We start from the raw sequence: 72089 nt of genomic DNA on the forward strand, positions 1-72089 counted from the left end.
TCACGACCTCTTCAAATTTATCGACCACTCGACAGTCACCTTCTTCTCAAACTCACCACCAACTTGTAACTTCACAAAAATAAACATAAATTTTTTAGCATATGGCCGCAGACATATATATATATATATAATATACATACTAAATAATTAAATAGATTAAATAAATCCAAAACAAAAAAAAAGTAGGATCTATTATAGTGGCTGCTTTTATATAAATACACAAATAATAATATGTGTATGTCTATTTTATTTGAATATAATGGCTGCATATGTTCTCTATTATTTACACCAAAAAAAACTTTCAAAACCATTAACATAATCTATTAATCTTCAATTATATGTCAAACAATAATATATGTAAATTTAATATTATTTTAAGAGTGTATATGCCTCTCTGAATTTGAGTCGGAGCCGCTGCTAAAAATGGTGGTGGTGCTATCTGAGTCCAACCTGCCTGAGAGTGAGAGACAGAGAGAGGTGAGAGACAACAAGAGAGCTACATGTGAGAGTGAGAGTGAGAGAGGTGAAGGACAGAGGGGTGACTCATGGGTTGAGTGTGAGAGACAGAGAAAGGCGAGAGAGTCGAGACGAGAGAGAAAAGAGGGGCCGAGGCTGAGGGGCTGGCTCAGGCCGGAAGGGCGGCTGGGGTTAGGGACGGTGGCTGGGTGGGGTGGCTGACCACTGCTGCTGGGGTTGGGGTCGGGGAAGAGAAGGTCATGAGAGAGAGAGAGAGAGAGAGCTTGGGCTTAGGGTTTAGTTGAGTCACTTAGGGAAATAGAAAAAAAAATTGGGCCTTTTTTTTTGGATTACCTTTTGGGTTTCGGGTTAAACTCGAACTCACACACCGCTAAAATAGTAAATATGAACTCGAATGTGTTCGAATCAGTTCGGGTGCACCCAAAATTTTTAGATTTTGGCCAAAATCGAGTTTTGCGAGCTCGAGTCAGTCGGATTTTGCGGGTTAAATGTTCAGACCTAGATTGTACTAGCGAAAAATAGCCACTTCCATGTTTTTTGCATCAAACATTATTTCACACCAGTTGTGTACTGACATAAAAACCTCATTCATGTCAATTTCCCACTGATGCAGAATCCAGCGAATTTTGTGTCACTAGATTTTCCGTCACTTTTTACATCGACGTGGCAACCCTTTAGTGTCAGTTAGAAATAGACGAGAATCAAGAATTTTGTAGTAGTGTATTCATTGTGCTTATAAATAAATCTTGTTTGAATTGATTTTGTGAGGACTATGAGTTTGATGGATAGAAGAAATCTAGGTTGATAGGTAGGTGGGAGAAATATGTGTTTAATTAAATTCGGATTTTGTTTTCAATACAATTTAGATTGTGATTTTTTTTAATTTTTTTTATTTAAATAACAAATTATTTTAGTTTTTTTTAAATAAAAGCATGTAATTTGTTGTTTATTTAATTAGACTACAATAGTTATTAATTTAAATTTTAATATAAAAATTTCAAAATAAAGTGCCTAAATGGGTAATATGCAAATCAGAGGAGCCACGATAATATTTACCATCATTTTAGTATCATATTGTTTGTTTATATGATGAATTAGTTCAATATTGTGACATAATTACCACCAATTTTGCATCAATTTTAAAAGTGACACGAAATCCCATGATGTAAACCTCTAGCATTTGCATCAGTTCACAACTAATGAAATCATGTGATGCAAACCTCTCTAGGATTTACTTTGTTCTGTCACACAATATGTCACTTGTGTAATTTTGCTCACGTCAATAGTTGCGATGCATCGCCTCACAATGGGCAACATAACGCAGGTGCCTCTATATTGCTAACTCTTTTTGGCATCTGAAATTGCAAAAAAAAAAAAAAAAAAAGCCCAAATCAATTCCATATGATTTTGTTACTTCCACAATCTTTATGTTAGTCAAAATCATACCTTAAAAGCTACAAAATATTACATTACGAAAAATCAAATTCAAAGTATGTAACTTCAAATTGCATACTTAAATGTGGTAAATTTTTAGGAGTTACAAAATTGTAACCAGATTTTGTACACCCAATTGTATGTTACAAGATTTGACAAAATTAATTTCTCACATACTATTTTATTTGTCGCATTTATTTAATTAATATTATATTATTTAAAATTATATAACAACATATTCGGAGCATAGGTGCTAAAGTTAGTGTCCAAGACAGCTAAGAACTATTGTGTGCAATTTTTATATATTAAAATACATAAAATATATCATAAAATCACATAATGCAATGGGAGTAATACAAAATACGAGAGTAAGCTATATTTAAAAAAAAAAATCATTGTATTATAAATATTATATCTCTTTTATATACAAAGTGTGTAGATAACGAAAAATTCTTGGTTTTAACGGTTTTTTATTTTTTTCAGTTAACTTTAACGAAAAATAATTATATTTAACAGAATATTATTATATTTAACGGTAGATTATAAACATGACTTAAACTTAAATAAATAAATATTTAAACGAATTAAAATAAGATATTTTTGAGATATTTTACAATGATAATTATTTAAAAGTAATAAAATCATATATTTTATAACTTAAATAAAATTTAATCAAACATAAATTTAATACTATATTAAACATATAATATAGAATCTTTTGTTGTCATTGCTAAATTCAAAAACTAGAACAAACATAAACTTAAACAAAAATAAATAAGCTAATTAATTAAAATAGGATATTTTTAAGATATTTTATGACAATTTAAATAATTAAATCATATTTATTCAAAAATAATAAATGCATACATATCATTTTTTTTTATCTTATAAACTCATGTTATAGTTTGTTTTTTATCAAGTGATTGTAGCTCTTTTTCTTGATCAAATTCACCAAAGGACATTGTGAGATACATTAGAAACTAAAAATAGTTGATGCATGCATAATATTGTCTACACTATGACTTTTTCTATTGTTATTTTATTTCAATTATTAATTTCTTTTTAAATATTATTGTTTTTTATATATATGTCATGTAGCTATATAAATATATATCTATATCAACGTTGTGTTAAGATATTATAGATATAGAGATTATTGATATAAATATTTATATATACTATAGAACTATAATTCATTCTGAAATTCCATTTTTTATGATTACCAACTTAATTATTCAAATTAAATAATTAATTGTTGAACTGTTACAGAAATGCTTAAACAGATACAAAGACTGTTTGAACAGAAACCAGATATGTTTAAACAGTTTGTGACCAGAAGATAAAAACGAACATAAAGTAAAGAACACACGAATTTTTACGTGGTATTAGCAATCTTTGCAGATTGTTACTAGTCCACGAGGCCACGCCCAGAGAATGAAATTTATTAGAAGAATATCTAAACGATTACAAAACCAAATTGACTTATACAAATAAAGACTCCCTCTTGAATTTGTCGCAACTGTTGTAATCTAAACTCCTAATCAAATTTCTGAAGTGCTAAGATCTTGAACTCCCTTCAAATCATAACACTTGCACTTTTCCTCCCGAAAAGCGACTCACGAACAAGACTTCTCCCGAAGCTTGATGACCAATGTCCAAGTGTGTTCAACCTGCACAATTAACACAAAGAAAACAATACAAAAGTACACTGTAATAAACCACTAAGAACTTGCTGGACTCAAGTTCTTCACATAATAAAAAGTCTCTCTAAAACTTGAAAAATATTTGGAAAATAATACACCAAGAGAGATGATCAAAAACCAGCGACCTAAGGATGATTATATACTTTTTAGAATCCCTTTAGGTCGTGGAAAACAAATCATAAATCAAACAGCCAATAAATGGAAAATCTTCCAAAACAGGAAAGTCAGAATCTGTTCAAACAGACTGGCAATTCGTTCAAACAGATTTATTGAACCTGGACAATTTTTCAACCCAGTTTTCTTAAATAAATAAGGAAACAATATATACATTATCACTGCAAGCTGTACACGATTTCTGGGCAACCAAATCAGATCAACAAATAAAAATAAACACTAATAATTTCCATATAAACTAATTTCAAGAAATGATATTCTTTTACAGGAAATTATATATTTATTTTATTATCATAAATATAATAATCTGATTATAAAAAGACACATTTCAACAAAACAGAAAACTACCCATTTTCGAAATTTACCACTCAATATTACAAAACAGGAAACTACCTATTTCGAAAATCCTCATTTAATTAATTTTATCAATATTGTCAAATATTCCAATAAAGGATTTTACACATTCTATTATATAAATATATATATTTAAAACAGTAAACCAATTTTAATTAAAATTATAGACAATGTTTACAACTTTAAAATAAAGCAAACGTGCATTGCACGTTGCTTCTATCTAGTATATATATATATATACATACATACTAGATACAAGTAATGTGCAATGTACATTTGCACATTTGCTTAGTTTTATTTATAGAATTTATTAATTATTTATATTATATTTGTATCATTGTCATATACATTTTTAATAAATAAAAAATATTATATATAAAAGAATGACATAAACATATTAAAAGAAAAATTAAACTAAGACATTGTTTATGATTTTTTTTAAATATATAATATGTTAACCTTTTTAAATGTAAATGATAATTTTTTTAATAAAAATTAATATTTTTTATTATATATTATTGTGATAATGATATTTTATAAAATAAAAATTTATATTAATATAAGTATTAAATATCTAGTCTTGTATTAAATATTATTATTGTTTGCCGAATTTTTCGGAAACTATAAATATATTGAGAAATAAGAGCTTGGAAGAAAGGATAAGAAATGAATAAGATCACAATTTTTACGATGCTGGGGCGTTAATGAGCCTTAGTCCACAAGTCACTAGTATTAGGCTTTAGAGAGTTTAACAATGGAGATAATCTGCAAGTTCAGCATCGTTTTGCTTACAAGAGAAAATCAGGGATCCTTGCTACAGTGCATGATGACCCTATTTATAGGCAGTCATGTGACTTGGACCAGACTAATTCGGGCCCAATAAAGTGTTGACGCTGTTTTTCGCCAACAATGTATTAAGAAATAATAAGGGCAGATTAGTGCTTAATTGTAAACCGTGATGAAAAATATCAAGAATTCACTCAAGAACACAAAACTTTTACGTGGTTCAGTGGTTAAAATCCACATAGTCCACAAGTCATTATCATTGCTATTTCTCTCACTATTTTGGTAGAGTTTCGGTATTACAAAAATTATCTCCTTCCTGTCCAATATTCCCAGTATTTATAGGGGAATTCCATGGACAAGTTTGGGTAACCGCATGAGTCAATCACGCGTTTATATAATGTCTACATTCAATACAAATAATTCCCATTTATATGGGGATATGATTTAATAACAGAATAAATATGTTCCTACTATCTCGGATAATAAATATGACAGCCTGGTCATGAATAATCATATCAGAAAATCCTGAATCTTTAAGGATCCTTTAGTGTGCAGTATGCGTTATATCTGAGCCATGCAAGCTTCGTAGCTTCCATAGCCTTGTATTTTGACAACTATCTATCCGACCCTGAGCTAGCGCTTTGATGACTTATCTTATTCATAGTTCGTGGTAAAGTCAAGATGCATAACGCCGGGTCTGATCATTACGAATCTCGAGTTGTCCGTCTAAATAATAATCAAATATTCTACTTGATTACTTTTCCACGTATTTGTTTGCCAGTTGTACCCGAGCTGAGTGAATGAACTCGTGCTAAGATTAGTGTACAACATAAGGATATAATTATAAGTGCTCACTAACGGAGCCATAATACAAGAATGTAACATGATTAAAGGTTTATGGTGGCCCATACCCGTAGTGACTAACACATGGCATCTACTCCAGGTCCGAGGACCAGAATCCTAGACCTGAGAGATGGGTGAGTGAAGAGAGCCTCTCGGGACGTGGCCTCACCTGGAGACATCTGCGCCTCGAGGATAGGCCTCGGGGCATGACCTCACTTGAAGACATCCATGACTTGGATATTGGCTCGGGACGTGCTCGGGATATGGCCTCACCTGGAAACATCCTTGCCTCGAGGGCAAACCTCGGGGCATGGCCTGACTTGGAGACATCTACGACTTGGCTGAATTGGGTTTCCTGGAAGAGTTCACACTCCGAGAACTTCATGACCTGTCGCTAATTACTCCTAATTTCCACATGTCGGGTGGTGAAAACACAAGCAACAACTTTCAAACGAAATAACCAATAACTTTGCTTTAAAAGTGTTCATATTCTTTAGTTATCTTCTTTCTAAGTTAGGTTTTCTTTCAATATTATATTGGAATCTAATATATGTGTTTTTTATTGTGCAGGTTGTGAAGACCGAGCGTCGAGCATCGCAAAGTACGCCTGCTGCATCGTCTATTGATTCTTGTGCAATCATGTTGAGGATCAGTTCTCACCTAATATGGACATTTCCACTGATATCCTTGGGCCCTGCTCGCGCTACAACAAATGTTTTGGGGCGCTCCCTAGGCTCAAGGCAATTGGCAGGAAGATGGCAGCACCTTCATCCTCATCGTAAATGTCTGAGCAAGTGCCACCTCCAATCACTACAAGAAAATACGCCTACAGCGACGACAAAAGTTGTCTCTGTAGGTCACGAAGTCGTCTCTGTAGGCTTTTAAGGATGACATGTCGTCGCAATAGGTTTGTATGTGTAGATACCTACTGCGATGACATTTTGATGTTGTCGTAGTAGAGTTTCTTTACTGCGATGACTTGGTCGTCGCAGTAGGACACTCACAAAATCCATTTTTTAAAAATTGGGCCATATTGCGACGACGTGTCATCTCTGTAGGTCTTTTTCAAAATTAAAAAAAAATGAATTTTGGGACCTACATCGACGACATGTTGTCTCTGTAGGTGTTTTTTAGAATAATTTTTTTTAATTTTGGACCCTACAGCAACGACATGTCGTCTCTGTAGGTCTTTTTCGAAATAAAAAATAAATAAAAATATTAAATTTAAAAAAAAATCTAAAAAATATCACAATTCTAACCAACTCATATCATTAAAACATATACTTAATAACTTAATATTTTCAACACTCATAAATAATTAGAAAAAAAAACATAAATTACTTTCTAACATAAAACAAAGTTCACCATATATACCAATACATATATAATTCAAAATAAACTTTTAATACTAACATTCAAACATATAGTATATACTAACACATATATAAATCCACACATATTTGAAAACAAAACAAAAACAAACCAATTTAATTAATATATGCTCAATATCAATCATATAACACATTTATATGCATATATATATATATATAATCTAACATATAAATAACAATCCAATCAACAATAAAATATATATAAAACCATAAACAAGTAAAATAGTTATGTGGAAAAGAGAAAATACATCAACAACATTAACAATTTCATGATCATTTCTAGCATATGAAGGCATCAAATCTATTGGTATCATGCTTGGAGCAACATAAATAAAATATTATTTAGCAACACATATATACATACATAAATTAAAACAAATAATAAACATATGACAAATATTTCCCATTAACAAATCACATTTATAATTAATTTATAAATTTATCTAAACCCTAAAACTAACAATACAATGTCACATAAATAAAAACTCATTAAAAATTTATAATTAATCTATTTCCCAAAAATACAATTCAAAATATCTTTACTTTAACCTAAATATAAACTTAATTATCTAAAATGCATATACATATAGTTTTACACTAAAAAATAAACTAATCATATTCATATAACATATTAATCAAATCACATTTACATATACATTTAAACAAAACTAATAACATTAAATATACGAAAAATAAAATTAAAACTAACTTCCAAAAGTTGTCCAAGTCCACAATAATCAAGCCTCAAAGCCAAAATCAATCTATAAAACCAATATTTAAGAAGAAGAAAAAAAGAAACAATTTTTTTTTTAAAAATTCATTAATAATCTCCAATAAACCTAACATTTTCATAGAATAACATTAAAAATCACTAAACTCAAAGTAAAAATTATGCATATCTTAGAAAACTCATAAAACACAAACATAATCCCTAAAATCCTTATAAATACCATCAATAATGGGGAAAACTCATCAACATAGAAAGAAAAAAAAAACTAATAAAATCAATTAGAACTTAGATAAAGGCATAAGAGAACATATATGATAAATCTAACACTAAAAACCAAAAAAACTTTACCTAAACTGAGTTGAGGCATGCTGGAGGTGGAGAGAAAATGAGACCCAATGAAACATTTAATAAGAAAGGGGAAGAGAAAGGATCAGAGTTTTCTGGTATATACCCAAAAGTTGTCGCTGTAGGGCATAAAATATCGTTTTAGTAGATGAAATGCACAGTTTTCATCAATGAAAATAGCCTATAGCGACGACGTTATTTGTGAAAAAAAATAAAACATTAATAATAAATAATTTGGGTGCTGTACATTCCCTCCAAAAAATTTAGAGACTATAGGTTATTTGAGAAAAAAAATAAAACATTAATAATAAATAATAAATAATTTGGGTGCTGTATATCCCCTTCAAAAAATTTAGAGACCTATAGCGACGACATGTCGTCTCTATAGGTCAAGATATTTTGAACCTATAACAATGACATCTATTACAACGACATGTCCTCCTTATAGGTCTTTAATAAAAATAAAAAAAATAAAAAATCCAATTTTCGTGGTTTTATGTGTTCTATTGCGACGACATCATAGTGAATGGAGGCAATAATCAAGGAAAATCATAGACTTAAGAATCGTCAGCAGACCTTGCTCAATGCTTTAGTGAAGCAAATAAGCATTATGACTCCTGATTTTGCTGTGGACTTGGAACTAAAAGATGACAATGACAACAGTGCAGCTGACGGGGGCAAGGATGAGGATGCCAATCAACATTTATAGAGCATTAATTTTATAAATTTCAATTTTATATTATTAGAGACAATGAACAAGTTAATAGTTTTAATTTAGTGGACTACTTTTTTTTTCTTTCATGTTTATTACGTTAGTGGAGAAAATTAACTAATTAATAATTTTAATTTTAATTTTAATTAATTTAGTACAAATGAATTTTAAATTTATTTTTAAACAATTAATCAATTAATTTAATTTAATATAAATAATATATTAAAATAAAAATGATTAAATATTAAATAATTTAATATTTATAATTTGTTTTAATTTAATAAACTAAAAAATAAATAATAATAATATTATTTTTCTCGACGCAAAATTGCGCCGACAAAAAACTAGGTCTGTAAAAAACACCAACTTTTGACGACGCAATCTCCGGATTTCACCCCTACACACGAAATTCCACTCTCCTCTGTCTCACTCAAGTGAATTGGTTTCGAGAGCATTCCACCAGTTTAACCACATGCTCCACCGCTTGTGCAGGCCCCCGTCAATTCCTTTGAGTTTCGGTCTTGCGACCGTACTCCCCAGGCGGAGTGTTTCACGCGTTAGCTGGGCCCCTGATCGAGCCTTTGATTTGCAAGAAGGACGCTCGAGAGACCACCGAAGGGCGTTTAGCGCGAGCTTCCCAACGGAAAGGCCAGAAAGAGTGACCTCTCAATCCACAGCTTTCTCTCGAACATCTCTGGTTTTCTTTGATCTTTGAAGTCAATTTATCGGGCTTTTGTGAAAAGTTGTTGGCGCAAAATCACGCCAGCAAAATTAATGACTTAACTTTTGCTGGCAAGATATTGCGTTGGTGTAATGCCCCAAAATCTCTAATGCGGTTTAATGGTTGGATTAGTAAGTTGGGATGGACATAACTGATTTATTATGCCATTATATGATTATGTGCATGTTTATGTGAACTATATTATAATATCATGTTAAATGCATGCATGTGGGTCCACATTTCATCATAGGGGTATTTTGGTAATTTGGCCCATTGATGGCGTAATTGTATATTTGTATGCATGTTGGTGAGCTATTGTTGAGGCCACATAGTAATGTGGATTTGTTCGAGCCATTCGGCATGAGACGATCTTTGAGTGCAAATTAGCAGTTTGGTCTTAACATGATTAAGTTCGAGGCTCGGGGTGAGTCTCGGGGTATTTTGGTGATTAGAGCATTGCCGAGAATTAAAGGGTAACGAGATGTGAATTATTGGTATTTGGGAATTTTGAGAATAACGGGAATTGGAGGGTGTTAATTATGATTAACGAAATAGGCGGAAGAATACGGTTTTACCCTTGGGAGTCTTTAGAAAACTTTAAATGACCTAGGGGAAATTTAGTCTTTTCACCCCTAGGATATGTTTAAGCCACCGAAGGCTGTGGAAGGTTAGCCAAAACATAGTATCAAAGTTTCTCTCCCGTACAACTTTCCTTCTCATTTTCTCTTCATTTTCTCCTTGGATTTTTTAGCTTCATTTGAGGATTCAAGCTAGGGAAGTGGATCTTGAGGGCTTAGGGTTGTGTTCCACCAGTGAAGAGGATCCTAAACTGAGCTTGAGGTAAGTTTCTAGCCATTACAACTCTAGCTTTGCTCTGTTTTTGTTTGGATTTCTAGGTTGGTTAATGGGAATTGATGGGAGTTTTTGGCTAGGGTTACTGTTGTGTAAAATCGATTCGCAAGTGCACGTAATCGTAACAAGTAATAAAGAGTAAGTGAGATCGTTCCCACGAGGACTGTATATTAAGTACCAAAACTTAATTCCTATTTCTATTTGGCTAACGATAATTGAGTCTCAAGAATTAACTAAAATTATAAAACAAAAATCTGAAATTAACTTCAAAAACTGAAAATAAACAATGTTAAGAAAATTTAATAAATTAAAAACTAGGGCAATCAATTTCATCAACCATCCTCTTTAATTCTCATTAACACAAATCTTACTATTAAATTTCTCTCTTGTGATAGCAGGTCAACAAAAATAACTTACATTCATACTAGGATATATAAGTCTCAATCTTATGCACATTTTCTACATCTCTGTGATAAATAAACATAAGATAGACATTAAGATTAACAACCCTAAAACTACACAGACCACACAGGTACTCTCGTCCTACTATGAAATCTATGTTTATTCAATTACAGCATATTCAATTCGCACTTCTCAGATTTCGAATCAAAATCATATATTTCATGTTAATGGTGATCAATCATTCATAAGCATTAGATTCAAATTGAATAAATCACAAGATAAAATTGAAATCATAAAACTTGCATTAATTTAAAATAAAGATTCAGGAGAATCCATTAACACCCTAGAAAAAGAGTTTAGTTCATGACAAGATTCATAATAACCATAGAAGAAATAAAAAAACATCCAAAATACAGAAATTCAAAGTAGAAAAGAAGAAAACTGTGATGAATTCTTTGATTCCACTTGCAATCCTCCACAATGTGCCTCCAGCCGTCTCCTAGGGTTAATCCTTTTTAAAATGTCATTAAGAAAGCTTTAATAATCCCTAATTAATTCTGTGCGAAAGGACAAAATTGCCCTTGAAAAATACCCTAAATTTGGCTTCCGTACGGACTGGCACCGCGGCTCCATGTGATAGAGCCGCAACTCTAGTGCATTTTACGATCTAGATTCCGTCTCTGGATATTGTAGCGCCGCAACGTTGCTTGATAGAGCCGCAGCTCTAATTCAGATTTTAATAGAGCCTCAGCTCTGTCTGATAGAGCTGCCGCTCAAATTCTGGCAGATTTTTTTTCTCTTCTCTGAAACTCTTAGGGCTGCGACTCTACACCATAGAGTTGCGGCTCTAATTCCAACTTTTCACCAAATCATCAATTTGACCCCCGGTTTCGCCTAGTTTCCATTCCTTAGCCCTTTTAACACCGTTTCTTCAAGAATTAAGCGATTTTCCTCCAATTTCAAGCTATTTCCTTGATAACCACACTTAATCCTGAAAACACAATAAACACCGGCATAATATCGCACAAAACCAAATAAAAGATTAAAATTGCATCTTAAAACACGCCATAAAAACATACCAAAACTAGTCCTAACAATTACTTGGGTTATGATGCCTAGGACATATGTAGATGGTTTTTGGGTTCAATTGGGACTTGAAATGAGGTTTGGAAGCTTTTGGTTCAGGTTGGAAATGGTGGTGTCGAAGGGGGAAAGGTTTAGGGCAAATCTACTTGGTTGTAGCGCTACAGCGCTACTTAGGGGGCATCCTTTTCTGCCTATAGCGCTGGGGCGCTAGGGGGTAGCGCTACAGCACTACCCTGCTTTTCCCGAATCATGTTTTGGGAATTTTTAAGGGCTTTTGGCTCGGAGTTTCAATTCCTAAGGCTCGGGATCGAATCTACCCACCGTTTGGGTACAATTCGGGGTCCCGGGAGTGAGGTTTAGGTCAAGACCCTTTTTATTGTTGATTTTCATTAATGGAGGTTATAATTGGTTATGATTAGGTAACTCCTAAGGAATCAAAGGGTCGATCGTTCTCAATGGTCGTTCTTTTACTATTTCTCGCTCGAACCAGAGGTAAGAAAACTGCACCCCATATGTGACATGCATGGTTATTCATGAGGCATGTTGCGTGTTTAAATGTGGACATTGATTGCATATCAAATGCTTAGCAAATCTTAATCACTTGTGCATGGCACTGACTAATTAGTTAGAATTGGCAATGATGTTGGTATTAATTGTGAAGTTGTGACTCACTAGTCAAGTTCGGCAGTGGTTTCGAGCATTGGTCACATGGTATTGACTAATAAGTCAAGAAAGGTCTTAGCGTATTTAATGCAAGCCGAAAAATATTAGATCTAATCGACATCTGCATTGAATGACTCATCGTGAGCATTAATGCCGGACCGACCTCAAGCTCGATGAAGACTAAAAGCGCTTGTCTAGCCTATGGCTAGTCACTTAGAGCCAAAGTCAGAGGGCCCAGGTGACTGCTTCGTCACATGGCTATGGGTGCTGAGCCCTAGTGACTTACTCATTAGTCACTCATCTGTTTAAGCTAATGACTTACTCATCTGTTTAAGCTAGTGACTTACTCATCAGTCACTCATCTGTTTTAGCTAGTGACTTACTCATCAGTTTAGGGCTAAAAACCCCATCATGGTTAACGATACTTCAAAGTGATATTCACTCATCTGTTCAGGGCTATAAGCTCTGTATGATTATCTTAATCGTCATTTGATGTTATTTACATGCAGTAATGAGTTTTCTTGCTGGGCTTTGGCTCATGGGTGCTATGTATGTAGGTAAAGGGAAAGAAAAGCTCACCTAGCCTTGAGTGGAGAGCTTAGGTGGTGATGTGTACATATGCGGCCGCTTAACCACCACGGCCAAGGAGTTTCTCGGAGGAACTAGGGGGTTTACCCTATTTTTTCCGCTTAGGTCGATGGGTTGTAATTTTTACACTGTAATGACCATTTTGGATTGTAAATAACTTGTAAACATTTTTATGGGCCCATGAACAGTTTTACGTTTTATATAAAAAAATATTATTTCATTTTGATTGGTTTTTCCACCTTAACATATTAATAACACCTAGATGCACGTTTATAACCAAAGAACTCGATTAATGAGTTAAGCACGGTTCAAAGTTCACAGTAACAGTCTTGGAGTAACCAGGGCGTTACAGCCGGCAAAGGTGATGACTTTTGCTGGCGTAATATTACGCCTGCAAAAATGTTTTCCCCTAGGCTATTTAGGATTTTTTCCCCCCGAACTATGACCAATGCATTATTGTGCCTCCTAATTTTTTCGAGCTATTAAAAGTTATCCTTGAATTATTCACAGTATTGTAAAGTAGGACTTATGTTAAGTTTTATCCTATGTGGCTAACAAATTGATGACGTGACTATTTGGTCACTGACTTGTCATTGCTACGTCAGCGTCATATGTATAATTTAAAATAAAAAATAATTTGAAATTAAAAAACATATATTTCTTATAAAAATTTGTAAAAATAATCTTTTTTCTTTTTAATTATGAAAAGATTAATTTTTTAAATAAATTCTTAAGAGATTAATTAAATAAAATTTTCATAATTATTAAAAAAGTTAATCTTTTAAGAATTAAAAAAATAATTTTTTGAATTTTTGAATTTTTTGAATTTTAATTTTTTTTTAAAAATAAATATTTTTTTTAATTTTAAATTATTTTTTATTTTAAATGATACACATGACACTGACGTGACAATGAAAAGTCAGTGACTAAGTAGCTACGTCATCAATATGCTAGCCACATAGGATAAAACTTAATGGAAATCTCACTTTATAACACTGTGAATAGTTCGAGGGTAATTTTTAATGACTTGAAAAAATTAAGGGGCACAATGATGTATTGGTCATAGTTCGGGGGGCAAAAATTCTAAATAGCCTTTCCTCTATTCCGTGGAAAATACTTTTTTCTCAGTGTACCCCTCCTTTGCCGGCACATTATTGTCCTGGGAAAACTTGCTTTCGCCAGTGCATTTCATTTTGCGCCAACAAAAGTACTAGTACCGACGAAGCTTCGCCGTCATCCTTTCCCGCCGAAAAAACACGTCAACAAAAGCCAGCGCAAAATGTGACTTTTGCCGGCACGCCTTCTTTTTTTTTTTTGTAGTGTTTGTTTATGTTTATCTATGTACTAATGGAGTAAATTTGCATAGATCTTTGAGTAATTGACATAGTTTGTGGCCAATTTTTATTTTTATGTATAATCTTTCCCATTTGTTAGTTATGAAAAAGGAATATAATTATGATGCTTACATTGATGATTTCAGGCCCTAAGCAACGTGGTCATGATAATTACTTGGCATCATTAATTGATTATTTGAAAGAGTTATATGAAAATGGTGATGATGCATATGATAGCCTTAAGATGAAAGTTGTGTTGTTGTTCATGGTTAATGGTTTCCTAACACAGTAATTGGATGAGCACAAAAGGATACCAAGGTTGTCTATTTTGTTGCACCAATACATTGTTGGGAAAGTGAGATAACAACATCCTAGAATTACAACACTAAATAGTAAATACAATAGAAATATAAATTGAGAAATCACAAAAGATGAGGGGAAACACAAAAATGAAATCGAAACACCTCTACGTCGAGAAAACCAAAATTTTTGAACCAAAGCTTGCCACAATGAGAATCACTGTCCAAAATCTCTATTATAAGCCTTCTTTGAGTTGCCTGAAGCCTCTACTATGATGGAATGAGAAGTGAGAAACAACAAGCCTTGAAAATCATACAAATCAAGCAATTCTTTATGATTTTCTTGGAGAAAATGAGGGTTCTTGGAGAGTTAGAGAGAGAATTGTAAGGTTTGATCACTACTACAAAAATTGGCTTTTAGGACACTTAGTGAGAGTCCTTAAAAAAATTATTTTAGGACACGCAGTGCGAGCCCTAATTACGGATGTGGGTCCTAAAAGACTATGGGGAAATTTGAGTCAGTTGAGACTTTTAAGGGCACACTTTGAGTGTCCTAAAAAAGTATTTAGGGGGCCCTAAAAAATAATAAATAAATTAAAAAAAACAAAAAAAAATCACTCAGCTCCCTTTTTCTCTCTCTTCCTGCGTCATCTCTGCCAACGCCGAACGACTGCCCTCCCGTCGTCGACCACCGCCACGTGCCATCTCGGTCGACGCGTTGTCCCCGAAACCCCCAACCCCCAAAGACCAACTTCTCACACACAGCCTAAGGCCCTCAACGGAGTTTTCGAAGTTTTGCGATTTTGGGTTTCTCCCAAACTTTCCGAACACTTTTCGGCCACTTCGAACCACCACGAGCTGAACCACCACCACCACCACCACCACCACCATACTCCTTGCTTCTTGGGCTTCAAAACCCACTAAAGAATCAGACTCAATGGTTACTGGAGTTGGAAGTCAATGTTCGTCAGAATCCATGGTGATTTCCGAACCTTCAAGTGTAGATCAGTGCTTTTCTGATCCATTTCAAACTAAACCACCACCACCACAACATTTCCCTTGGCTTGGGCTTTAAAACCCAGTAGTTAGTTTTCTGAACCACCACCTTTGAATGGTGGTGGCGCTGCAGTCGCTTGAGCTCCGCCGTGGGTCTCGGTCGGCGACCACTCAGAGTCAACCGAGACTCGTTTCAAGCTGCCAAGATCACCGTTCAACTCGTATCACCATTCTGAGCGCTATGGTATAAAATTTTGTCTACGGTTTTTAGCTATTTTGAGTCTTGGAAATTAAATGTGATTTGGATCTAAGTATATGTTACAAACTATTTTGATGAGTTGATTTGTTATGTGAATTATCTTGCTACTTGGGATATATAGTATATAAGTGTTTATTGCAGGATTTTAATTTTTGGTATATCCGATTTACAGTCGTTATGCTGTCAAAAAATTAAGGCTATATATAAGATATCCATTGAATATGGCTATGAATGCATTTTATGAATATGACTTGAAATAAATTGTTATCTAATTTATAGTTTTTTTTTCTTTCAATTTCCTATGTATAGTGGATGTTATCAATTAGTGTGGTCAACTCACTTATCTTAAACTTTGTCATATATGCATGCATGTATGAACTAATGTCTTGTTGTAGTGACTTTGAATTCTTTTCTTCTTCTTCTTTTATGTGCAACTGCAGATTATGAGAGAGCAAGAGAGTTCTACAAGTAAACTAGTCACCTTGAAGAAGCGAACATTAAATGATGGGTTGATGCTAGCTGAAAGAGGCTAACATATAGATGGACTTAATAGGAAGAAATAGCTCAAACATCTTGTAAGGCTTACCATTTTTGCTATATTTGTAATGCATAATGAAAACATCAAGATTGTTTCTTTTATTAGATTAGGTAGAAGTTTAACAAATCTAATATATAAGTTTCTAGATTATTCATATTTGTCCCAAAATTTATTTTTTTAGAATTGTAACTATCTCATTGAATGTATAGCTTTTGTTAATTTAATCTATAAGATTTTATATTAAATGTTCATTTAAATAATAATTTTTAATTTAAAATAAATATAAATTAATTTTAAAAAAATTAAAAATATAACTTTTAAGGCCACGCATTGAGAGCCCTAAAAACTTTATTTAAAGACACTCAACGAGCCCTAAAAATATTATTTTAGGGCTCATGAACCTCACTTTTTAAGGCTCTCAAATAGAAGACTCGTGGGGGCGCGCCCTAAAAATGTTTTTAAGGCTCACAATGCGAGCCCTAAAAAGCTTTTTTTTTTTTTTTGTAGTGGACTAAGACCTCATGACTCTAAATGACTCATTTTATAGTGTAGGCATCGTCATAAGTCTAAACAATATAATTAGAGTTTTTAAATACATCATTTTGAGCCAAAAATATAAAATTCTCATACAGTACCATGTGAGAATATGGCGACATGTCACTTGCTGTGTTATGGGCAACCCATAAGCTTGTGCATGAAGCGTCACCCTTGGGAGGCGACAAAATGCCTCTAGCTCTGAGTAACTTTTCCAAAAATGACCTAAAACACATTTGAATATGCTTTAGATACCTTATTGTACCATTTTATACCCAAAAAAATAATTTTTAAATACTTACCACTCAAACTCAAATTTCACACTTGACCCATTATGAGAAATCGTTAAGAGTTTTACATCACTTTGTATAATACAACTTTTGGCTTTGTATTTAACCAATCCTAATATGCATGCGCCCTTCGTTTGCCAAATGAACATAAGATATGTTATATGGGTCACAAATGATACTTATTTCTAGATATCCTTCTAGAAATAAAAAAGAAAGTGACAATACTCAAGAACGAGAAAAGCTCGGTCCCCATATCTCATCACTTTTTATAAATCCTTTCTTCTCGCCCAAATAGACATCGTTTGTTAAACTCGCGAGAAGCAAAGAGAATCCACCTTTAAAAGTGACAAAAAACTTTTTTTTTATAGTAATGTTTTTTGGTTTGATTGGGATAGAATGAGAGAGTATATAAAGAAAGAAAGAGGTTAAGTGAAATAAAGGTTCCAGTTTGATTGAAAAGAGAACTAGATGAAATAAAAATGTTGAGTGTTTCTTAATTAATGAGTTATTTTAATGGATTGGAGAGAAATAATATTTTATTGTTTTATCCTATAGTGTCAAATTACCGCTTATTAAGTCAAGTAGGCTAGACGTAATAAGTTACGTCTAGCAATGCTCGACGTAATAATCTTTAGGCACAGGAGTTATTATGTTGAGCAATATTTGATGAAATATAACTCCTGAGAAAGTTATCATGACGTCTGTCAAAGATGTGCATTACAAAATGGTGAAGTAAATGTCAAGTTTTTGAAGTAGTGTATTCAAAACAATCTTTAATTTATTACTAAAGTGTTTGAGAAAGCGCATACATTGAAGCTAGCATAGCATTAACATCATCTATTAATTAAAATAGTTATTGTGGTCAAGCTAATACTGGTCTCATTTATAAACTTAGACTTTTGCACTTCAACGATTGGCTTCTCATTTTTTTTCTTTTTGTTTATATATTGAAGAAGCCTGTTGTGAATGTATCCAAGAGTTTGATACAACTGTTAAATTAATATGTTTATTTACACGTTGCCGCCATCCAATTGTTGTTTGTGGCCTTCGCAGTAGTCAAACCCCAGAATTTAATTAGAGCTCCAAATCTAACAATATCAGCTATATATATACATATAAATATACCAAAGGTTGACAATTGTTGGTGGCCCGGCATATTATATATGTGTGTGAACATATATATAAGCATGACATCCTAGGTTAATTAGAAGAACCTAAGTATAGTGATTAGTTTTTCAAGTAGTTTTCTTGAACACTTTTCAGGTCTTTCCTACGCATTTCTCTTCTCACAAACTACATTCCATTGGCTAGTCATGGTGACCACATTAATATAATATGTATATATACATATTTATGTATGTGTATGTAAATATATAAGTACGTAAAATAAGCTGCTAGAGCTAGACTAGAAAGAAACTATAGCCAACTCCCCTTGACTTTGAATTATATATAGATAAAAAATAGTTCTCTTGAATTCTTCAAGCAAGAAAACGAAAATTCTGGCATTTTCAAACACATGTAATATTATATATATATATATATATTACAAAACTTTTCTTTTTTCTATGGACTCTACTTTTGGTTTTTTCAAACACATCTGAACATATAATCTAATCTCTCTAATTGGGTTGAAGGATGATCATGACCGATGACCCACATAATAAGAGAGAGAATATAACATTCCCACAATAACTAGCTAGGGTTTGGGGTTTGTGAAGCAGTTTATTATTAGGGTTTTACTACATGCAAATATAGCTTTTCTACATATAAATAAGTTAAAACTCAAATCTTTTTCCGTGAGTGTTAATTGTAGTCACAATAAAAATGTAGAGAATTCTATTTCGATACTCTAAATTTATTAAGAATTTTTTGAAAACGTGGAAGAGATTCTATGTATCTACAATGAATATGATAAAAAAAATAGGATTATTTCTTATCTACATTCGTAAAAATGAATAATTTATCATGATAATGAATACAATGTATAATATTATATAGTGTTGCCCTATATATATGTATATATTAGTGATCAAATGGTATTGTTGCACATTTGTCACACGTTTCTGTTGCACATATTATATAGATGTATAGTGCTAAAATACCTGATCATAGATATATACGAGTATAATTAAACCCAGAACTCAAAGATCTAACATCATCATGATCATCATCATTCATATTATTATTATTATTATTATTATTATAAATTAACATATTATATATGTTATATGTATATGTATAAATAGTGTCTAAATTCGATCATTATATATTATATTAGTTTAGTTAAGCCGACAAATATACCAAAAGTGCAAATGTCCACTTGCCGCGTCACCTTTTCAAGCGTGACTATTAACTTAGTTTATCTTACTATTATTTTCTCCAAATTAAAATGACACCCTCAATAACCACTTGCTAGGTCTTTTCCAATCTATTTGTATAAATGAATAATATCCACTTGCTAGGTCGACCACTTATTATCTTCCTACTATATATATTTGACCTTATATATTATTAATTTAGAGCTACTATAATACTAGATATATAAGTAGCTAGCTTCACACCTACTAACCCATCTCCCCGACAATACATATAATTAATGTTAACAATCTTATTTACTCAAAAAAATTAATATATATTAACAATCTTATTATAATGAAGAAAAACAAATAAATATTGTAACTCTAACTAATTAATAAGGGTCATATAGATATGCAACGTGTGTAAAATATAATTATTGAGATGTATCATCATTATAGTTGAATTTTTAATTGAATTGAAAGTGAAAATAATGATATTAATTATTGGTAATAAATAATAATTTATATTATTATTATTTATGAAATAATAAAGTAAAGATCACTAACATATTTATCTAATTGGTTACATTTTCATAATTTTACTAGTCTTCTTTTGTTTATTTTTGCCTTTTCTTTTATCTTCAATAAAAGCAAAAGGTTTATGTCGAATATTTAAACATGTATATATGTATAATTCTACTTTATGTAATATATATTTGTATTATTTATTTGTCAACCAAACATATTACAACCTACATGATATATATTCACATTAAAATGTTTAATATTTACGGAAAATTAATTAAAAGAAAAAAAGTTCCTCAGAAAAAGAAAAGAAAAGAAAGAAATATTATTAATGAGTTATACAAAGAAATATTAATACTTTGATCTTATTGTGATCTTATTAATGAGTTATACAAAGAAATATTAATGAGTTATACTTTGATCTTATTAATGAGTTATACTTTGAGTTACTTTTAAAAAAGGTTTATACATTTTTAGATTATGTGTTTTGACTTATTATCTATTTGAATTCTGTGTTTTGATAAAATAATTTTTGGACTTTGTATTTTTAAAATAGTTCAAATAAACTTGATTTTAATAAAAAAAATTAAACTAAAAATCACAAATAATCCATCAAACTACCAACTCAGAACAAAAATACAATCATTCTACCTAAAAAAATGTGTTGTTATATTTAATTTTTTGTTCATTAAAATCATATTTAGCTATCTATTTTAACTATTTTACAAAACATTAATTCAAAAAATAGTATCTGAGTTAAAAAAAAAAAACACAGGTTATAAAAATTATAAACCCTTTAATAAAACTCAGGCGCGTCATCACCATGGCTACGATCAGTGTCTTGTATAAATAATATATATGTATATATATAGATATATATATAAATATATATTAGAGAGAGAGAGAGAGATCAGATGTGAAGTGAAATGGTTAGGCTCTTACAGGGCGCTGACATGTCCAGCACCATCAAAACACGGCTTTTTGCAAACGTTAATCGATACATATGTATGTTTAGTTTTCTGTAACATTATAATAAGCACGTGTATGGCAGCCATTTGTGAGTTTCAAAAGTCAGAGATCACAGGCGCCAAACGTACTTCCATCTCTCTTCAACGGCAGTTAGGCACGAAAACTCTTTTACATAATACACATATATATATATTTCTCTAGCTGCCTGGTACTATTGGACATGTTCACCTCAACTATCAACGTCTTCTTCTTCTTTCATTCTCTTACACTTATTCCATCTTCTTGTTTATACATGTCATAGACATATATAGATAGTCATGGTGATCATCAGTTTTGTTTTGTTCTGTTTCTTACTCTTTTGTTCTTCTTCATCACCGGTTGTCGTTTCAAGCCATGGCAATGGTGGAATCGATGGAGATAGAGCTGCATTGGTGTCGTTCATGTCACAAATCGTTTCAGACCCTCAACATGGTCTTGAGGATTGGAACTCTTTGAATGTTCATGTCTGCAACTGGTCCGGCGTTCGCTGCAACAGCGAAAAGAGCAGAGTTGTTGAGCTTGATCTCAGTGGAAAATCACTTAAGGGAACCATTTCCTCTTCTCTTTCTAACCTTTCTTCCTTGAACATTCTTGACTTGTCGAGAAACTCCTTTGAAGGTCATATTCCTAGAGAGTTGGGCTCCCTTTTGGAGCTTAGTCAGTTGAGTTTATCATCAAATTATCTTGAAGGGAATATTCCTTTTGAGTTGGGATTTCTTCACAAGTTAGTTTATCTTGATTTAGGTACCAACCGCCTTAATGGGCACCTTCCATTTTCACTCTTCTGTAATGAGTCTTCTTCTTCTCTGCAATATATAGACCTTTCCAACAATTCTCTAAGTGGTGAGATTCCTCTTAAGAATGAATGTCAGCTCAACGAGTTGAGGTTTCTTTTGCTTTGGTCTAACCAATTAGAGGGTCAGATTCCTCCAGCTCTTTCAAAATCGTCGAAACTCGAATGGCTCGATTTGGAATCAAATAAACTCAGTGGGGAGTTGCCATCTGAGATTGTCCAGAAAATGCCTCAGTTACAGTTCCTCTACTTGTCTTATAATGACTTTGTCAGCCATGATGGTAACACCAACTTGGAGCCTTTTTTCAATTCTTTAGTTAATTCTTCTAACTTCCAAGAACTTGAATTGGCGGGAAATAATCTTGGTGGGGTTATACCAACTAATATTGGTGATCTTTCTAGTACCAATCTTGTACAGATGCATTTAGATGGGAATCTCATATATGGTACTATTCCTCCTCAAATTTCAAAACTTGTCAACCTCACCCTCTTGAACTTGTCCAGTAACCTTCTGAATGGGACAATCCCATCTGAATTATGCAAGATGGGAAAGCTGGAGAGGGTTTATTTGTCAAATAATTCACTCTCTGGAGAGATTCCAGCAGCTCTTGGTAACACTCCTCATTTGGGTCTTCTTGATTTGTCTAGAAACAAACTTTCTGGTTCAATTCCTGATAGTTTTGCTAACCTTTCTCAGTTGAGAAGGCTATTGCTATATAATAATCAGCTCTCAGGGACCATACCACCAAGTCTAGGAAAATGCATCAACTTGGAGATTCTTGACCTTTCTCACAATCAGCTTTCAGGAGTCATTCCTGATGAAGTTTCAGGATTGAGAAGCTTGAAGTTGTACTTGAATCTTTCTAGTAATCACTTACATGGGCCTTTACCAATGGAGCTGAGTAAAATGGATATGGTGCTTGCCATTGACTTATCTTCAAACAATCTCTCTGGTACCATTCCGCCACAGCTTGGGAGTTGCATTGCTTTAGAGTCTCTTAACCTTTCAGGCAATGCCTTAGGAGGCTCTATTCCGGTTTCTATTGGACAGTTGCCTTATCTTAGACAATTTGATGTGTCTTCAAACCACTTAGTTGGTGAGATACCACAATCTCTGCAGGCATCTTCAACCCTTAAGCAACTCAACTTTTCTTTCAACAACTTCTCTGGGAATGTATCAAACAAGGGGGCTTTTTCTTCTCTAAGCATGGAATCTTTCTTGGGAAATAAACGTCTTTGTGGCTCAATAAAAGGCATGCCAAACTGCAAGAGAAAACACAATAAGCGTCATCATCAACTGCTCTTTCTGTCAATCCTCCTGCCCCTATCAGCTGTTCCCATTTTGTGTATGCTTTGTTACTCACTAATAGTCAAGTCAAGAATTCGAAGTCAAATTTCGATTTTCAAAAGAGGGGACATAGAGGAAGGTGAAGGAGACAAAAAGGAGCTTAAGTACCCAAGAATCTCATATCAACAGCTCGTTAATGCCACAGGTGGATTCAGTCCCTTAAGCCTAATTGGTTCAGGTCTTTTTGGACATGTCTACAAGGGTGTTCTTCAAGATAACACAAGAATTGCAGTGAAGGTATTGGATCCTAAGGCAGCTGGGATCATTTCAGGAAGCTTTAAAAGAGAGTGTCAAATACTAAGGAAGACTAGGCACAGAAATCTAATAAGGATCATCACCATCTGCAGTAGGCCAGACTTTAAGGCTCTTGTTCTTCCTTTGATGTCAAATGGGAGCCTGGAAAGGCATCTATACCCAAGCCATGGATTGAGGAATGGTTTGAATCTGATTCAGCTGGTGAGCATATGCAGTGATGTAGCTGAGGCAGTGTCCTATCTGCATCATCATTCTCCTGTTCGAGTTGTCCACTGCGATCTCAAGCCGAGCAATATTCTCCTTGATGATGACATGACAGCTCTGGTGACTGATTTTGGTATTTCAAGGTTGGCGAAAGGGGGTGATGAGAGCAGTAACATTGCTACTAACGATTCGATATCATTTAGCTCAGGAGATGGCTTGTTGTGCGGGTCTGTTGGATACATAGCTCCTGGTATGTACTTCTGTTTTTTTTTTCTTTCCCTATTTACTAGAATCAAAATATTATGTTTGTCTCTATTTTTCATGGTATTTCATTTGTACTTTTTGGTATTGATATTTCAAGCACTCATTTTCACTATTTTCAACATTTCCTGTTGGATTATGCAAATTATTAGTGTGTGATTATGACTAAATTCCAAGATATTGATTCACCTTATCTAAACTTCTAAAGAGAAACCTGTACTAACTAATAGACACAATGATAATTAAAGTGAGAAGCTACTCGTTTTTCAGCATTATTTTATCTGTTTGGAGTGGTACAAATAATCATGATTTGTCATCTGAAGTTAAGATAGTTTACTTATAGCATGGTCAAAAGAGTACTCTTCTTTATAATGCTTCCATACTAATGGTTTTATTCCATTGACTTTGACCAACTGCAGAATATGGATTGGGAAAACGCGCTTCAACTCAAGGTGATGTCTACAGTTTTGGGGTCCTCCTGCTGGAAATTGTCACAGGAAGGCGCCCCACTGACAGTTTTTCGGTTGAAGGTTCAAGCTTGCATGAATGGGTGAAATCTCACTACCCTGATAGGCTTCAGCCAATGGTTCAACAGGCACTGGGGAAGTATGCTCCAGCTGCATTAGTCCCAACTCATTACACCAGAATTTGGGCCAATGCAGTGTTGGAGTTGATTGAGTTAGGACTTATGTGCACACAGTACACTCCTTCAACAAGGCCAAACATGCAAGATGTGGCTCATGAAATGAGTAGGTTGAAAGAATATCTCTCCAACCCTTCTGCAGTATTGATTGAAGAAGTTGATCCAAAAATCTAATCAACTCAATTCTTTTTTGAAAAAAGTTTTGTTAAATAACTTGGGATTTTTTTCCCCTTGTAACTATTTTTCTTTTTTTGTATTTACCCTTAATCTGCAATGATAATGGCTAGATCTAAAAGGCATATTTTTATAATTGCCTTTTGCATAACATCTTGTAAAAAGGGTTCTGAAAAAGATATTGGATGTGGAGGATGCATCATTTTTAATAAAGAAGACCTTTTTATTTCATTTTAACAATAATAATGTGATTAACATGTTAATTCCTGTCATCTATTGCTTGCTTTAAGTGGGAACCAATCAAAGTCACTTTTTTTTTATTATTATAATAATAAGACTTCCAATAGTCATCTAATTAGTGATCAAGACCAATATTAATGAAATACTATGAAGAAGATTACAACCAATCTTACCATATCTTGGCAGCCTCATTTTGGATATAATATTTAGTATTGTGTTTGTGGAAGTAACACAGATTGATTTTCCAAGATCCAAATGGGCACTCAAAATACTTCTTTTGGCCTACCTTGCAATATAAGAATATGCCTTAATAATAAGAAGATAGTGGAAGGTTTTAGTATTACCCTCATTGGAATGAATACAATGATAGCCATCCACTTAAAAAATTTAACTCTCACAATAGGCATCAGAAAGTTTTGTTGCACCATTATCTTTTCTATTAGGTCAAATTGTCCCTGGAAATGGCAATGGATTTAAAAAAAATAATACTATTTGCTTGAAAATAGCTGATGAGGTTACCGAATATGCATACCTTCCCACTCCCATGATTACCAAAATGATTTTTTATCTAATGAGTGACATATCCGTATTGATTCATGATATAATTGTCACTTGATTCAGCTGGTTTTAGTATGAAAATATCTTTTAGCGTGAATACAATATTTTTACCATATTTATCACAATTAATTTTTATTGGTAAAATAATGTATTTAAATTATCTTGTGAGATTGTTTTTAGGGATTATGTTGATAGAGGAATAAGGATGTTTTTTAAAATGAATATGGTCAAAAGAAATGACCAAATTCGTTCTACCAGATAAGTCTGATATCATTGCTCACTCAACAGTTTCATTTTCTGTTGACACAGAATTAATCTGGCTCACAAATTTTCTAAATCAAAGAAAAATTGTAAATCATTTCTTTATTACTCCAGATTGCAAGAGAGGTTCTTCAGAACATACAATTAGCTATAAATAGATAGCAAGAGCTCTTGGAAAGTCAAATATCTTATCTTGTGATAAAGATAATTTATTTGATTTATTCTTACTACATATTTTCAGGGATTGAGTTATTTTAGATGAGAAAGATTCGAAAATGAACCTGGTTAAGAAAAATGACAAAATTCGTTACAGCCAGTCAAGACTGATGATCATATAGACTCAACAGTTCCTATTTCGTCGGAACAGAATCAACCTAGCTGACAGATTTTTTTCAATCAAAGAAATTTGCAAATATCTTTGTATTAGTTGCAAGACTTCCGAAGAGCTGGCCTTGGACGTTTTTCTCAGCTATAAATACATTGCCAAGGCCTTTGAAAAAATCACCTCCTCCATTTTGTATTTTGTAAACACTTGTTATTTTTTAGGAGTGTTTCTTTGTAAAGATTAAGTTGTTCACCTTAATCTTTGTGTGTGTGCCAGGTGCACTTGTCCATATATCTATCTTGTTCCTTGTAACATGTGGTATCTCTTGTGAACGTATTTCTAAGAATCTTCGGAGAAGATTTCATCAAAGTCTAGCTTCGAGAGGAAGAGAGCACTCGCTATTCTTTGAAGGGATTTAAAGAGAATTAGCGTTTCATCAAAACCAAATTCGTAGAGAAGAGTACAACAAGATTGCAACAATAGTTTAAGAGAGATTTCTATATTGTTTTAGTCAATGCTTTTGTACACACTATTTTTTTACTAATTGGTTTATTTTCTGGGCATGGCTCCATGAATATAGGTTATTCATAATGATTTCTGAACCACGTAAAAATTCGTTGTGTTCTTTATTATTTTTGCAGTGTCTTTTTATTGTGTTCAATTTTTATCGTGACAAATTCTTATTCTGTCCCGATAAATTTGAAATATATTTCAACATTTAATTATCATTCCACACCTTAATTAATTCCCATGATTTAATTAATTTAGTAATTACTAAAAACAAAATTTCATTTTACAATCTAGATTCCTGAGATCAAGAAACTATAACAATTGTTATATAGGTCCTGAGAGAATTTCGAATTTTAGATATTGTGGGAACAAACTACATTAGTGTCAAATTGAAACTAAAAATATTTTAAACTAAGGGATTGACTTAATATAGGAAAAAAAAGTCTTCCATAACTGAGTAAAAAGGTTATTGTCTTTCAAAAAGTAAGCTAGGCTAGGCTAGTTTAGGCTATAGGCTAGGCTTTTCACACAGAAATAATATCCACCAATCTGTTAACCTTTACAATGCTTTTTTTATAGTTCTGAATGTATATCCATGTTGAGCACGTCATATATACCAACTACATAATGACAATAATAACAATAAGAATAAGAACAAAGATATATTAGTTTTCTGATGTCAATGGTTTCTTTTTCATAGCTAGTTCATTCAAACTCAGCACGTCCTACCACCTAAACCTACCATATAACACTCAACTATAGATATCTATGAACTCTTTTAACTTCAGGGTGTGTTTGGTAGGAACAAGAAGTGGTATGAGGATTATTGGATGATTTTGGGGTCGAGTGGTTGTTTGGTAAGAATGATTTTTGAAATGGGAATAGATGGGTGGATGTGTTGTATTTGTGATCTGAATTCTGGTTGGCTCAGCCGAAGAAGCTTGTCGTACAACATTTTGTGGTGAAACAAAATATTGAGATAAATTAAGGCTATGTGGTGGTAGTGGAGGGATTAATTTGTTGGGTTTTATACTTTTATAAAATCATGTGTCGGACATGTAATACGATTTTATATTATCAATAAAAGAAATATAAATTATTTAGTTTGATAACCGCGTTGCTTGCTTATTTTATTATATAATTATTGGAATAATACGAACAATTATAAAATCCCGAACATATAAATAATTACAAGTATAGTGACTAGGTCACAATAGATTATAATTATAATTATTTGTTCAAAAGAACAAGTCCTAATTAGATCAAGTCAGTGCATTGGATTTTCACTTATATGGTAATCTACGATATGATCTACTTAAACATTCGGGGTGTGATGTATTATCCAAGACAGTGAACAAGTAGATAAAATCATATGTATTTTGTTATATTAGATTGGATCGATATTGATTATTGATAAGATAAGTAAGTAACGTTATTATCTAATCTAATTATATCACAACGTTGACCATAGGTCAATTCAATCTTAATTCTGAGTGATTAATATTCTGCTAATTATATTATTCAAGTCTTTTGATTTGCTCGTTACCAGTTTATCCTATGGACTAGCCTCATACTTACATATTAGTGATTTGATAGTATAATTGAGTGGGAGTATTTATCATAGACATGAAATCTATAGCTTATGTTTAAGAAGTGAAACGATGATTTCCTTATAGCTTGGTTCAAGTGTTAAATAATAGAGTATTTATTTCTGTAATTAAATTTATGGAAATATCATTTACAAGGAACTTAGTGGGAGTTAAGGATAAAATATCAATGAGGGGTAAAATAGTAATTTGCACCCATCTCATTAGTCGATCATCTATAGATAATTGAATGACGGTTATGGTTATAACAATGGATAATATATTTACATTTGGTGTAAAACATTCTATGAATTCAAAAGTGTAATTCTGAGTCTATAATGGAGTCACGATGAATTAATAAGTTAATGAGATTATTTGTTATAAATAAACTCACTGTAACTTATTGGAGCTTGAGTTCATAAATCCATGGTCCTCGTGTCTTCTCTTATCAAAATGAACTTAATAGTCTTAAATAATTACTTTAATTATTAATTATAAAAATATCATATTCACTAGTTCAATGGAAATAAATAATGTTAAATAATTTATTGATATTTTGTGAGAAAAGTAATAGAAGAAAATTTGAGGTTTTTATTACAAAGTCTCAAAATGAGAGTATTATAGCCAATTGTGATAATTTTGTTAATATTGATAAATTTGTATTAGTATTAATAAAATGAATTAAATAAATGTCAAAATTATAATTGGTTAATTTTGACAAGTATTTAATTAATTATAATTATTAAATAATTAAAATAAAATGGGTAACTAAAACACATTTTATGTCCTACCTAATTAACTATATATACTAGTGTTATAGAATGTATTAAAAAAAATGTATTTGACAAGGTAAAAAATTCACTACTAATATTCTATACCTAGTCGCTTTTCTCATGTGTTAAGACTTGCCCATACAAACACTAGGTTGTTTTAGAGAAAGACTATGGTTTAGAGAAAGACTGTGGTCTTGTTTCAAAGCTGTTTAGAATTCTTGCAATACGGACGAGATATTAGAAATCCAAATGGTGTAGTCATTGTTCTGCTACACATCTCGTAAGTATTTTAATGGGTATGTTATTGTATTTATGAATCTCTGAATGAAAATCACATCTATGCATGTATTTTTTATTTATATTGTATGTTATTTTGTGCAATAGGGAGCATACATATAGCCTTATATAAATAACATCCTACATAATTTTGGCGGATTAAGCGAGAGGCATCATCCTCTTACCAAACAATAGATTTTTTATGTCCTCCAACCCTTCTCCTTCTTACCTTCTACATCATCTAAAAATGTAATAAAATCTTTCCAAATTGGAGATATTTTAAGAGGGAATTGTCCACTTAAATTGTTGAGTGACCATTTAATAAAAAAAAAAATTATCCCTCCTACCAAACAAGGGAGATGATTTTTATATTCTCTCTTCCTCTCCTCTCATACCGTACGCAATAAGAGATGAGAAGAGAATGTTAAAATCATCTCCTTCCTTTCTACCAAACACAGCTAAAGGGAATCAATAAATAGTTTTTAAGTTTTAACCTTGAGCATTCTTGGTTTAAAATACTAACTGTTTGAATTATATTTCTTATAACCAGGTTCTAATAACTATTTAAAACCTTCTTTAGATCATTTGTACAGATGGGTGCTTAATGAGAAAGCAGTTCTTGATTTTCTTAGCAGCTTTTATCCTAGATGAGTGGACTTGTAACCACAATCAACAGCACCAAAGTTGACATAACTGATCACATTTTTTGTAATTCTAAGCCGTTTATGGGATGAAATTGAGGATCAAAAACTTCCTGGTGACTATATTACAATACAAGTATAGTCTTGAGATTATCTGATAGAAGTAGTAAAAAGTCTACCTTTAGCCTTAAAATACATGTTAAGTCCTAATATACAAACACCTGTCTAACCAGAGGATTTTTACTATTGTTTTTCATAACTTAAACTATGTTAACACATTGGAAAATGGCAAACATGAACTGTATCTAGACATTAAGTCATGAAAAAGTATCAATATTTTACACAAATTGGAAAAGGATCCTTATTAAGAATCCAAATGTGACCTTCCTAATCAAAGAGCTTAGATGGTTTTGTAAGCATTCAATCTGTTAACTTTCCACTAAACAAATAATCAGAGTCGTACACTTGCCCTTCATATAAATATATATATATATATATAAATATATTTGGTATGAACTTTGATGAATCGATTCCCACCGATGGTCTCTTAAATATATTCATTACTAATATTATATCTTCTGTTCAATCTACATCACATGTCAATTCTACCACTGGTATTTTCTAGAGAAGCTTGTCTGTGTGTTGTTTTCTTTAAACAATGTCAGATTTTTCATTTGATCATGTTTGAGTAAAATAATAGTATTTCTACTAATACAAGACAAAATAGTGATATTTAAAAAAAAAATGGTTTTTTTTTTATAAAACTAGGGGTGATGTTTTATATGTTAACATCAAACTACAGAGAGCTAGACAATTGTAGAATAATGGTGTAGGCATGACATCTATGAAGATGGGGTCCATTTGGGCCCAAAAGTAAAAAGAAGAAAGAAGAGAAGAATTATGCATCCAAATGATGGAGACTGTTGAACAACCAAGCTATTATGCAGTTCCAACTTAGTTCAGATTAAAGATGACAAAACAAAACGATGATCAAATTTCGAGTAATTGAACTTGATCTCTAAGCCATATTTGGTTCAAAATACCAACACCATAAGAAAATACCAAGAATGGACTTGGATTTTTACCAGGAGTTTTATGGTAGGTACAAAGAATAGTAGAACACAGTGTTAATTCCACTTGAAGTGAGAAAGATTATGTGATGATTTTTGGTTTGTTCATGAAAAGTGAACTTGAATGTGACAGGGTTTACCAAGATTGTGACTTCCACAATAATACTAAAAGTTCAAGTGACAAAAGCTCTGATGTAACAAACATGTAAAATGGAAGGCAAAAATAACATCCGAGTGAAACACATGGTTGAGAAAAGCTATCATTCTATCATTTGAAATAAAATAATGAGAATATGGTTCCTCTATTTTTTTAATACCAATTTGTGCCCTCTATTTCAGATAATTACAAACTAAAACATTTTTTTGTAAATTGTTAAGAAACAATACCCTCAGTTCTACAGTTTAGACTATTTCTTCTCACTGTTTCTCTTTCTACCCCACCGCAGTCATGGTGCGTTTACTTATGAGATTAAGGAATATGAATGGGGAATGAATTTACTTCCTTAAATTTTGTTAAGAATGAGAATGAAGTATATAGGACTCACACCAATTTGGGATTGAAGAATGGGATTAGTAATCCCATGAGATTGGGTTTACCGATTCTCACTCCTTCTCAAATTATAAAATATCATTTGTTGTTCTTGTTTAATTAAAAAAATTTCAATTGAATAAAATTTTAAAAAATAAAATATATATACATCCTTAATTTTTATTAAGAATGAGAATGAAGTACGTAAGATTCACACCAATTTGAGATTGAAGAATGGGATTAGCAATCCCATGAGATTGGGGTCTGCCATTCTCACTCCTTCTCAAATTATAAAATATCATTTGTTGTCCTTGTTTAATTAAAAAAAATTCAATTGAATAAAATTTTAAAAAATAAAATATATATACATATTATTTTTAAAATATTTATAATATATATTTTAAGATAATATATCATTTTTTTAATCAAGAGCATATATAATCTATTAAATTAATAATTTAAATATTTTTTATTTTTTATTTGATTCAATAAAAAATAATATAAATACATTAATTAAATATTTATCAATTTTCATTCGTGTTTTATTTAAAATTAATAATTTATTTTATTTATTTATTATATATTATATTTAAAAATTAATAAAAAAATAAATTAATATCATAAGTTAAAAATATATTTAATTATAATATTTATATAAAGAATTAGCTTATAAAAGTTCTACTTTAATCAATGACATTTTTATAACTTATGAATAATTTATTTCAATTCCAAAGTAAACTTATCAATGGTGATATTGGTGATTTTGATTCCTACAAATTGAGTAAAAAGTTTATTTGGACTCCGGTTTAGTAATCCGATTGAAAATCAATCTAATTACAAGTGATTCTGATTATACATCATTCTAATTACACGCAAGTAAACACACTATTATTGCCACATAAGACTAACAACGAAAATCCAAGTCATTTTTTAGTTTATTGTTGACCAAATTTAAACTAATAGTACTATTTTTTTTATTATCAATTTACAAAACAAGGGTCAAGTTTGCAATTGTTTGAAACTGAAGGTTCTAGTTGATAAGTGTGCCTGGACAGATTTATTTAGTCCACTGATTGGTGGTGGTCACAATCAATTGACTTGCATGGTAAACCCATCCTTTATGTAGCTATCTATCAAGAATAGACATTACATCTCAATAATTTCCTCATATAAATGATATTAGAAGCTATTTCACATATCTTGATTACTCTAAAGAATTTCTGAACTATTGAAGAATAAAACTTGCTTCTTCAGTTGTCTTTTGCTTCTTGATGATTGGTCAACAAATTTAAATGTTACTCTTCAAAATGAGATTTTCAAAATATGCATCTGAATGACATCTCTGCGTGTGTGTGGTTCTTGATGGGCACCAAACATAAAATTCTTGGGTAACTGAAGTAGTTCGAAATCGACACAGAGTTCATGTGTTTTTATAACCACTGTAGTGGTCAAAGTTATGACTTTTAGTTGATGAAGTAGTTTAGAACAGTTAGCCAAAAGTGCAATAAAAAAAACTGCAAACAGTGTTACAAGTAGCTGAATGCAATACATGATTTGATTTGAACACTTTTTTAATGCTAGAAACTTATTACACCACATGTAAATTGAATTGGGGAAAAGAGAAAAAGAGATAACACCAAAGGGCATCAATCAAACAAACTGTATTATTTACTTGTCTTGTCACAGGTAAATATGAAAATTATATTCTTGAAGACTGTGTATGCAAAATCTGATTTACAATTCAAACAAGGAAAAATAAAAGATCTCAAACAGCAAGGTATACATATATATTACTTACAACCAATATATATCTCAAGACAAAGAACAGACACGAAAGCAAGCCTAATAAAGTCCTGTAAAATTTCACTCTCTTATGATGTGCTGCTACTTATATGAACCACTATGCAAGTTTTTTCTTCTTTTAATTTCTTTTAAACTAGGCTCCCATCTAACCCTACAATATTTGCTATGCAATTTTTATATTGTACATTCTATTCTAATAACCCAAAGAAAGAAAAACCTTTTTTTTTTTTTATTCACCAGGGAGATCTCAATCAACATACCACATAACTTGCTTGAAACTGGTGAAGCCTAAATATTTTCATTATCTCCCAAAATGGTACCAATCAACTGAATTGCTTGATCAAAACCAACAGTGTAGCAGTGCCTGCCAAAGAAGATTGCTAGTATCAATTGAATCACAAACAAGGTGAACATTAAAAAAAAAAAAACAAGTAAAAATTCAACAGGGATATCAAATGTAAGATATCTCATGGCTGTTTCATCTTGAATATAAAAATTTAGGACAAATAGCAATTTTCCCTCCTGGAATTATAGTTCTTATAGAGTTTTGACCCTGAATTATTTTTTGTGGCATAAATGACCCTGGATTATGAAAATCATTACAAACATAATCCTTTTGTTACATTTGGTTCATTTTTTTTAAGCAGTTTGCTAATTAGTCACATATCGCATGCATAATTACAGTACGAGGGTTTATTTAATTAATTGAAGTTAGTTGAAATCGAGTTTCTTGATGCCAAACATACAAAAATTGGTTTTTAAAATGCACATACATATTTTAAAAAATTGTCATTATATCATTATGTATGTATGTATTTGCCTATTAAAAATGTCGAATCTTGCCATATTAACGCAACATAAGTGCCACATGAACAAACTAGTTAAAAAATGATCAAAATGTAATATAAGTAACACGGGGGTACTTTTTTTGAAAAAAAATTTAGGGGGCAAAACTATCAAGAGGTCATAGTTCAGGGGGGAAATTTACTATTTACCCAAAAATTTAAATCAATAGATTGAAAAGGACAGCTAAAAAGGAAAAAAAACCAAGAAAGACATACCTCTTTTAAACAATGTATGCGTTGATCATCATCCTGCTCCCTGGTTTTGTTTTCTAAGGGTTGATCATCATCCTGCTCCCTGGTTTTGTTTTGTAAGGGTTGATCATCCTCCTGCTCCCTGGTTTTGTTTTCCAAGGGTTGTTCATCATGTACCGGAGTTTTATCTTTTGTCCAAGTACAAATTTCAGCTTGTAAGGTGTTAATTTTTTCATGTATTTCCCTCAATAACTTCCTCTCTTCTTCACCTGCATAAGTAGTTTCTTGACTTGCACTACTCTCTCCCTCAAGCCGGCCTACCCTTCTGCACAGCTGTTGAAACTTGGCCTGAGATTCAGAAACACCAGTGGTTGGATGAACCAAAGCCACATTGCAATTAATACTCATTTCATCTTTTGGTATAGACAAGTTGCTCCCATCTTTTGTGCAGTGCAGCATCGTCTTTACACAGTCTCTTTCATCTTGAAGACAAAAAGCACTGGTTTCCTCTGACATAAAATCCAGCCTCCCAATCTTATTCTCAGCTTCTTCAAGCAACTTGCTCTGTCTTCTGTTTTGTTGCTCACAAAAACTCTGATTCTCTTTGAGTTTTGGAACTTCATAGATATCTTGAACACTCAAAGAGCAAGAAGTGGTAATAATTGCTTCCGTCTCTCGTAGATTATCATCAAGTTTTACTTGATTCAAACAGTTAACAGTTTCTAATCTCGAAAAATCAACTGATGTGCTGAAGGTTACTGGTGGAGACAATGAACAAGATCTTGAACCACTCTTTAAGTTTGGTGCTTTCTCCATGCCAGAATCTCTACCATTTGAAATCTCTTTTACTTGTTCATCTAACATCTTAATCTGCTGCCAGTAAGAAATAAAGGAGCCACCTGAAGAATACATGGATTTTTCTTGTTCTAAGGTATTTTTCTTGTTTTGGAAATCCTTTAGGGGAATTGGAGGCAAAGAGCTAAACCTTTTAACATTACCACCACTAACACAAGAATCTCCTTTCCATGGATCACATCCTTGTATCAATAAATTCTCTGGAAACTTGCTTTCAACAGCAACCAAATCACTGTATCCCAAGCTTAAAAGCCTGCACTTATAAGCCTGAACTTGGAACTCAAGTGAGGCTATCTCCATTTCCTTGGAATAAATTACATCTTCGAAAATCGCAAGAGACTCCTCAGCATGACAAATCTTTTCCTCTGACAATCTCTTGTACTGATTCGCTTCCATCTTCACAGCAGCTTTCTCTCCTTGCAAACGCAGTATCATGGATAGAGCTTCACTGGCTGCACTAGCTGAAGCTTCCCTTTCCTGGTCCAACTCGGCGTAAAGCTTTTGCAGAAGCTGTTGCTGAAGTTGAAGTGTGTCTCTCAGAACTATTATATCAGGTTCAGACATCCCAGAGAATGTACTCTCTTCAGCCATACACATATATCTTTGGTAGTAGAACCAATCAGCTTCTGATTCTGGGTACCATAGAAAAGTAATTTATCTCGACAAGAATCAAAAAAATTCCCAGAATCATCGTGACCCACTTCAGGAATCAAGTCTTAGATCTCAAGAGAGATATATGAAGTCAGTTTGGACTAACATAACAATATAAACACATAACATACATATATAGACCCATTATTGAACTCAGAAAAAAAAAACCAGAAGTTTCTCATATATTCCAGTTTAAAAAGTTTGATTTTTAACAGTGATTCAAGTATAAGAAAAATGTAGACAAGGGAAACCAGAAGAGAAGGATCATTGTACCTGATAAGCTTGAGCAACCCAGTTGAGATAATTCCACTGTGAAAACAATTTAAGTACCAAAATGAGAAGTAAACTCCAAAAAAAATAAAAATTCAGAACTTAAAAACTTTGAAACGAAGAAAACTAAGAAAAAAGAATAATTTTTTCTTATTTTTATGTCTATTGAATGAACAAAGAAACCCAGAAACGTACAATATAGAGGTCTTAAGTAATCATTAAAACGAAACCGAATTTTTCTAATAAGGAAATTAAATGAGAATAAATCCGGGGTTATTATAGCTTACTATTAATTTAAGAAAGAAAGAAAAAGAAAACCCAATAATTAAATAAAATAAAGAAAGTTAATGATTACAAATTCCCTGTACCTTACAAGATTTCAGATTGTTACCATAAAAGAGCATCCAACTAGACATGAAAAACCACAGTGTACCCACAAACAGACAAGGTTTTCTTTTCTGTAATAAACGTTCTTCTTGCTTTTCTTACAAAGCAAAGTTGGTACTCAAAACATTTTCATTTCATTTCATTTTTAACCCAAAAAAAAAAATTGAGTAGAAACTGAAAAAGTTGGTGTGGAAAACAAAAAACACGGTCAGGTTTAATATAGTAAAAGGATAAAAACGAACCAAAACGAGGTCGTTTTGTCTTTGTCAATAACTGTAATGATTTTTGTCCAAAAGCCATTTAATATGTTGGTTTATTATATATTATTATATTGGTTTATTATATATTATTATATATAAGCACATCATGATAATTCTAATCTTTTATATTTTCGTTCAAATGTTCAGTGATTATAAAGTGTGGGACCAGTTCATCTTTTAATTTATTTATTTATTTGACAAAATCTTTTAATTATTTTGGTATATCTAAAGGGAGCTGATAAAATTTTAAAAGGTCGTTAATGGCGATTCCAACGGCTAGAATAATGGCCCACAAGTGTGGCCTTTGGGTCCAGCTTTACCGACCATGTGTGCCATTTGAATATACAATTAATCTTTTTTTTTCTTTATTCTTCTAAAAGGAGTGATACAAATAAGCTTTTATAAATATATATATTATATAAGATAAATTTTTCTTTATTATTATCAATTATTCATAGTCAACTATATGCCTCTTTCATTTTTATTTATTTTATTTCGTTTTTTTGGCTAGTTTTCTAACAATCATATGTATGCAAAGGTAAAAAATAATAAAAAAAAAGGTCAATCATGCAGTATTAAATTGAAATAATTTGGGATGAAGAATCCGATGTCAATGTTGCGTGGTAAGATATCAATGAAACTTTTTTTTTACAATAAATGCTTCATAGAAAATTAGGATTTTTTTTTCATAGATACCTTATTCTTTTATTTATTGATAATCATTCTTACGGTCTTCATTTTTGTGTTTTAAAAAATATAACTTTTAAATTTTTTTTATTTTAAAAATACTATATTTGGATCTTATACTAAATATCAGACATATATAGAAGAAAAGAAATTAAAGATAGTATGCAAAAAATATATATTTCAATATATTTGTCATAAGATTCTGCCCTAAGTCAGGGAGTCGTTTCCCTAATTACCTAGCTCATTAGCAAAGCAAAGTAAGTGCATGTGGTGGAGTCATTTTCTTAATAATCTAAGCTCACTCATTAACAAGGCAAAGACCCACTGATTAAGCATGCGTTACATTATTATTTAGGGGACCAGCAAGCAAAAGCAGAAGATAAGCATCATGGGTAGAGGTGGTGGATGGCCCTGAACTTTCTTCTAAGGTCACTACAACTCTAATAATGAACAATTATTCACTGTTTTTTAGGGCGTGGGGGACTAAATTAGATCCTCTTAGCCCTCATATTATCATAGTTGTTTCACTTTAGGTTGGCTTGTGTGTGTGTGAAGTTGCAGTTTCAGAAAGGGAAAGAAAATGACTCTGAAACCATCAAAGGGCCACTTGAATAGTTATATGAAAGAAAATGGTTTCGTGTCATTACCACCACTCTTGGCTGACATAACAAAATCTTGTGAGTTAAGTTAAAACAAGTTTAGATAACACTTAACCCAATCTGATTGGTGATTCATAAAGGTTTCAAGTAGGGAAGGTAGAAAGAATTTTCAGTCCCAAAAATGCCTTTTTTTCTGAATAAGCCTGGTTAGCTGCAGTCAATGGTAACATGGGGTTGGGTTTAAGTGAAATAATTGTATCAATTATCTAAAAATGTCCCTACTACTCAACAGCTTGAAGTTATCCACAAAACATGTTATTAAACAGGTTGAACACTTGAACTACTGCCAATAATTATAAAGGCTTACAAGTTACAACAGATGATTATGCAATTATCCACTAAATGAATTACTAGTACGATTTGGTGCTACATTGCTATCTCAAATAAATGCCCACACACACTTTTTTTTTCTTTTTTTTTTCAGTCGATAGGAACCTCAACATCCATCTTTATGCCAGAGTTTCCCAGAACCTGCAAACAATGAGGCTATCAGTTTACAGTATTTCCATATGTATTTTTTAAGTTGGAATGACTTGATAAATATATTTTTCCAAACAATTTATTGAGAAGTAAATGTGAGGAGCACTTATTCAAACGTGTTGAAATGTCTTGAAGAAATTGCCAAAGAGATCGTGTAGGAAAAGTCAGAAGATGACTGTTCAAGTAATGGGTGACAAAGACAATACTAGGTACTTGATAAGATGAGAAAAAAGCAGCACTGGAATTAATGGTTGCATAGATATACGACCAAAATTTTCGTCTTCAACTACCTTAAAGAGCTTTAAAAATTATGCAGGACGGGAGACAAGCATATATAAAAGTATTCTCTCCCTCTCATAAAAAAGATAATGCAAAAGTAGTTTATAAAAATGACCATGTACCATGTTACTAGAAAAATAGAAAAATTCAATTAAACAAAAATGGAAATTCGCTATACCTTCATGAAGTCGGATATGCCTAATGTTGAATCTTTCGCGAACCCTGATTCCTCGAGGACACGAGTCAACACTTGCTGTAAAAACACATAATAAATGTTAGGCATCACCTCTCAACATGGCACCTTGTGGTTCTGGTTATAAAAGATGCATTTATTACAGCTAATTTGAATTTTTGCATCAAGAATTTAAACTTGGGTTTCATAGTTCCATGGACAAAATTACATGAATCAAACTTTCCAATCACATTTTAAGTCTTGTATGAAAATTTAAACACATTAATTGTTTAGTGAAATGAAAAGTTCCATGGACAAAATTACATGAATCAAAGTTTCCAATCACATATTGAGTCTTATAAGTAATTCAAAACATATTAATTGTTCAGTGAAATAAAAATACAATCATTATTCCAACGTGACATTTCTTTCACAGCACACACTGCCTTGAACTCATAATTTCAATATCTCCAGCCAAAAGTACTAAGAAATTTTTCAAATTTGCAAAGTCAATAGAAACTGGATTTTAAACAAAATTACTTTAATAAATCTAATCACTAGGTGATTTTGCTCATTTTTCCTCTTCTAGCTTTAAAAACCAACTTCAAGCTGTTTTTAAAGGAACCTAAACTCGATAGACAGTCAGATGGTTTGAATGTATTTGGAAATTCCAATAATGGTAGTGATGGATAATGTTGAGTTCTGAAATCCATAAATTTAACAAATAACTAAACGCACTATATATTAACTGATCACACAAGAAAAGAGGGGCAGCTCAAACAGTCGTGCTTGTGGTTTGCTCTCACAAGGTCTGGTGTTTGAGTCCCTCCTAGATACATACATACAATTGTTATAGTTTCTTGTTCCTCAAATACTGTAGACTTAGGCAGGGAACCAGTTTTAAAAAAACTTAATGGAAATCCTATATGATAATCACATGTTTCGAATGTGGTTGGAAATCTTAATAATGCTATTAATGAATACTGTTGAGTTTTGAGATCTATAAATATAAAAAATAACTAAAGGCACTCATTGTTAGCCCATCATAATAGTGAATTCTTAAAGATGTGTGTAATTTAAGAGATGCAACTTTAGCCCAATCACTGAAGCTTGATTTTAGACATCCACATTGCCCAGAGTATCCATCATATAGCCACAAATTGGTGTAATCAATTCATATAAAATCAACCCCCCTGAATTTTTGCATCAAAAGGGAAGCATTTATCACTCTAAGTAGTATCTGATAGTAACTAGTATCTACGATCAGTGAAAATTTGAAGAAAGCAAAGAAAATCCTAGTATCTCAATTCTAAAGAGCATTTGTTCTGTTTCAGTTAAACAATTCACATAAGTCTCAACTCATTCATACCATTGCTAAATAAAAGAGAAACACGAAAAAAATAATAGATTTTACCTCCCTTTGTTGCTCAGATATGAACTGTCCAGTCAAATCCCTCAAAATGTTCAATATGTCGCTGAATGTGACTTTTCCATTGCAGTCTGAATCATATACTCTAAAGATAACTACAAAACAAAGAGAACCCACAAAATTAAAGAGACAACCGAACTCTAAGCTTGAACATCTCTCTATCATAATATATAGATATATAGTCACATAGGATCACTACACTCAATCTTTTGTTGCTGGCTCGCTCTAGGACTGAATGCTGACAAAAATGCCACAAATTCCTTGAAGTTCAATCCATTTAACATCCCCATCAATCTCTGAAATTTAAGACTTAATTAATACAAATGAATTATACTTCCATACATATATATAAATATAAATATATATTTCTATATACTGAAAATACACATACAGATGCATCCAATTCCATATAATTCCAGAGATAATGACCTGGGAAAGTGGATTGACAGCGACTTCAGGTATAGATAAAAACTCGTCTGAGGAGATGAAACCTCCGCCGTTGCGATCAAGCTGGCAGAATCTCTGGTACAGGGAAACGATCTCCTGCTGCGAAACTAGAACCAAAAGAACCATACGTAAAATCAAAATCAAAATCGAATCAAAAACCACAAACACCACTGATCAGAAATTGTTATGAACCGAAACGATTTCTACTCACAGGTGTTGCGGCAGTGCTCTTGGACTTCTTCGATGTCATATTGGGTGAGCATAGAAGAACCGTTGCCCATGGCGTAGAAGAGATTGAGAGAGAACGCACAGACCTAGGGTTTAGCTCTGGAAAACCCTAGCGTGGAGCATTACTGTCTTTCCAACTCCCCCACCTTCTCGGCAGATTGCAGATGAACAAAATAGTCTCACAGTCGGGTCGAGCCTGGTTGGTTGGTCTAGTTCGGTGGGTGCGTGCGAACAACGCGCTTGGAAACGGCGATTCTATTACTGTCGTTTCCTGAGCACGTAGACGATTAAATACGACACGTCGTTTTGCAAACATTTCTCTATCAGTGTTTGTTTAAATAAAAATTGCACCTCACTATTTGTCGAAAAAAAAATTGCACCACAATTGAAAAGAAATGATAACCATTTACTTTATAGGGAGGATTTTGTGGTATGATAGGCTATTTATTTTATTTTAGTGGTACGACACGTTATGGTTTTCATATACTTGAATTAGAGCTGTAAATACAGGTTGGACTTTTTAACACGGTACGAAACCGGCACGAGCACGGCATGGTATGAAAAAACACGAGTTTGGGCCAGGCATGAAACAAATTGAAAATTGGCACAGCACGACATAGGCCTGAGCACGTCACGACACGAAAGCACGAACAAACTAGTCTGAAAGCACGACACAATAAAAAACCCGATATTTTGACATTAATAATGATAATAAATTTTTATTTTTAAATTATATATAAATTAAAATAATAATAAAATTCTATTATTTTTCTCAAATTTTATAATTTTATAACTATATTAATTTGTTTTAAGAATTATGAGTTAAAATTTTTAGCATTTATTAGTAGGTATTCAAATTCTAATAATTATTTTTGATGTAATTTTGTGTGAAGTATTATTGAAAAGTATATAAAAAGATCTCAAATTATAATTTAAACAAATAAATGTATTTTGATTGTTGGTGAGTGCATTGATTGTTAAAGAGAAGGTGGGAGTTTTCAATAATAAAATGGACTTCGACACATAACTCCTAGACGATTGGGGTTGTCTAGCCTGTCTATATTCCCGACGTGCCCCTACTAGGATCTTGCGTTCACCCCTATGCTCGAGTCGAGCACGATGGCTCATGTCCCGGCTTCCACTTCTAACACTTTGAGAAGGCCTCTGGGGTGCTCTCTCCCCAGCTTGATTTATGTTGGGAGCTTGTTGGGGTACACCCCGAGCTGGAGAGGGATGCCTGATTGGTGATGGCAGCAGCCTCTCATTGTTTGGCCTTGCAGATTCAGGGTTACTATTATTCCTATCAGGTCCTAGGTTATCACTCCGAGCTGTCAAGGGAGCTTGGTTATTCCTAGGGTATGCGGGAATGTCCCTGGCTGGGTTGTTCTTGACAGGGTTTTGTGATGACGCCCTGGGCAGGTTTTCTCCCGTATTTTCCCTAGGCCTTGGTTGAGCCTGTTGGGCCATTTGTTCGCCCATCCTGGCAGCCGTACTTCCCCGAGGTCGCCCTCTGGTCCTCCGCAGGGGTGCTTGGGTCTCAGCGGATTATCTTTCCATCTCCTCATTTAGCCACATTGCCTCGACTAACTGTTCACGCAACCTCTGATTTTCGAGCTCAACTGCTGGTACATACCTCTCTGATTATAATAATCCTTCTCATTAGGTCTAGAACTTTGACCAGGCCGTTCTCTGGTCCACGACTGGTTGTTTGCTAGGCCTTCAAGAATGCTCCTTAGTACGTGGAGTATTTTCTTCAAGGATTTGGGGAAGTGGCCGCCCACTGGTTCCAGGAATATTCAGGGCAACCATTGTTGCTAAGCGGGAAGTTTTTTTTTTTTTTTTTTGCTAAACGGTAAGAAGAATTACTTAATGCTCTCAATGAAAGCAACAAATTGTTGACAAAGTTTTTCCTCAACGTAATTATGTAGAGCAATTAAACAATTAAACAGGAAGAAAAGAAAAGAAAGAGATTTTTATGTGGTTCAGCAGTTAAAATCTATATACGTCCACGAGTTACTTTTATTAAGAACTGCGTTAAAGCTTCAAGAAAGAGCAATTTTCACAAAGCGTTTCTCAGTACCAAATTGTGAATGAGTACAAATGACTAGATCCAGGCTATTTATAGACCAGGTTACAAGGATATGTTCCCATAAGTTTAGGAAAGTTACAACACATATTCAAACTTAAATTCAAATTAATATTTTAATAATAGTAGTAATAATAATACAACTTAAATGCATTGTTTAAATAAAGATTTCATAAAAATAGGGAATCAATACACGGTTTAACCTAATCCCAAAGAAATAAGGATTTCCTAACAGCTTTTCCGTGTATATGTTTAATGCGTCCTCGAGCTTGAACACTGCTTTAACACGCTTCCGAGATCACGTAATTTTGAGCTCACCGTTCCAATTGTCGGCACCTCTTTACTCGACTAGTTTTTCTAACTCATCCTTTTGGAAGAGACTTCTACCTTTGAGTCTGCAACTCATGCTTGAGTACTGATGACGTAGCACTAGAACTTCGTGTTTATTTGTGCAACTATAATGTCAATACTTGTTCACTTCGAGTTTACAACTTACGAGCCTACGTTTCGAGACTATTTATTTATTCTCAAAATTTAGATGTAACAAAATATAAGTATTATAATAATATATAATCTTAATTTTTATAAAATTTTGGTAGAATAAATATTTATTAATTATATCAATATAAATTTAAATATTATTATAATAATATTTAATACAAAACTAAAAAATTTAATAATTATATTAATATAAATTCAACTGTGATAAATTATTATTGTTATTATATATAATACATAATTTTAATTTATTACTTATATTTAAAAAAGAAAACATGTTTTTCTTATTACTTAATCTAACTTATATAAATATAGGGTAAGACTTCGGTGCAACCATTTTTTATTTTCTATACCTCGATAATTTTTTTCCAATTTTTTTATATGACGATGTACATTGTAATCATTTAAAATATCCTACAAATTTTCAAGAAATTCTGAATAATTTACAATGCCGAAAACGAGGTTCAAACAGTTGAATTTTACACTCATATACAAAAAAAATAAGAACGCGTGCAACAAGCTGTGTGAACCTTGTTTTCGGCACTGTAAATTATTTAGAATTTCTAAAAAATTTGCAGGATGTCTTAAATGACTACAATGTACATCGTCATATAAAAAAAATTGGTAAAAAAATTATCTAGGTGTAGAAAATAACCCAAAAAAAAAAAAAATGGCAGCGCCGTAGGCGACCCTATATATATTCATGTTAAATAACAACAAATATAATAAATACATTACAGTGTCGTGTGTGTACAAATAGTTTGACTATGTAATTACTTAAGAAATTAGAATAACATTTATCTTTTATCAAGAATAAGCAAGTCTCTTCTCCAATTATTGATGTGTGATTTGAATAATATCATAAATATTTTGTACATTAAATATAGTAGTTTGTGATCTAAAAAGTTATCATATTATTTTTTTTTAAAATCATAAACAATATTTTAGTTCATTTTTCTTTTAATTGTCATTCTTTTATATATAATATTTTTTATTTATTTAAAATTTATATGATAATCATAAAAACTTAATAAAACTAAGCATATGTGCATTGTACGTTGTTTGCACCTAGTATATATAGAAACATTAACAAAACAAATAATGTATATACAAAACAATGACATAATATTTTGAAACAATTATTATAGCTAATTTTTTTTATAAAAAAGAAAAGAAATAAGTGATAAGTATTAAATTTGTTTATTTTTAATTCATTATTCTTCTATGATTATGCACTTGATTATTTATTTATATATGTTTAATTAATTTATTTTGTGTTTTTAGGATTTTCAAGACATTTTGATGAAAACAAATGAATTTGGGATGTTTTACAAGCAATGGTTAAGCTCAGGATTACAAGTCTGAAACTTTACACTTGATTTTGATATCTTTTCAATACTCTTTTAGAAATATACCTATAAATACAAGTTTTAGATCTTTTTCTTAGCTTTCCATAGCTTTTTGAATCGTCCAATTCCGAGTTATACCGATGAAGTTATGCTTAAAATAATTTAGTCATTGCAGTAGAAAAAATTGAAAAACGGGAAAAATTGCTACGGCCATGGCCTGGTGGACAGAATGTAGTGGCCGCAGCCAACAATGTCCCAGGCCGCAGCCGGAGCTCAATTTTCTGGAAAATACATTTTCTAGTGCCCGAGGCTGCCAAGAAACACTGGTCGCGACCGGCGATCGATTTTTCCTTAAATTTCAATTTTTAAATGTAATTTTTGGTGGGTGATGAAAGGAAATAGGGTTAACTTTGAATAGAACTTTGGATTGCGAATTTTAGAGGCTAGAGCAACAGAGGAGGAGAAAAGACATCATCATCTACATTCTTCAATATAGTTTTTCTTTCTTCTCAAAACTCTTTTATTTTCATTGAATATTTATGTTTATGAATATGAATATGATTATGGAGTAGTTTTCTTTATAGTTGAGGGTTATTTCAAAACCCTAGACATGACATCTTGAATGCATTGATGAATTTTATTTCTTATAATCCCTTATATTAAATTGCTTCTATTTTTCTATTTGAATGTTATGAATCTTGTAAAATCTTGTTTAGATGGCCACTAATTAGAGTTTTGCATTGTTCTACTATCATCTTAGGATTTCTATTCATATAATAGTTTAGGATTCTAAGTAGAGTGATAAATTGTAATTATGAGTATTGTGACGAGTATTTTGATTGTGATGAAAAATAGAACCTAGGTTAAATGAATTGCATGCTTAATGAATTTGTTGCCTATATTAACTTGTTTCCATTGAATGTAATGATTTTCCTGGGTTAAATAGATCGCATGCTTAATGGGTTTATTACTTGGTAAAAATGACTAATTAAGATCGATTAGCTTTAATTAATTATATTAGGGAAACTGGGATAATTGACTGCTTAAGTGTTATCTACGTGGTTAATAGTTTAATTGGGAATATGGAATATTATTCGTCATTGTTGATAGATTGATTGTCGAAGGTGGAGAATAATTCTTAACTGTTTCTTTAAAATCGTATTATCTATTGTTCTTTGTTTATTACTTTATTTTGTGTTATTAAATCTTGAAACAAAATCCCATATTTAATTCTTGTTTTTATTTTGAATGATAAATTGAATAATAGTTCTCGTGGGTTCGACCCTTACTACCACTTTACTAATAATTTAGTGAGTAATAAGGAATAAATATATTTAAATTTGATACGACATACGACACCCATCAAATTTTTGGCGCCGTTGCTGGGGACTATTTTATTTAATTTGTTATTCTTTTTTTTTCTTTTTACTAACTTAGTCTATTAGTTGCGGTTGATGTTTTTAGGGCTTGCATTGAACTTGGTTTGAGACATGGCAATGTACTATCAACACTATTATGATCCTCAAATGAATAGATATGACTCCTATTCTAGCAATTACAATTCACAATAGGAGGAATATTCTATCTATGGTGGAAATCAATATGTTGAGCCAAATTACTACTCTTAATCAGAATACAATGAGTTCACGCCACAATATTCAGATCCATCAATTGGAGAACTCATCAATGCACTGAATGCCAGCAATCTCCAACTTCAACAGATGTCAGAGCAGGCTTATGGGTATTTTCCTCAACAACCTCCTACAATAATGTCACAAGATCAGGAACCATCAATTTCAGATATGTTAAAAACATTGGTGGCTTCAATTATACAGACCCAAGTTATTCTACAGAGTACAGAAGCATCTCTCAAGAATTTGGAGAGTACTATGGGACCAATTGCTACATCATTGAATAATCTTGAGGTTGAGAATATTGGAGAATTACCCGCAAAATTAGAGAGTAATCTAATAGAGAATGATAGTGCCCTAACTCTCCAAAGTGGTACACAATTTGACATGTCACCTCATCCAGACATAACATTTGATCTAATTCCAAACATAAGAGTATCAGTTTTCCTTCTGATAGGATCCGAGCTGATACTTTTGAGAGGGAAAAATGTTACACCCAAATTTCGAGAATAAAAATTTTGATCTCGAAAGTCATGCTTGTGAAATGTAAGCTCGGAATAAGCATATTCATCATATAGTTGACTGTAATGAGAAAGTCAAGGACGGTCTCGCTGAGTATTAAAACGGTGACATCGAAATTGGTGAGCTCAGAGTTACACAATCTTGAAGCGGTTCCGAGGCTATAACTCGAGCTCAAAGTTACAATGAAAGGAGAGTTAGCACTTGTATAGATCTACTGGTTCAATTTCTGCCATCAGACAAGACAACTCGAGCTCAGGCATTATGAGCTCGGGGAGGGATGATCTCGATAAAGTCTCTTGCTAAGACCGAGGTGAACCAAGTTGACGAGCTCGTGGTGGATGACCAATCTCGGAGGCATTCATTCGAGGTCAATAAACACATGTGAACGTAGTTACTGTTTGAATATCCCTATATATAAGGGATTGGTTGTAATCCGTTAATAAATCCCGAATATTGTGGGATTTATGCGTGTATTGTGTAATTATATGCATTTAAGTATATTTAATTTGCGATTTGGATAATAACTCACCCGTTCCGTAAACTACTCTATAAATAGCGTGGAATAATTCATTTGTGGGGACTGAGAAATTTGTATGGGGAAGACTGTGTAAAATTTCTTCCATAAAAGCTTTGAGAGAATTCCAAAAATTGAATAACACTGACTCGTGGACTAGGCAGATTTTAACTGCTGAACCACGTAAAAATCGTCTCTTATTGTTTGTGTCCTTTGGTATTTTGTTTAATTGCTCCTCATTTCTAAGTTGACGAAAAACGGCGTCAACAAGTACAATTCATGATAATGAGATGCCCCGTGGGAATGCCAAGTGTGAGTATAGCACAAGGCAGAGCAAATTACATTTCATGTCTGATCAACATGGACGTGAGTTGATTATCGTATGTGAGTACAATGTGCGATATAAGACGGTGATGTATGTGTGTAAGTGTAGCACGCATTGTACTTTTACTGTGGTATTGTGTTTATATCGCATGTGGTTAATTGTGAAGTTTTTATTTATGCTTATGTTATCTGGTTGAGGGGTTATGTCCTACATAGCTCTTCTTACTGGGCGTTAGCTCACAGGTACTTTGTGTGCAGGTAAAGACAAGGCAAAGCAATGAGTGGTGCGGGCTCGAGTCATGGATCTTACATGTTAGCGGTGGGCGGTGTTTAGAGTTTTAAAATGTTTTCGGATTGGAATGTTTTAGTTTTTGTCTTGAAATGGTTTATTAATGTCGTTATTGTTTATAGTTAAGTGTCAAACATTTTATTTTAAATAATGAGATTTCATGGCTAGTTTTATTTCAATAAATAAGTTTTTCTGTCATAAATGTTTATCGCTTTAAAATGGACTTTTATAAGCAATGTCTCGCAAAATCACGGCGTTACATAAACAATTATTAGTTCTAAGTAGTAGATTGAAGTTTCAATCATGTCACAACGATATAGATGTATTTTTCTCTTCATGTTGTTATGTTTCCAAGGTCCATAATAGATTTCTCTTTCTCCCATATATCATATACATCCATGATACATTTTAGGGTTGCTGTCTAGTTGATTATGATGCATTAGTGTACTTTTATAGTGTGTTTACTTATGAGATTAAGTAATGGGAATGGAGAATGTGTTTTTATTACCCTTGTTTACTTCCCTAGATTTTGTTGGGAAAGTGAATGAAATATGTGGGACCCACACCAATTTGGGAATGACAATCCTATGAAATTGGGGGATTGTCATTCTCATTCTTCCTCAAATAATAAAAATATCATTTTTTCCCTTATTTAATTAAAAAAATTAAAATAGAATAAATTTTTGACAAATAATATATATACATATTATTTTTTAACATATTTATAGTATATATTTTAAGATAATATATCATTTTTTAATTAAAAAAACATACATATTCTATTAAATTAATAATTTAAATATTTTTTAGTTTTTATTTGATTCAATAAAAAAGAATATAAATACATTAATTAAATATTTTTCAATTTTAATTCGTGTTTTATTTAAAATTACTAATTTATTTTATTTTTAATATATTCTTATTACATTTTATATTTATAAATTAATAAAAAAAAACAAATTAATCTCATAAGTTAAAAAAATATTCAATTATGATAATTATATATAAAAAAAATTAGCTTATAAAATTTCTACTTTAATCAAGGGCATTTTTGTAACTTATGAATAATTTATTCTGATTCCAAAGCAAAGTAAACACATTAATGAGAATACTGGTGATTCTGATTCCTACATATTAAATAAACAACATATTCTGATTCTGATTCAATAATCTGATTACTAGTGATTTCGATTGTACATCACTTCGATTACGTGCAAGTAAACACACCGTTAGTGTATTTATGGTATATTTTTTATTGTGTATATTTTAAGTTGTTATCTAGTTGATTTATAATTAATTGAGTTATTATTTATATTTGTTGGGCATATTTTAAGTTTATTTTAGGTATAGCTTTGATATATATATTTAAAAATCTTTGTGTTTGTTAATTTTTTTCATGTTGATTTTCAGTTATTTTGAGACATATTTTTAGTTTATTTTTTACACTTTTAAGATGCAGTGATATTTATTTTGAGATTGTTGTTTTGTTATTTTTTAGTTGATTTTGAGTTTATGTTTTGTTTTTCTTAGGTATATTTTGGGTTGATGTCTTGTTGATTTCTAATTGAATATATCTTTTTTGTTTATTTTCAATAGATGTTGGGTAGATGTCTAGTTGATTTCTAATTGAGTTTATTTTTATTTATTTATGCTAGGTATATTTTTAGTTTATCTTGGGTATATAAATAATCTTTGTGTTTTTTATAATTTTTTTTCAAGTTGATTTTCAATTTATTTTGGGTGTAAATTTAGTTGTTTTGGGGTATATTTTAGTTTGTTTTGGGTTGAAATCTAGTTGAGAGTATTTTTAGTTTATTTTTGGTATACCTTGGGTTTATATATATATATATATTTAAAAATAATATTCGTGTATAATGGTAATATCTTTCAAGTTGTTTTTTTAGTTTATTTTGGGTATATGTTTAGTTATTTTGAGATATATTTTGAATTTGTTTTCGACACATTTTAAAATGCAGGGATAAGTTTTTTGAAGTTGTTTTTTTGTTGGTTTTTAGTTTGTTTTAAGTTGATGCAATTGTTTGATGTCTAATTGATTTATAATTGCTTTTTCAACATTATATTACTGTGGGGATGCTCTCTAATTGATTTTAAGTTGCTTTTGAAACATTGTTTGTTGGGGGTTGATGTATGATTGAGATAGCAGTTTTGTAATTGTTAGGTTGATTTTAGCACTGCTTTACAGTGTGTTTTATGTTAGGTTTTAGTTGATAATGTTGCTTTTGTGTGGTATTATTCTTTGGTTTTATGTTTATTTGCAAATGAGCATTTAGTTACAGGAATGGACTAGATTGAGGAGAAAAATGCATATCTGAGTATCAAAATGCCAAGTTCGACGCAAATGCAATATTATAACTTTCTGGGGATGTATGGGCTACTCAAATTTCATTTCTGGAGCGAAAGAAGTCAATTTAATGAGAAAAGTGAATTTGAGCCACGACTCCTATTAATAGATTCGCAATCCAATTGAAGTCAGGAAGCCCAGAATTTTGGAGTCCCATGAGCCACAGCCCTGGTATGTGCTTCGTGATGTTGTAGAAGTTCAATCCATTTTGAGCAGCGACGCTATAGAAGTTCAACCCATTTTGAGCCGCGACACTTGAATATTGATTCGCTGTGCTGTTGAAGTCAGAGACTAAGAAATTTAGGACATATCGCAGGAGTGCCATGATGCTTGTTTTTGAGTCTCAGCGCTTGTTTCTGAGCTGCGACGCTTGAGTCCGTACGGGAATCATAAGTTGGCATTCAAATAGGGGTAAAACGGTCTTTTCATCATAAATCGCTAGGGCTTCTATTTAAACACCATTTAGTGTGATTTTAGAAGAGGGAGACGGTGCAAAACTCAGAAAAGTGAATGGAGATTGGAGGAGACGACAATTGGAGATCCTATAGAGTTTTTCTTCCTCATTCTTTTACTTTTTGAACTTTAATGCTTTCAAATAGTTTAATGGGTATTATTATTGCTTCAGTTATGAACTAATCTCACTTTCTAGGGTTTGTAATGGAGTCTTTTGAAACTCTTTAATGATTAATTGCAATTTCTATGAATTATTCCTCTATATTGTGATTTATTCAATTTGTGCTTAATGCTTGTGAGTGCTTGATTACCATTTACATGGTTGAGTAATGGTATGTGCACACACAAACACTACACACACTTATGTGGCAAATCACTTCAACCAATCATATTTAATTAAGATGAGTCCCACTATGTAAAAATGATTTGCCACATAAGTGTGTCTAGTGTTTGTGTGTAATTTGTGTGTGCACATATTACGCTTACATGGTTTATGATTTTAATTCAAAATCTGAGAAGTGAGAGTTAAATATGATATAGTTCAATAAACATGAATTTCGATATTGGACGAAAGTACCTGTATGGTTTGTGCAACTTTAGGATTGTTTTGCTTAATGCCTATTTTGTGTTTAATTTATCGTAGAGATGTAGAAAATTTGCATATAATTGAGATCTATATGTCCTAGTAAGAATATAGATTACCCTTGTTGATCCGCTATCATAATAGGAAGAGGAATAGTAGATGTAACGTCCCAAATTACCTAATAAGGCTTAGGGCCTTGATTAGGGGGGCGGGATGGCAAACTATGAAAAATTATGTGTTTATGTGATATATATGGTTGTTATTATATGATTATGTGAGTTATATTATAATATGACTTGATATGCATGTTTAGGTGTATTAAATATGCATGTGGACCCGTTTCTTATCAGAAGGGCAATTTTCGTAATTTGGACTGTTATGGGTATATTTGACATATATGTGATATATGTGTGAGAATACATTATTATGTGGGTTTATTTGGATTACTCAGCACGAGGCAATCCTAGGGAGCAAGTTAGTAGGAATGTCACAACGGGACCAAAACTTGACTTGGGGTGAGTCAATGGGTATTTTGGGTATTTAGTGCATCACCGGGATATTGGGTAATGTGAATGAATATTTGAGGATATATTTGGAGTGAGTGAGATTAGGAGGGAGTTATGGGAATTTTGACTATTTTACCCTCAGGGGAATTTTTGGGTATCCCAAGCCTTGGGATTTGCTTGAGGTTACTTGAGCCCTAAGTAACCTGTCATAAACAGAAAACACGTTCAATACTCTTGTTCTCTCTCCCATTCTCTCACTTGACGCTCGTTGGCATTTTCGAAGGAAACTTGAGTTTTAGAGCTCAAATTCAAGCGAGGTTAGAGTCATAACGATTCTAGGGAATATTAGAAACTTGATAGCGGAAGGATTTAGCTAGAAAACAACTTAATCAAAGGTAATTTAAGCTTTAAGTTTCCAAGTTTATGTTTCCTTAAGTTTCTTAAGTTTTGATTTGGATTTTATGGTTTGGTGAGCTTTCGATCCATTTGAAAAAGTGGGTTTTGTTGCCTGGGATGTTCTAGGGATGTTTTGAGATTGAATTATGTGTTTTGTACGGTTTTGAGGTGAGTTTCGGGAGGAATTGGATCAGAGAAAACTGGGTTTGCAGGGTCGTGTCGCACCCTTGTTCTTGGGCGCCGCGACCCTCATGAACTCAGACGTTTGAGTGGTTTCCTGAAGTAGGGTCGCGTCGCAGCCTGTGTCTAGAGAAGTTTCTGTTTGTGAGAGTCGTGACTCTTATTGTGGGGCGCAGTGACGCATAGAGGACTTTGGCCAAATAATGTTTTGAGTGCGGGAACTCAAACCTAAGGGCTCGAGATTGATTCTACTACCCAGTTTAGTAAAATTCGATGTCCCTGAGGCTAGGACTCAGTCCGGAAGCCTTTATTCGCTCGTTATTGAAGGTATTCTATACTTGGTTGTGACTAGGTTATCTCTAGAGGCTCGGAATCAGGATTGTGCTCGAGGATCATTCTTATTTTACAGTACGCCCGGACCTGAGGTAAGAAAACTGCACCCAATACGTGATGTACATGATTAGGGCTTGACTCAAATGTTGAATATAGATTTGATTAGGACTTGGGCCCCTGTAAATTTGCATGATTATGATTATTCTTGTGATTGTTGATTAAGCATGCTGAATGCTCTGTATCTTGATATTTGGTATATGATATATGCTTTTCTGCATTATTTGATTGGGAAAGGCTTGACTTATGAGTCAAGGATGGCAATAGCGCTAAGCGCTGGTCATTTTGGTTAGGCCTAATCAGGAGTGCATCATACGCTTGTCCAACCCAATAATCGTGGAAAATTCAGCGCCAAGTACGCTGAGCCAGCTCCAAGGCTGGTTATACAGAAGATATGGCAATGGACCCTAGGGTGACTTATTAGTCCCATATCCTAGGGAGTTGAGCCCCAGTATGATTCATTAATCATACACTTTGGGAAACGGGCCCTGGTATGATTCATTAATCATTTAATTAGGGCAGTTGGCCCTATATGATGATGTAGTCATTTATATGAATGGTATGCATGCATGAGTGAGGTTATTACTGCTAGGGATGCTTATTATGATTTGGTAGCATGTTATTGACTGCTTATGAGCATGTTTAAGTTTTCTTGCTGAGCCTTGGCTCACGGGTGCTATATGGTGCAGGTAAGGGAAAAGGGAAGCTGGACCAGCCATGAGTTGGAGAGCTTCGGTGGCGACGTATACATATGAGACTACTCGACCACCACGGTCAGGGTTTCTCAGAGGGACTAGGTTAAACTCTATTTTTTCCGCTTAGGTCGACGAGTTGTAACTTTTAAGTTGTAATTACCTTTTTGTAACTATAAACAACTTTGTAAACATTTATTATGGGATCCCATGTACAACTTAACGTTTTAACGAAATAACTATTCTTTGCACGTTTATGGCCAAATGACTCATTTAGCGAGTTTAGCACTATTTAAAATACACAATGTAAGAGTCTTGGCTAACCAGAGCGTTACAGTAGAAATTATGTTACATGGGATATAGAGTGGATATGTTGACGCCGTTTTTCATCAATTAAATGAGAGAGCAAATTAAACAAGAAAATATGGAGGAAATAAGTAAAGATGAACACAACAGATTTTTACGTGGTTCAACAGTTAAATCTGCCTAGTCCACGAGTCTATGTTATTAAGACTTGGGAGTTTTCTGGAAACTTTTCAGAGAATAGTTCACCAGAGGTCTCTCTCCAGAAATCAGAATCCGGTCCCTTAAAAATGGTGCTTCCTTCTCTATTTATAGAGAAGGTTGCAGAATTCATTCCCACATATCTCGGGAAGATATTCTGTAAATCAATTAATATAATGCTATTTAATGCATTATTTCCTTCATACATGGAAACGTCCCATGAAAAATGGGATTGGATAACAGATTAAATGATATCCCTTAAATATTGGGATCGTACAACAATAAACATGTTCACACGTAACCGATTAACCCGGATATGGGATTCATTAAATCTTCGAGATTAGCAGTTTTCATTGAACTTTTCGAGACTATCAGTCGATCACGAGCTCGCCGCTCAGCTTCGCTTATGCTCGGAACAAGTAGATGCTGACGATGTTGTCACATTCGAGCTTGCACTTCTCGAGCTCGAGCCATCTCGCCTGAAGACAATCAGGGAAAAATATATTCAAGTGTCATACCATGGTCATTGCGAGCTCAGAGAATATTCGAGGCTATAAATCCTCGAGGTCGTTATTTACTTCAAAGAGGTCTAACGGTTGGATCATATGATGACCGCATATGTTTCGAGCTCACACCTGTCGAGCCCAGTTTTTGGGGTCATAACTTCTTATCTCGAAATCTAGGTGTAACATTTTGCCCCCTCAAAAGTATCAGTTCGAATCCCATGAGAAGGAAACTTTTGAACTGCCCATCTTGGAAACTGTTCCATCAACTGCACTCGAGTGTGGACACGCGTCAGGCAGGTATTGGATGATCAGAGTACTCGAGTATGTTTGCACCATGCCCACATCTTCTCATCTGCCACCTTTTTTCCGCCATTGCCACACCTGTACTCGTTCGTTCGATCAGATACCAAACTTTTCCAATGGTCCAGATTAATTCGTCGTTTGACATTCTTTTGTGGCCTATAAATATGCTTGTGCCATCTTCTTCCCTTACTTTCGTAGAGCTTTCAGAGAGAAGAGAAGAACAAAAAACCAAAACTCAAAACTTGTTCTGCTCTTGTATGTTCTCCAAGCCGAGGAAACAAAACACCGTTGGCCTGTTCGACTCCGTGAGATCATTTTTGCAACCTCTCATTCGGTCATTAATTTCTCTTTACCCGCCATCTACATTGTGTAAGTATTTGTTCTTGACCCCATATGTTCGTGTATATATATTTTTTTTCGATGCATGTTTATGTTGTTGCATTTTAGGCACATTTACTAGTTTTGTACTAGAATGCTTTAATAAATATTATTTAGCTTTAGGTTCTTCTTGATATTATGGGTTCCAAACCCAGATTTTGAGTAAAAGATGCAAATATGGCTCTTTTACTATTTTATTTAAGTTTCGGATATCATTTCATGTAGACCAAGGAATGGGGTATGAAATTAGGGTTTTTAGATTGCACGTTTTCCAAAAATATCCCCTTTTTGAGTAACCGCCAACTTTTTCCCTGAAAATTCGGGATTCTAAAAAATAAATCCACTTTTCCCCCTTTTACATGGAATACACGCTCCGAGCCTGATCTGGTTCTTTTGATTGAGCTTGTTCCATGGTCTCGAGCATTCGAGCTCGGACCATCTTGATTTTTACCCTTAATCTCTTGCACGCCTGGCCCTCACCCTTTTTCTTTCTTGCTAGATGTCGCAGAGTTTGGAAAAGCGGTGGGGGTCAATACTTGCGATTCCTTATTCACTGACAACTTTGAGCCCAGAGTCACCCTTTACTCGGAATCAGCGGCTGATCCGTGAGCATGAATTGAAGTGTGAGCAAGAGGATACTCAAGTTCATTTTCGACGCCAGATCGATGAGGTCGAAGAGAGAAAGAGAAAAAAACTTAGGGTCTCTATCTATCCAGACTCGGACCCTGAGCCCAGACCAATTCCTCTCGACCTTACTCTTAAAGTGATGGTAGCTTTCAAACCAGGCGAGCTTAAATTTTCACTGATGGGGGAATCAACAAATCAATCATCCACCTCACAGCCGACTACCATTCCCACCTCGAGGGGAGAGTTTTTCGAGGTCGAGCATTATTGGAGCTCGGTTTCTTCATTGGGACAAATCTCTGACATCCTAGCTCGCCATGGCCTAGGATTATCAAGCTCGCTGAGATGTCAAGCTCCAACTTCCAAAGAACGTAGCTGTCGTGCCCCGGGAGATGGCAATCTCGACAATAAGCTAAAGCTCGCGGCTTGGAGCCACGAGCATATGAAGGCAGGGGCCTTATTGCCCTTGAAGTCCTATTTTAAGGACTTTCTAGATTTTGTTGGGCTCGCGCCTTTCCAACTCCAAACCAACTCGTACAGGGTCTTGTCAGCCTTGAGGTCGCTTTATCACGAACTAAAGTGGGAAGGAACTTCGCCAAGAGAGATTCTGTATCTCTTTTGCTTAAAAAGCAACCCCTCCCAAGCTCGGGGAGGGGATGGCTTCTACTACCTCTCGAGCTATCCCAGGGAGAAGAAGATTTTCAAGGATACTCCCAACCATCCTCCTAACTTCAAACTGGCGTTCTTCTGGACGGATGGCCTGGCTCCCTCCAAATATTACTCATTCAGGCGAATCCGCAAGTATACGATCCATTTTCCTCTCATGCTCGAATTTTTGTTTGAGCTCGAATTATCTCATAATGTATTCCATTCTTTCAGCCAACTATCACCATCCTACTCCCTCGGACGCAATGAGGGAGTATAAAGAAGCTTTGCTCCAGCTTCCTTATGGCAGGCGCTCCATATCTTATCTTCTCCATGAAGATAAGCTTCGAGCCTGCAGTCTTCTGCAAAAGGGCCAATCAACAGATGATAGGGCCTACAAGAAATACACCAAGTGGGAGTTTGTTCCTCTCCCAACTGGCAGTCTTCCTCCGAGGCGAAGCTCGAAGGCACGATCCCCAATTCGCCGTCGCAAGAGTCCAAGCTCGGGGAACGATGCTAATGATGAGGCATCGAGCTCGAGTGACAGAGGTAAGGTCATTCTCAGCTTGCCCTTGTGGTCTCCTTCCCTCCTTAATCATAAACCTGACACCCTGATCTTATGTGAAGATGATAGGGACAACTTTTATGTATGGTCTTGGGTAGATGAAAAGGTCCATAGGTTTGATAGCTGGTTAGGGAAATACGACACAATGTATAGTCTGAATGAGGTATGGGACGTAATAGCCATACAATATGGGAAAAACGACTATAGGGACCTTTCGAGTTTGACTTCCACTTATAGGTAAGGGACTCCCCCGGCCTCCTCTGAAGATAGGGGAATTACTTGGTCGTCGAGTACGAGCTCGAGAGAGAGTTCCAGTTAGGTTTCCTGTCACTTGTCTTTAATTCCTTTAATTGTCTGCTTTACACTAATTTTAGTGTTTTGAGATCGTTTTCTAATGTGATTTGACCATGCAGGTACTATGGACTCCGACCTCGAGAATATGCTTGCCAGCGGTGAGGGGGCCAAGAAGAGTAAGCGCCCGAGAGCTGCACAAAAGTCTGATCAGCCTGCCAAGGCCCCTAGAAGGACCGAGAAGACTCCTCCTTCAACTCCTATTGTTCCGATCCCAGTAGTGACCTCCACTCCCCAGACCGAGATTCCTGCTACGGATCCTTCCAATGCTCCTCCTACTATCCAGATTCTCCCAATGCTGGGGTCATTTCCAAAGAAACCAACAACCTCGAAGGGGCGCCTATTGTCGATTTCTACTCATGTTGATGAGTATGTTGTCGACAACGCTGCCGGGACTCATGGAGCCACTTTTGGCTTGGAAGTCTTGTCTCAGGTGGGCCAGAGCATCAGCAGTCTCGGGGCTCCTCAATGGCAGTTCTTGGTCAATGCTCGGGACTCTAGTACCCTTTATGACAAGGGTACCGAGCTCATTTCTTTGGTAATCTGTCCTACCTCGCTATTTATTGTGATTTTATTTGGAGCATGCTTTAACTTGATTTCTTTGTGCGTTAGGCTCTTACTGCGTTTGCTTAGCTAAATTATAAGCTGAACAATGAGGTTCACTCGAGCATGTCCTATGCTCAGGAGTCGAAGAATATCCAGCTCAAGCTCACTGACGAGTTCAATGCCGCAAGGTCAAAGCTAGAGGCTGAGGTCGAGAAGTTGAAGGCCGAGCTTAAAGAAAAGAGCTCCAGGGTTGAGAAGCATGAGAAGATCAATGCCAAGCTTGAGGAGGAGAAAAAGGCCAACTTCAAGGTAATGGAGGATTAAAAAGCTCGTCTTCTTGAAGAGTTCACGCAGAGGAAGGATCGGGCAGTTGACTTAGCTATGTATAGGATTTGGGCCAGCAATGCCGATCTCGATACGAGCTTCTTGGGCTTTTTTGAGGAAGAGCTTGTGGCCAAATGGCAAGCTCGGCTTGATGAGGAGGAAGCTGCTCGGGAGGATAGTCATGCTATTCATCCTGGTGAGGGTAGTGCTTTCGATGATGTTGAGAAGGCCAAGGGGAATGCTGAGAAGACTAAGGAGGGTGCTCCTGCCTCCTAAATCTCGATCCTGGGCTGCGTCCCTGTGAATCTTTTGTAATAGTTTTTATCTTTTGCTTTTTATGCCCTTGAGGCAAAAATGATTTACAGCTCATAAAAGAGCTATTTATTTATAATATTTGTAATACCATATTTGACTTTACTTTAATATTTTTGCTTTACATCTCTTGAATCAAAATATTTCAAGCAATTTATATTAAAAGTTTGCCTTTATGTTTGCTTATTCATACAAACACATGTTGGATTTAAGCTCGAGTTTCCATGCGTTCTCGCATAGTTTACTCAATATATCTGTATCCGATCTCGTTTAATTATCAAGGTCGAAACTTACTTTTACCATGCACTTCGAAAGTACTTATATGGCGTGTAAGATAGGTAGTTTAGTTGTATCCTGCTTTCCTAGTTACTTTTCCTCGTCCTCGAGTAGCTCCCTGAGGTTGTGAGGTTTGAAAATTTTGTTGCAAAATACTCCAGTCTCGGTATCGACTTTGTTCGCAATAGGTTAATTTTTTCCTACTTGTGTCAATCAATTTTAGCTGGTTTGTTCCAAACCTATTTAGGTCGTGTTCAATTCGTAATCCATACACTTATATATTTTTGATCTAGTTATATCTAGATCGTACTGGTTCGCATGCCTAGTCATATCCATACACTTTATTTTATATAATTTGGTTATGTCCAAATTTTAGCTCGCGTGTTTGGTTATATCCAAACACTTTGTTTTTAACAATTTGGTTACATCCAAATTATCTTAGCTTGCGCATTTAGTTATATCCAAATAGTTTATTTTTAATAATCTGGTTACGTCCAAATTATCTTAGCTCGCGCATTTGGTTATATCCAAACACTTTATTTCTAATAATTTGGTTACATCCAAATTATCTTATGACTTCTATGTCGGGTTACTAGTCCAGAAATTTTTACGTTATTTATTTATTCAAGCTAATGGTATATATACCACTGATGCCCCCTTAATAGTCCTATGAGTGTGATCATAGGTTATTAAATTAAGAGAGCTTGCAAAAAATACAACATATTGAAACGAAAATGAACTTTATTCAAAATTGGACGATTTATCAACAGAAACTTTGTAAAGAAATACAAGCAAGGTTACAGGGGATATCATTCCTACACTATTGATAGTAAGGTCGTAGATGTTCGTCATTCCATGCTCGTGGTACCAACTCTCCGTTTAATCTTGCCAATTTGTAGACGCCAGATCGGATAACTGACTCGATTTGATAGGGACCTTCCCAATTAGGTCCAAGGACACCGGCAGCTGGATCTCTTGTAGCTAGAAACATGCCCCTTAACACCAGGTCTCCCAATCCGAACCTTCTTTCTCGGACTTTTTTGTTAAAGTATCGAGTAGCTCGTTGCTGATATGCTGCATTCCTCAGTTAAGCCTCGTCCCTCTTTTCTTCAATAAGGTCCAGACTTACTTCGAGCTGGGATTGGTTCGAGGCTTGATCATAAGCATGCTTGCGAATTGTGGGAATTTCGACCTCGATTGGTAACATGGCCTCACAACCATATGCCAGTGAAAAGGGGGTATGCCCTATTGAAGTGTGAGCTGTGGTCCGATATGCCCACAAAACTTAGGGCAACTCCTCGGGCCATTTTCCCTTAGCTTCTTCTAATTTCTTTTTCATAGAAATCTTGAGAGTCTTATTCACATCTTCAACTTGGCCATTTTCTTAGGGATGAGCGACAGAGGAAAAGCTCTTTATTATCCCGTTTTTCTCACAAAAACTGGTGAATAATTCACTGTCAAATTGAGTACCGTTATCCGATACTATTTTTCTTGGCATTCCATATCGGCAAATGATGTTCTTTACCACAAATTCCAAGAATTTTTTCGAGGTAATCGTTGCCAGAGGTTCGGCCTCGATCCACTTCGTAAAATAATCGACCGCGACTACTGCGTACTTAACTCCACCTTTCCCAGTTGGCAACGAGCCTATGAGGTCAATTCCCCACACCGCAAATGGCCATGTGGAGGTCATCATAGTTAGCTCAGAAGGTGGAGCTCGCGGCATTGTAGCGAACCGCTGACACTTATCGCATTTCTTTACATATTCAAATGCGTCTGCTTTGATAGTGGGCCAGAAGTATCCTTGGCGTATAATTTTCTTAGATAGACTATGCCCCCCAGTGTGGTCCCCACAAAATCCTTCATGAATCTCTTCTAGGATTTTCTTGGCCTCGGGTGGAGTCACACATCGAAGTAGTGGTATAGAGTATCCTCTCCGATATAGCCTTCCTTCCACAATAGTGTATCTGGGAATCTGATACATCATTTTTCGAGCCTGGTTCCGTTCTGCTGGGAGAATACCGGTTTTGAGGTACTCAACTATTGGGGTCATCCAGGTTTGCTCGGGGTTAATCATGTAGACATCTTCATGTTCGGGCTTGCTAATACTGGGTGTCGACAGATGCTCGATTGGCATAACATTCAGCGCATCGACCTCGGTTGATGTAGCGAGCCTAGCTAGGGCGTCTGCATTCGAATTTTGTTCTCGAGGAACCTGCTCTATTGTATAGAACTCAAAATGTTCGAGTGTTGTTTTTGCCTTTTCTAAATACGCGACCATCTTTGTTCTTCGAGCTTGGTATTCCCCTAAAATTTGGTTGACCACCAATTGCGAGTCACTGTAGCAATGTATCTCCTTAGCCTTGAGCTCATTGGCTATTCGAAGTCCAGCCAATAGGGCTTCATATTCAGCTTCGTTGTTAGATGCTTCGAAGCCAAACCTTAAGGCGGAGTGAAATCGAATTCCTGTTGGAGTGATCAATATAATTCCTGCCCCGACCCATTTTCGTTGGAGGATCCATCGACATAAAGTTTCCACAGCTCGCGGGCTGTGGTTATAACTTCGTCATCAGTCACCCCAGTGCATTCCACTATGAAGTTTGCCAGGGCCTGCCCTTTTATGGTCGTTCTGGGATGATAGGTGATCTCGAATTGTCTGAGCTCAACGAACCATTTTAGTAATCGACCCGAGGCTTCCAGCTTTGACAAGACTTGCCGTAGTGGTTGGTCGGTCAGCACATGGATGGGGTGTGCTTGAAAGTAAGGTCGAAGTTTTCAAGATGAGTGAATTAGGTTGAGAGCCAACTTTTCCATTATAGGGTATCTCAATTCTGCCCCCAGTAATCTTTTTCTGAGATAGTATACTGGCTTTTGTACTTTCTAGTCTTCTCGGACGAGCACGACGCGAATGGCGTGCTCGGTTGTAGTGAGATATAAGTATAAGATTTCTCCTGTGATAGGTTTTAACAAAATAGGAGGCTGCACAAGATGCTTCTTGAGCTCCTGAAATGCTAGCTCGCATTCCTCTGTCCACTCGAATTTTTTGCCCCCTCTCAGAAGGTTGAAGAATGGAAGACAGCGGTCTGTAGATTTTGAGATAAACCTACTTAAAGCCGCCATCCGTCCAGTTTAGCTCTGGACATCTTTGTGTTTTCGAGGTGAGAGCATGTTAATTAGAGCCTGGATCTTGTTAGGATTAACTTCTATTCCTCGCGCGTTTACTATAAAGCCCATAAATTTACCCGACGACACTCCAAAAGATCATTTTTATGGGTAGAGCTTCATATTGTACTTTCGTAATACGGCGAAGCATTCTTCGAGGTCGTCCACATGGTTATTGTTATGTTTAGATTTGACCAACATATCATCAACATACACTTCCATGTTGTTACCTATCTGCTCGGAGAACATCCTATTTACAAGCCTTTGGTACGTGGCTCCAACATTTTTATGCCCGAAAGGCATAACATTGTAACAGTACAACCCTTTATCTGTCACAAAACTTGTGTGCTCTTGGTCCGGGGCATGCATGGAGATCTGGTTATATCCAAAATAAGCGTCCATGAATGACATAAGACCATGCCCAACTGTGGCATCTACGAGTTGATCAATCCAAGGCAGGGGAAAGCAATCCTTAGGGCATGCCTTATTGAGATCGGAGTAGTCGATGCAAGTTCGCCATGTTCTATTAGGTTTCGGGACCAGCGCTGGGTTGGCGACCCAATCAGGGTAGAAGGCGTCTCGTAAAAATCGGTTCGCCTTTAACCTGTCGACTTCTTCCTTCAAGGCTTTCTTCCTATCATCGTCCAGGAGTCTTCATTTTTGCTGGTTCGGGGGGAAGCTCTTGTCAATGTTTAGTGCATGGCTTATCACGTTCGGACTTATCCCTACCATGTCCGAATGTGACCATGCGAAAACATCCTGGTTCTTCCTTAAAAAGCCAATTAATTGCTATTTTGTTTCTTCTGAAAGGTTTTTCCCCACCTTCACAGTTTTTGGGGGATCATCCTCTTCGAGCTTGACCTCGTTGAGCTCCTCTAGAGGCTCGAGGTCAGCCCTTTCTTCTATTCTTGGATCAATCTCTTCGTCTATTTCAAAAATTGTCCCATTCTTGTCTTTAATTACAACAAGTGTTTGTGCACTTGTCTATTTCTTCCCTCTAATAGAAATTTTGTAGCATTCCCTCCCTGCAAGCTGGTCCCCTTTTAGAGTCCCGATGCCACTAGAAGTCGGGAACTTGATGGCTAGATGCCTGACGGACGAAACTGCCCCCAGCTCTACTAGGGCGGGTCTCCTGAGCAGAATGTTATAGGCAAATGGGAGATCCACCACTAAGAACTCCATCATCTTGGTTACCAAGACTGGGTAGTCCCCCAAGGTTACAGGGAGTTTGATGGATCCCATGCAGGCAATCCCTTCTCCTGAAAATCCATACAGTGTAGTTGCACAGGCTTTTAGGTCGCGAAGCGCGAGTCCCATCTTTTCTAAAGTGGCTTTGTATAGGATATTTACCGAGCTCCCATTATCAATCAGGACTCGGTGTACCCTCTTATTCACGAACTGAAGGGTGATGACCAGCAGCTCATTATGAGGGAACTGTACATGGGACGCGTCATCCTCAGTAAAAGTTATGGGTTGAGATTCAACCCTTTGTTGTTTCGGAGCTCTGGGTTTGGGTTCGTAAGGAGGTCCATCACCAGTTTTTAGGTCATTCACGTATCTTTTCTGGGCATTCCTGCGTGATCCTGCAATATGGGGTCCCCCTGAGATGGTTATGACATCTTCTCCATCAATTAGAGGAGGTCGTTCATCCTCCCTTGCTCGGGAGTTGCTGTTCTGAGCAAGTGGTGCAGCTGCTGCCCTATGGCTGGTAGAAGCCTGATTAGGGTTTGGTTTTTTACATACTGCCTGAAATATCCTCTCGAGATCAATCCTTTGATCTCATCTTTTAGTTTTCTGCATTCATCGGTTATATGTCTGATATCTATGTGGAATCTACAGTACTTGTTAGAGTCTCTTTTTACCTTTTGGTTCCTCATGGGGTCATGCCATTTGAAAGGGACCTGGTTTTCATTAGCTAGGTAGATATTCTCCCGAGACTCATTGAGCTCGATATACACCTTGTATACGGAGAAGTATCTTTCCCCTTTCTTCTTCTTTCCCCCTTCTGCCTTAGGGTTATTCCATTCATTCTTCTTTCTTTTAGAAGGGTTGTCCCCAGGGGGTTTTGAGGTCGTAGGATTCACCGAGGTCGAGGCAGAGTTTGTGTTTGTCGTTGTAGTTATAGGCTGAGAGGTCATATTCAATGCTGACCTCACCTCTTCTACATTAACAAACCTCTGAGCTCGTTGATTGAACTTGGTTAAGGACCTTACAGGCTTCCTTTGCATATCTTCCCAAATAGGACTTCCAGGCATTACTCCAGCTCGGACTGCCATTAAATGGCCACTATCATCAGCATCACGAGCTCGAGCGACTTCCAAATTGAACCTTGTGAGATAACTCTTTAGTGTTTCATTTGGCTATAGTTGGACATTGTTCAAGGCAGATGCCTTGGGCCTAATGCCGACCATGGCCTTGAATTATTTCTTGAAATCTCTTAATAATTGATCTCAAGAATAAATTGAGTGTCTCTTATATTTTTCAAACCAGTTCTTCGCTGGTCCCGTGAGTGAGGCCGGAAACATCATACATCTGAGTTCATAGCCCACATTACTGGCTTGCATAATCGTGTTGAATGTACTCAAATGACTGTATGGATCCGAATTTCCATCAAATGGTGGGACATGAGGAATTCTGAATCCTTGAGGAAACTGGGTGCTAGAGATGTGTGGGGCAAAGGGTTCGAGTTCTTCATTGAACTCTTCGTCCATTTCCCAGCTTCGTTCGTTTTGTAAGAGCCTGAATGCTCTTTCCAACTGCTCAATCCTTTCTTGGATTGGATCTACGGGGGGTCTGAATTGAATCAGTGGGAACTGATTATCGTTGATTACAACTCCAGTTTCGTGCCTCGGCGCAAGGTGCATACGCCCATTGAGATGATCCCTCAGATCTGGATTCGATGGATTATCATGCCCCCGATTATGGTTCAGATGCTCTCGTAAATCTGGGTGATTTCTTTGATTCCCAGTGTTCATGGGTCCCTGGTCGTATATACTCACAGACCTGGTGTCACCTGAGCCTTCGCTGACATGACTCGTTGCACGATTATTTCAAGATGGGTTTCTTGCTTGTAGCCTTGTCTCAACAGTTTGAGATCGAGACATTTTGCTTCTCATGGGATTGGGACCCCTATGCTCCCTAGCAGTTTCCCCATTCCCACGCCTTCGCCCCGCTCGTCGTTCCTTATCATCATGGGTCGGTTGTGCATCCCTCCAAATTGGCGAGGGGTGTCTTATCGGCGATGGTGGCTGCCATCCGTTACGGGGCCTAGAAGGCCTTGAGTTTGCTCGATCAGGTTCTGCCATGTTTTGCGCGGTACCAGGATTTCAAGTCCGAGCCTCCAAGGGAGCTCAGTTATTCCCTACCTCGGCCGGTGCCTTCGTAGTTGGGTTGGCAAGACCTTCAGGCCTGTTATTTCTCCGGGTTCTCGGCAGAGCATGTTACTCTGCTGGCGGCGAAGGTTGCTCCGCTCTTCGGGTGGCCGCGTTTTTACGCAGCCACCCTCGAGGCCTACATGGTGGAACGTGAACGTCCCGTGGAGGCAAAGCCTAGTTATCTGGCGGAGGTGGGGCCTGAGCTGCTTGCGCTTTAGCAGCTAGTCTGGCTAGCTCTTCGTTGCGTTTCTTAGCCTCTGCCAATTGCTTTCGCAGTTGACGATTTTCGAGCTCCACTATCGGGACATATCGTTCAGGATTGTAGTACATGTCCTCATCGTCCTTGGGGGCTGGTGGTCCCCGAGAGTCGGATGAACCACTCCTCTTTATTAGGATCTGAATTCACCATAGGCTGCTTTCCAAGGCACCGGGGGTACTCTGATTCATCTAAAATTTCCTCCTCAGGAACATTGGGATCATTTGCTGCCATTGATGATCTGAGAGGCTTTTTTATTGAACAAACTCACGTACGTACTGTTTAATCGCTCTCAATGAAAGCACCAAACTGTTGACGCCGTTTTTTGTCAACTTAAATGAGAGAGCAAATTAAACAAGAAAATATGGAGGAAATAAGTAAAGATGAACATAGTAGGTTTTTTATGTGGTTCAGCAGTTAAATCTGCCTAGTCCACGAGTCTATGTTATTAATGTTATATTATTTTATAATATAATGTAATATTATATTATTTTATAATATAATGTTTTAGATTAAATAAATGTGACATGGAGTGTCACATATTGTAACATATAATAGAGAGTTACATTATTTGGATATATGTGAAATATCCAAACATGTAACATATTTGGTGTTACAAATTCATCACAAATTTGTAACTCCTAAATATCACCCATTATTGTGTAGATTTGTTGTTACACAATATTGAGATGAATTTCTTAAAGCCATTTGAGAAATGGCTGATAGAGATGTGATTTTAACTCCCATATTGTGTATGGAAGTTACAAAATCAAGTGGGAATAAATTGGAACGTTTTGGAAAAAAACTGAAAAAATGTCTTGCTGAAATTGACTGAGGGCCGCGGCGCCTGGAACTAGCGTCGCGGCCCTAATGGCTGACAGCTTCTATAATTTCGGTTTTTTATCCAACTTTGAACGATTCCAACAGCTAAGTAACTCCCAAATCTCTATTTTAATTCCATAAAACACCAAATTAATCATTGGTAACAGCCATGGGGGTTGGTGGAATTTGAAATTCAAAGGGTGTCTCTAAACTCTATAAATAGGAGCCTAATGCTCACTTGTAAGACACACCCTTTCTATCCACTAAAGCACTTGGCTAGAAACACCTTGAGGCTTGATAATTCCATAAAGCATTTCCAAAATCTGAGAGAGATCCCTTAGTGCTTGAGTTAGGGGGAAATAAGCTTTTGGACAAAGGTTTTAAACCTTGTTCAAGTTGGTGATCCCCAATCCTCTTCACTTAGGTTGTGTAAGTGAGAGTTTGTTTGTGGTTTATGTTCTTCCTTTTGTTCTATTGTTCTTCTTCTTATTCTCTTGTTTTATTTACTTGTATATTTTGTTTAAGAGTTGTAATCTCTTCATTTGGTCCAAACACTTTATTTTATTTGTAACTTTTGTTTTGAGTTTTATTTTACTATTCACTTCTTCTTCATCATCTTCTTCATTTCCTTTGTTTTATTTGTATTTTCAGTTATAGAGTTGTAACACTTTATTTAATCAATCTTGTCCATTGTAATATTTTGCATAGAGTTGTAACATAATCTTACCATTTCCATTGAGGCAATATTATTTTTCCTAACAATTAAGACTTGGGAGTTTTCTGGAAACTTTTCAGATAATAGTTGCCCAGATGTCTCTCTCCAGAAATCAGAATGCAGTCCCTTACAAAAGGTGCTTCCTTCTCTATTTATAGAGAAGGTTGCAGAATTCATTCCCACATATCTCGGGAAGATATTCTGTAAATCAATTAATATAATGCTATTTAATGCATTATTTCCTTCATACACGGAAACATCCCATGAAAAATGGGATCGGATAACAGATTAAATGATATCCCTTAAATATTGGGATTGTACAACAATAAACATGTTCACACGTAACCGATTAACCCGGATATGGGATTCATTAAATCTTCGACATTAACAGTTTTCATTGAACTTGCCGAGACTATCAGTCGATCACGAGCTCGCCGCTTAGCTTCGCTTATGCTCTAAACAAGTAGATGATGACGATGTTGTCACATTCGAGCTTGCACTTCTCAAGCTCGAGCCATCTCGCCTGAAGGCAATCAGGGAAAAATATATTCAAGTGTCATACCATGGTCATTGCGAGCTTAGAGAATATTCGAGGCTATACATCCTCGAGGTCATTGTTTACTTCAAAGAGGTTCGACGGTTGGATCATATGATGACCGCATATGTTTCGAGCTCACACCTAACGAGCCCAGTTTTCGGGGTCATAACTTCTTATCTCAAAATCTGGGTGTAACAGGATAAATTATGAAATTATATACCCTAGTTTTCATCTATTAATTAAATTGTTCAATATTTGTTCTTTTAATTTTAGTTGTTTTTATTCTTTTTATTGGATTATTTTCCAATCAAAGTTTAATTGACCAAATAGAAGTAATAAATTAGTTCAATTGCAATTAATATTCAATCGTGTAAACAATACTTTACTTTCCATTTTATTAAATGTAAACGATATGTATACTTGCGTTGTCAATTTTTCACAAGTTTTTGGTGTCGTTGTCGAGAATTTTTTTATTAATATCAAAATAATTAATTTTTATTCTTATTTGGTTGTTCTTTATTATTTTTCTAACGTGGTTGGTGTCTTAATCCTATAATTTAAGGTAGAATTGGTGTATGTGACGTGGAAAAGCAGCTGAAGTATTACCGGTGAATCTTAAAATTGAGAGGACTTGTTGACAAAACTAAATGAATAAGAGGTTGGAGGCTACAGTGGCTGCAAACCAACAGACTACAATGAACAATGCCGCCAATAATGTTGGAGGGGCAGCAGCTGCTAAGGCTCAAAATTCGACAGCAAGAAGTTTGAGAGATTATGTACTACCTACAGTTACAGGAGTACATTCGTGCATCCAACTGGCGGCAGTTGCAGCCAATAATTTTGAAATCAAGCCGGTGATTCTGCAAATGGTGCAGTCTACAGTTCAGTTTGATGGACTCCCCACTGAGGATCCCTATGTGCACATAGCCAATTTCTTGGAGCTATGTGCAACTTTAAAATATAATGGGGTGAGCAATGACTTTATAAGACTGAGATTGCCCCTGTACCGCGGGAAAGCTAAAGTTTGTTGAACTCTGTTGACGCGGTTCTTGGCCAACAGATAATTATACGAATAAACAGGATGGATTAGTGCTAAACAGTGAACCGTAATATGAAAATAACTTAATTCTAAACTGGCGAAGTTAGTATCGTGGGAAAGTTATCGCTCCTTTCTTTTTAGGTGGTTCGAAGGTTAAAATCCCTCTAGTTCACCAGTCGATATTATTGTTATCTCTTGACTATTCCTTACAGAGTATTTCTTTACAAAAAATATGCCAACCCCTTGCAATGCCCAGGGTCTTGGTATTTATAGGGAGAGGATACCTGGGTTGGTAAAGGGGGTCATACCGTGACCTTCTTACCCATCACGTAATCTCTGTGACACGGATGATTAATTCCTAAAACCTGACAGTGAGGTGTGGTCTAATCAATAGGTAAGGGGGGATAATGGGCCGCATGGCCCAAACCAGGCATGGGGGATCTGAATACGCACGTTTATACTGCGTGTCTGAGAATTCAGGAATGGAATAGACACGTGATGTCTGATATGTGCACGTTTACATTGCGTGGTTGTCTTTACAAGAATTCGGGTGTCAGATCTACGCCGCATCTCGAGCTTGATGTAGTGCCAGCTCGTGATATCCATATTGCTGACTTGCTGCCTTCGAGTAGGCTGCTAACTCTCTAATCAGCTCGTGCTGGAGAGGTGGAAACTCGTAATAGCAGCTCCGGGTGGACGATTTACACGTGGCGGACGGAATTATGCCCTTTTTCAGCTCGCCAATAACTTGCGGATATTTAGGGCGTACATTTTCCCCCCAAGCCCCTGCTCGTGACATATGACATCATCTGTGATCACAGCGGGGGCTTTTAGGTTTCTTTTTCGACTCTTCATGTCCCGTCCACTGCGCAAGTATCAGACACGTGGAGCACCGTGGTTGGTGAGGGTCCGGCTTCTGAGAATTGCATTAAATGGCCTAGCCTATCTTCGGCCGTCATTTCGCCTCTCGAGTTATGACCCTCGTATCTCGCATTAATGCGATCGAACGATCCTCGTTCCTTTGTCTCTTACGTATATATAAGGTTGGCCACCTTTCACATTAGCCACCCTTTATTTGAATTTTTTTCCTCATCTTCTTTCCTCTTTAGCCTAAGAAGTCTTTCTTCTTCTGGTTATCATCCCAGAGATCCCTACGCTCTTGCCACAAGAGTTTCTTCATGACTTCAGTTCTAAAGGCTCCACCAGGGCTCCGACTCCTACACTTTTTGCGACTTTCACACGGCAAAAAACACTATAAGTCCTCTGCTTGTTGCACGTCTTGATATTTCTGTTTCTCTGTTAGGTAAACTTCTTTCTTAGTCGCACACTGTAGGTTATTTTTGGCTGGTGTTTTGTGCATAGGTTTTTATCCTAGGGGTATCGATCATATGAGAACATGTTTAGGAATGTGATGTATAGGACAAGATAATTTCTGGGTAACTTTTATGGAATGCTTGTTTGGAAAGGGGAAGGCGATAGGTTTCTGGGGTGCAAAACCGGGTAGCTTAGGGGTCACGCTTCCTAGGCGGTTTTACTTTTTGAAACTTTCCCTCCAAGGCAAGCATTATCCTGACCCTCCTTACACACAATGTTAGAGAATATATATTATTGCTCAATGGAAATATGGAAAAAACCAATATACAACTCTATGCAAAAAATACAATAGACAAGGTAATTGATTAAATAAATATTACAACTCAATTGCTCAAAATACAAGTAACTAGAAAGATGTAGAAGAAGAAGATTACAAACTCAAAACAATAATAATACAAGTAAATAAGATCAACAAGATCAAAAGAATGAAAATAAAACAAACTCTCACATAACCAAAGTGTAGAGTAGTGGGGATCACCAACTTGAACAAAGTTCAAGACCTTTGTCCAAAAGCTTATTTCCCCCTATTCTCTAAGCACTAAGGGATCTCTCTAGGAAATAGCTCTCTGGAATTATCAAGCATTTTGGTGTATTTTCCAGCCAAGTGCTTTGTGGATGGAAAATGGTGTGTCTTACAAGTGAGCATTAGGCTCCTATTTATAGAGTTTGAGATACCCTTTGGATTTCAAATTCCAAACCCTCCCAAATGACTTTGTAACTCCCAAAACACATTATTGGGGTTAAAATCATATCTCCAACAACCATATTTTATAATGGTTTTATGAAATCCAATCTCAAATGTGTAACATATAATATACACATTATTGGGTAATATTTGGAAGTTACAAATTTGTAACTGATTTTGTAACTCCAAAATATGTCACATTTGGGCACACACATGTGTCCAATTTTGTGACTCTCAATAATATATTACAAGGTGTGACAAATCACATTTTGTCACATTATTTAATCTAATATTATATTATATGAAAAAATATAACACACAGATCCCGAGCAATCGGGGATCCGTTGGGAACACAGGCGCGTGATCATAGCACCGCGTGGCCTCACGCACTGCGGGCTGAGATTACCTCAGCCCGTGTACGAAAATCACTCCTCGCACTAGATTCCTTTTTCTATTTTTAGGTCGCCCATTTAAACTTTTCTTCATCTTTGTTCGTTAGGCGACCAGATGGGGCCCAGGAAGAACATATCTAAAAAGAGCGCTGCTGGTTCATCATCCCAGCAGGCTAGCAAGGGGAAAGAGA

The 72089-nt window shown here is 34.8% G+C and overlaps 3 protein-coding genes across 7 annotated transcripts; 1 reads left to right on the plus strand and 2 right to left on the minus strand.

Moving 5' to 3' along the window:
- The first annotated feature begins 21595 nt into the window (after positions 1-21595).
- On the plus strand, positions 21596-25230 carry LOC133782980 (putative leucine-rich repeat receptor-like serine/threonine-protein kinase At2g24130). Its single transcript, XM_062222470.1, has 2 exons — positions 21596-24191; positions 24622-25230. Exons 1-2 carry the CDS (start codon positions 21620-21622, stop codon positions 25017-25019), a joined length of 2970 nt encoding a protein of 989 aa, XP_062078454.1. The 5' UTR covers positions 21596-21619; the 3' UTR covers positions 25020-25230.
- Positions 25231-33434: 8204 nt separating this feature from the next.
- LOC133782981 (uncharacterized) lies at positions 33435-36924 on the minus strand. 5 transcript variants are annotated; one of them, XM_062222471.1, is made up of 4 exons: positions 36773-36924; positions 36408-36443; positions 34653-36115; positions 33435-33955 (listed from the first exon to the last, which is right to left on the minus strand). In XM_062222471.1, the coding sequence occupies exons 3-4, from the start codon at positions 36078-36080 to the stop codon at positions 33932-33934; spliced, it is 1452 nt and encodes a 483-aa protein (XP_062078455.1). In that variant the 5' UTR covers positions 36081-36115; positions 36408-36443; positions 36773-36924; the 3' UTR covers positions 33435-33931. The 5 variants fall into 5 exon arrangements, with proteins under 5 accessions (XP_062078455.1, XP_062078457.1, XP_062078460.1 ...); XM_062222473.1 differs by lacking the exon at positions 36773-36924 and adding an exon at positions 36600-36662; XM_062222476.1 differs by lacking the exon at positions 36773-36924 and adding an exon at positions 36600-36661 and having other exon boundaries at positions 34653-36198.
- A 1675-nt stretch (positions 36925-38599) lies between these two features.
- Positions 38600-41610, minus strand: LOC133782982 (uncharacterized). Its single transcript, XM_062222477.1, has 6 exons — positions 41416-41610; positions 41187-41311; positions 40957-41053; positions 40743-40852; positions 39335-39409; positions 38600-38868 (listed from the first exon to the last, which is right to left on the minus strand). The coding sequence occupies exons 1-6, from the start codon at positions 41483-41485 to the stop codon at positions 38818-38820; spliced, it is 528 nt and encodes a 175-aa protein (XP_062078461.1). The 5' UTR covers positions 41486-41610; the 3' UTR covers positions 38600-38817.
- Positions 41611-72089: the final 30479 nt, after the last annotated feature.

The sequence above is a fragment of the Humulus lupulus genome, chromosome 6 (genome assembly GCF_963169125.1).
Source record: "Humulus lupulus chromosome 6, drHumLupu1.1, whole genome shotgun sequence".
NCBI classification, from domain to species: Eukaryota; Viridiplantae; Streptophyta; class Magnoliopsida; order Rosales; family Cannabaceae; genus Humulus; species Humulus lupulus.

What these genes read in the sequence shown, in the direction of transcription:
- LOC133782980 (XM_062222470.1), top strand. Translation starts at nt 21,620, where the DNA reads ATGGTGATCATCAGTTTTGTTTTGTTCTGTTTCTTACTCTTTTGTTCT. An exon ending in TGTTGGATACATAGCTCCTG is followed by an intron (nt 24,192 to 24,621) that starts GTATGTACTTCT and finishes GACCAACTGCAG; the next exon opens with AATATGGATTGGGAAAACGC.
- LOC133782981 (XM_062222471.1), bottom strand. Translation starts at nt 36,080, where the DNA reads ATGTGTATGGCTGAAGAGAGTACATTCTCTGGGATGTCTGAACCTGAT. An exon ending in GCATACATTGTTTAAAAGAG is followed by an intron (nt 33,956 to 34,652) that starts GTATGTCTTTCT and finishes CTTCTTTGGCAG; the next exon opens with GCACTGCTACACTGTTGGTT.
- LOC133782982 (XM_062222477.1), bottom strand. Translation starts at nt 41,485, where the DNA reads ATGGGCAACGGTTCTTCTATGCTCACCCAATATGACATCGAAGAAGTC. An exon ending in CTGTCAATCCACTTTCCCAG is followed by an intron (nt 41,054 to 41,186) that starts GTCATTATCTCT and finishes CTTAAATTTCAG; the next exon opens with AGATTGATGGGGATGTTAAA. An exon ending in CCAGCAACAAAAGATTGAGT is followed by an intron (nt 40,853 to 40,956) that starts GTAGTGATCCTA and finishes TTTGTTTTGTAG; the next exon opens with TTATCTTTAGAGTATATGAT.